The 60,948-nt window shown below is 34.5% G+C and overlaps 8 protein-coding genes across 9 annotated transcripts; 2 read left to right on the top strand and 6 right to left on the bottom strand.

Annotated features, from left to right (window-relative positions):
* Positions 1-966: 966 nt before the first annotated feature.
* On the top strand, positions 967-4,619 carry LOC25488218 (translation factor GUF1 homolog, chloroplastic). Of its 2 annotated transcripts, XM_024776056.2 has the most exons (5): positions 989-1,143; positions 1,549-1,703; positions 2,570-2,718; positions 2,841-2,970; positions 4,319-4,619. In XM_024776056.2, exons 1-4 carry the CDS (start codon positions 1,015-1,017, stop codon positions 2,843-2,845), a joined length of 438 nt encoding a protein of 145 aa, XP_024631824.1. In that variant the 5' UTR covers positions 989-1,014; the 3' UTR covers positions 2,846-2,970; positions 4,319-4,619. The 2 variants fall into 2 exon arrangements, with proteins under 2 accessions (XP_039686388.1, XP_024631824.1); XM_039830454.1 differs by lacking the exons at positions 2,570-2,718; positions 2,841-2,970; positions 4,319-4,619 and adding an exon at positions 1,819-2,563 and having other exon boundaries at positions 967-1,143.
* A 2,178-nt stretch (positions 4,620-6,797) lies between these two features.
* On the bottom strand, positions 6,798-10,546 carry LOC120578162 (uncharacterized). Its single transcript, XM_039830453.1, has 2 exons — positions 9,344-10,546; positions 6,798-6,879 (listed from the first exon to the last, which is right to left on the bottom strand). Exons 1-2 carry the CDS (start codon positions 10,223-10,225, stop codon positions 6,865-6,867), a joined length of 897 nt encoding a protein of 298 aa, XP_039686387.1. The 5' UTR covers positions 10,226-10,546; the 3' UTR covers positions 6,798-6,864.
* A 2,495-nt stretch (positions 10,547-13,041) lies between these two features.
* LOC25488217 (uncharacterized) lies at positions 13,042-14,719 on the bottom strand. Its single transcript, XM_039830451.1, has 2 exons — positions 13,280-14,719; positions 13,042-13,246 (listed from the first exon to the last, which is right to left on the bottom strand). Exon 1 carries the CDS (start codon positions 14,633-14,635, stop codon positions 13,364-13,366), a length of 1,272 nt encoding a protein of 423 aa, XP_039686385.1. The 5' UTR covers positions 14,636-14,719; the 3' UTR covers positions 13,042-13,246; positions 13,280-13,363.
* A 3,571-nt stretch (positions 14,720-18,290) lies between these two features.
* On the bottom strand, positions 18,291-21,146 carry LOC25488215 (uncharacterized). The gene is made up of 3 exons (XM_039830452.1): positions 20,709-21,146; positions 19,873-20,570; positions 18,291-19,018 (listed from the first exon to the last, which is right to left on the bottom strand). Exons 1-3 carry the CDS (start codon positions 21,065-21,067, stop codon positions 18,921-18,923), a joined length of 1,155 nt encoding a protein of 384 aa, XP_039686386.1. The 5' UTR covers positions 21,068-21,146; the 3' UTR covers positions 18,291-18,920.
* A 2,539-nt stretch (positions 21,147-23,685) lies between these two features.
* On the bottom strand, positions 23,686-26,598 carry LOC25488214 (transcription termination factor MTERF5, chloroplastic). Its single transcript, XM_013607886.3, has 2 exons — positions 25,304-26,598; positions 23,686-24,378 (listed from the first exon to the last, which is right to left on the bottom strand). Exons 1-2 carry the CDS (start codon positions 26,510-26,512, stop codon positions 24,298-24,300), a joined length of 1,290 nt encoding a protein of 429 aa, XP_013463340.1. The 5' UTR covers positions 26,513-26,598; the 3' UTR covers positions 23,686-24,297.
* Positions 26,599-29,205: 2,607 nt separating this feature from the next.
* LOC25488213 (uncharacterized) lies at positions 29,206-30,936 on the top strand. Its single transcript, XM_024775937.2, has 2 exons — positions 29,206-29,569; positions 29,839-30,936. The coding sequence occupies exons 1-2, from the start codon at positions 29,345-29,347 to the stop codon at positions 30,550-30,552; spliced, it is 939 nt and encodes a 312-aa protein (XP_024631705.1). The 5' UTR covers positions 29,206-29,344; the 3' UTR covers positions 30,553-30,936.
* A 3,252-nt stretch (positions 30,937-34,188) lies between these two features.
* Positions 34,189-36,189, bottom strand: LOC25488211 (transcription factor GTE1). Its single transcript, XM_024776951.2, has 6 exons — positions 36,116-36,189; positions 35,736-35,960; positions 35,502-35,579; positions 35,334-35,392; positions 34,743-34,893; positions 34,189-34,599 (listed from the first exon to the last, which is right to left on the bottom strand). Exons 2-6 carry the CDS (start codon positions 35,943-35,945, stop codon positions 34,459-34,461), a joined length of 639 nt encoding a protein of 212 aa, XP_024632719.2. The 5' UTR covers positions 35,946-35,960; positions 36,116-36,189; the 3' UTR covers positions 34,189-34,458.
* A 4,167-nt stretch (positions 36,190-40,356) lies between these two features.
* LOC25488210 (vacuolar-sorting receptor 6) lies at positions 40,357-46,175 on the bottom strand. The gene is made up of 13 exons (XM_013607880.3): positions 45,713-46,175; positions 44,089-44,781; positions 43,909-43,997; positions 43,687-43,756; positions 43,362-43,445; positions 42,746-42,822; positions 42,539-42,620; positions 42,314-42,396; positions 41,814-41,880; positions 41,582-41,710; positions 41,244-41,347; positions 40,854-40,973; positions 40,357-40,745 (listed from the first exon to the last, which is right to left on the bottom strand). The coding sequence occupies exons 1-12, from the start codon at positions 45,996-45,998 to the stop codon at positions 40,863-40,865; spliced, it is 1,875 nt and encodes a 624-aa protein (XP_013463334.1). The 5' UTR covers positions 45,999-46,175; the 3' UTR covers positions 40,357-40,745; positions 40,854-40,862.
* Between the last annotated feature and the right edge of the window lie 14,773 nt (positions 46,176-60,948).

Here is a 60,948-nt window from a genome sequence, read left to right as displayed (position 1 = left end):
TCCAAATATTGTTGTTAATTCTTCTTCTTTGCTCATTGTGTTTAGCATTTCATTGCAGGAAAACAATTTACATAGAATTCCTTAAGGTGCCTAAAGCAAATATAAAGGTCTTCTATTTTGTTTGTGGATTGAGATAATGCAAAAGCTTCAGTTGTTTCTAAGCGTTATTGAAAGTTAAAGATATTTGATTTATTTTTTCAACCTATAAAAAACTGGTGTTTTTGTCTTATGAGGAAAGTCATGTGCATGGGCCTACTATTCAACTTCTGATGCTTTTGACACAAAAACAATACAACAAGAGGAATTGTGATTTTGAAGGCTAAAAATCTTTCTCTTTGGTCCTTTGAGAATAGTTGATTTTTGTTTTGAAGGTTTATTATTGTTATTTAGGTATGAGTGGTTTTCATGTAACATAGATTTTTGGAATCAAGTAGTGACCAATTTGTACAATGTCGATTCTATTTGCACTTGCAAATTTTTTAATTAAGTTTAGATGATTACAATGAAGATAACCAATTGTAATTTTGATATGTGAAGGATTGGAAATAGAATTTTAGATCCTTGTCGTTGTCTAATTTTTATTTTTTAATATTCGTTTGTTTCAACTAAACGATTTCATGTCATCTCCTACTTTATTTTTTGAACTTGCATAAGTAAAATGTATAAGACTCTTCATCTTTTATTTATTTTAGAATTTTTTTTACCATTACTTATTCTTATATATTAGTCGAAATGACCCGTGCGATGCACGAGTCTAAAGTCTAGTATATAAATATAAATGAAAAGAAAATTTGCACTAAAACCCTAGAAAAACCCTAAGCAAATCCTAACACTTTTTACTAAAATGCCCTTCATAATACTGCATTTTTAAAATGACAACTTTATCTTTAGGTAAAAATTTGTATTCTGCTTTTGTCAGTGTAATGATGATGCTCACATGGAAAGAATAGAGATGCACAGTGCCACCACACAATTGACCATTTATTAGAAAGACAAGTACAGCAAAATAAACCAATGTCACACAAGACTCACAACAGAGCTTCTTCTTTCTATTTCTCTTTCTCTTCTCATAACCATTTTATTTTCTCTCCATCAATGAGACAAGGCAAGCATTCTTCTTCATCCAATCCTCTATCTTCTCAGGTGGGTAATCATTTTTCTTCATTCCATCTCACTTGTTCCAATTAAGGGATTTTTAATCATAGATAATTAGCTGTGAGAAGTTTGTGTCTGGTACAAAATGAAATGGATGAATGAGTAAAAACAAAGGAAAATTGAATATCATAAAGTAGTTGTCTTCTTCTGATGTGAAGCATGAAAGTAGATAACAGATAAACGACTTTTAAGTTGACATAACAAATATGATGAGATAATATATGTCACTGATGTATTGTTTCTCTTCCTGAAGATGTCTGTGTTTGTCTATGCATGTTTTTATGGCTTGACAATTTTATCAAGTGTTGAGTTTGCTGTTAATTTTGTAAAGAAAGATAAAGAAGCAATTTTAATTCATTATGAACATTGATATCTCGTGTTGTGCTTGAATAGGTGGGCTATCTATCTGCATCAATAAGAAAAGTAGCTGATGCCAGAGTGGGTGACACGATCACTAACCATTTTAGAAAGGCAGACAATTCACTCCCTGGATATGAAGAAGCAACTCCTATGGTGTTCTGTGGCCTGTTTCCTATTGATGCTGACCGGTATTGATTTCTTATTTGCATTTTTTTTTCTCTTTGTTGAACAAAAGAATTGTATTGTATTGTTAATCGCTAATGTTGCTCGAGTTAATCCATTTTTTTTTGGTTCTGGTACCAGATTTCCCGAGCTACAAGATGCACTTGAAAAGCTTCAACTCAATGATGCTGCACTGAATGTGGCATTATATACTTATATGTTGGAAAATAGTGCATCTTTTGTTTTAGGCATTTGGCAAGGGGAAATAATTTGCATTTTTATGTATATGCTATCATCTTTCAGTATTAGCTTGCTCTTCATCATTAAAATTATTATTTTAGTTAGAATAGATTTAACTACCAATTCACCTTTTCTTTAAGTTGTTTGGCTTGATATTAAGTTAATTATTTTGTTGCACTTTTGACTTAAGATTCTTTCATGAAAGAAACGTTGATGTCAAATCTGCTAGGCATAAAGTTAACTTTAATTATGACATGCACGATCTGAATGTGCGGTTTTTTTTATTTATAGTATCTTTATCTATCTCAATAAAGGGTCGGTGTTCTAAATTTGTGATGATTATTAACGAAGGGTATAGTTTCATTCACATTTTTGGCATTCATTATAATGTAACTTATAGAAGAGAGAAAAAACTATGACAGGATGTTTTTGTAGATATTTAGGCTCTCATAGATACATTAGAGAGCAATACCTATGTCATTTTTATTCTATATATGTTTTCTCAAATTGGGTTCGATAACATGTGCTTTTTCTTTGCCTGACCCTTTTTTTTTTTTTTTCTGTTTTATTATATAAATTTCCTTTCAGATGGTAAAGTATGATGATTTTTTGTGAAGAATTTGACTAAGGTTATGTTGGTCGATGATTGTAGGAATAGGTGGGACTGCTTGTTGCTTGATTGGAAGCATCTATGTGTTCCTCAGAGATTTTCAGAAGGCGCTAATATCAAACCTGGTGTTCGAAGACCAGGCCAAACTGTGTGTTTTAGAATCAATCGCAACAATGTTCTTTCTCACCTCTGTAAGCCTCTCTCTCTCTCTCCCTCTCTCTCCCTCTCTCTCTCTCTCTCACCCTCTATATGTTTTCATATACAATTATTGTGTGTAACAATGTGTGTTTAAGTATTATTTCGGGTTACGTAGGTTGAAACCTCGCGCATAACAGTTGAATCACCAAACTTGGCATCCCCATGTTGAAGCCTGTGACGATGATCCTCTCCCTAAATGCGTTGCTACTGAGTTTAAAGCTCTAAAAAATGAAATCATCGTGCAGGTAGCTAATTAATTACAAATTCATTACTTGACTTTCGTGGTTGAGATGTGTTTGAAAGTAATGATTAATTGTTTTAATGTGAACTATATATAGTTTGGTACATATTTAGGCAGGAAGTTCTAGGACTATCATGGCTGAGATGTGTTTAGTTTAGCTATGACTGTTTTGGGCAGGGAATTCCAGTAATTTTTTTTTGAATTATGTGTTTAACTGCTTGAGCATGGATTTATTTTAAGAAATTTTCCTAATTAGATTTTTCAGATAACAATAGTTTTACACATAACAACATGCTGCAATATTGATATAAAGATGTGTCTTATGCTTTTAATGACATGGAACTAAAGTTGAAAAAGCTACATAGCAAATTAGGAAATTAATCAATCTCATTCTTAAACTATTTTTGAAGCCATTTCGGAACTATTTTTGCAGCTATAGATTACCTATGTTTTCTTGAAGTATATTTTACAATAGTTAAAGTAATGAAAACCTGAAGTTTTGATCTGCATTTAGAGAATGCTTGAAATTAATTAGTTTGCAAATTCATTGATTTGTGCAGTTCAACATCCAAATGGAACCAATTCCAATTTGAAACTATGTCAAGTATAGTGAATTAACATTTGTTTTTAAATCAGGGAGTGCACATCATTATTTGAAGTTAATATATGTCTTTTTTCAGATTTAAAAGAGTAAAAAGTAAAGGCAATATGTCTTTTAACATAGTAACATTAAAAAGGCTTTAAAAATACTTTTTCTGCATCATTTCTATATTATCAAGTTCTTAATAACAATTAGTTTACGTCTATATTAAATAGTTTGATCTTTTAAGCAAAGTTTGGTAGTTTGAGACACAAGAGTGGTTAAATATGATTTGGTCAAATTAGATTTATAATATGTCAAAGTTGACAATACATGTTATTTCTGCATTAAATTACTCATAAATGTTGTGATTAGTTTTGCTAAATGTAATTGTACTCTGTTAGGGCCGTTAGTGTAATTTTATGTGATTTCTACATTCTACATGTTCAAGTGTAGAATCTATACCAACTCTTAAACTCTTTACCTTGAAAGAATGAGTTATAGGTGTTGTTTTTAAGATCAAGGGATGCAAAAAAACATGTTGATATGGTTATGTGAGATACTAGCTGCACCACTTCACTGTAATCTTTATGATAAGCACTAGAGTTTTATCTCTATTGATTATGATGTATAAATTCATCTCATCAAAATTCACTAAGATGGAGTAAATTGTTAATTATTTATTTCAAATCATCATGTTATAATATAAAAGAATTTTCCTCTGTTATATATGATTACATTTTGACAAATCTTTCTATATATATTCTTTCAGATCTAAAAGCATGTCTATGGAAGGGAGAACGAGTTCAAGTTTTATCGTAAGAAACCTTGAAAGCAAGCTGCTGCTCAAAAGTTCTATATCTATTATCTACTGTCCGAAAAAGAACCCACTTTTTAACCCATGTCATTTTTAATTAGTGCTTTCATTCTTTTTTTCTTGATTTTTGAGGAATTAGAATGCAAACATGAAGCTTCTTCAACCTTGAAATTTGATGTTAATAGATGTATTATATTTTACACGTTTGTTTTCAAAACTTTCGAATATCGCCAGAACTATTAGTTTTTGTAATGAATCTATTTAGTATACATAAAGGCTACATCTATACATAAATATGTGCATTGTTCTATGCACTTTATCGCCACCCTATACATAAAGGCTACACGGTAGACTTTAACTTTAGTTAGAAAAAATGACAATATTTTCATGTTTAATTAATTTATTGTGTTCACCATTGACCCGTGCGAAGCACGGGAGTGCGATCTAGTAGTCCTATAAAAACACACTTTCTACACATTACTAGGGATATTTAACGTATTACTCCATAATTTTATTTTGCTTAGGGTTGTAATATGGTTGCAAAATGCTTCAATCTCATGTGGAATCGTTGTAAAATGGTCATTAAGGCCTTTGTTAATAATAATTTATACTAACCTTTGTAGGTTGACCTAGTGATGAAGACTTGAGACTTAGAGTGTGCTCATCTCTAGTTCATATGTTCGAATCTCTATGTGCCATCAATTTTTGTCTTGATTTGATCCATACAAACCTTTCCTATGACTTCAATTTGACCATTCTCTAATGGACGGCGAGATCGGTTCCAATATTAATCGGTCCTAGGGACGGATACTGAGTTTCACAAAAAAAAATTCCCTTCCCTAATTTTTTCAAAAGTAAAAGATAAGTAACATAAGAAAATATAAGGCAAAGACTTCTTATTAAATGTGCCTAGATATTGCAAATTTATTTTAACTAAAATTGTCAAATTCATCATTAGAAATATGTAAGTATTCAATTATATGGGATATAATATTTGAGAGTCTTAAAAAAAATAAAATCAGAGTCACTTTCTCTTTATCCCTCTTTCCCTTTTCTTAAACCGTAACCGTCACAACTTCTCTTTTTATTGACTATTAAAGAGGAGTGATTTAAGGCTAATTTTGACGCAAAATCATCCATGTTTTTTTTTTCTTTCTCTCTTGAAGTTAAAAAAAAGATTTTCACATATTTTCAGTCTTCTTTCGTTTGTTTTTTCGATTTCATCGTCTAGCGCGACTCTATTTATTTTGGTTTATCGTCTTTGTGCGGTGTGCTTTTTTTATTTTCCGTCTTAGTGCGATGTTTATTTGATTTAGGTTGAATGATAAGATTTAATCAAGTGCAGATTCATTAAATGACTTTTACGTTGCAGATATGGAAACATGAGTATTTTGATCGCTTGAATATAGTCATATTTGTAGGCATATGTACTGTCATTTTATGCTATTGACATGGATGATGTGTGTTTGTTCTCATATTCACCCCTTTAATTTTAATGAATTTTTTTTTGACAAGTTAATTTTAATGAATTTATATTGTATTGATACTCTATCAATTTGAACAACTGCATATCATTTATTTTTGTAAGAAAAATAAAATCAGAGTCATTACATGTCGCCCAATAATATTTATAGTCATCTTTGCTCTTCCTAGAGATCGTTCTTCATTTATTTTTGAGTGTGTGTATAAGGTGATATGCCACCTATGTGTGTTTATCTATCATCATCACTCTTCTTTTAGAAGCTTAGTTAATAACCGGTATATTCATTCGAACCAAAAAATAAAAGTAACCGGTCGATTCACAACTTTACATGCAACACAATGTTTCTACTTTTTATGGACGATCAAAATCAGGCTACCATTGATGTCTTTATCGCGTGGATGCAATGAATCACATTTCGTATCTTTCATAAGAATTTGAATCCTTTTATTTGTATGACATCAAACAAACATGTTGAAATTCATTCCAATGTACTCTGTGGACTAGAATGACAATGACAATGAAAGTAAATAACAAGAATAATAAAAAAATAAGAAAAGTAAGAACTTTTATTAATGAAATAGTTGTCACATAAAATTCCCAAGAACAAAAGATGAATCATAAGGTATGGTGGCTGCTCTATTTATAGCCTAAAAGCTAACTTAAGCCCTAAAAAAAGGCATAAAAATTACATAGCAAGCAACCCATGGGCTTTTAGGTCTAAAAATATAACAAAATAGCAGCGGACCATGCCTGTCTTCAAGGCAAAAGCAGCAAACGGGAGCTGGAGGTCGCGCACGACCGTGCTTGTGCAGGCACGGACCGTGCCAACCTCCCTGGAATATGCACGTTTGAACAGCCATTGGGAGCACGGTCTGGTCTTTGTCAGACACGACTGTGCCTGATATTTTTGCATAGGATCTTCATATTTTTGGTCTCAATCGACCCAAATCATGCTCCAGATCCTTCCATTCCTTAACCATGCTCCAAAAACCTTTCTTTTGCTCCAAGACTCAATCTTTCACCATATTTGTTCCTGAAATTAAATAACAACCAAATTGAAGTAGTAAAGTTCTATAAAGTAATTAAAAACACATAAAATCTTAATAAAATAAACACTTAAAACCAACTAATTATTGACTTATCATACTCTCACATTGACAGTGAAATTTGAACTCAGACTCATAGGTTTCTCATAAGTTAAATAAATCAGAAGGTTTGCTTAGTTTTATAAACCCATTAACTTTTATGTAACAAAGAAAACGAACAAACACCCTCCCAGCGTCAAAGAGAGAGAATTATGAGAATTAATAACTAATCTAAAAGCATGATCATGCACTATCAAACAAGTATCAATTGTCACTTAGCCTTTTTTGGTTTTAAAGGTTTCAACTTCAATTTGTGAATGTTCACTTGATTCAACTTGATTATAGACCTCATTATAACAATTTCTGCATCTTTTACAATAGGATTCAATTTGAGTTCTCAATTGAACTCCCAAGCTAAGGTTTTCATATAAAGTGAAATTTGAACAAATAACCATACAAACTTTCAATCAACTATAATGCTAATATACTTGTCTTATTACATGCACAGTCCCTCCAAAATGTATAACAGAAACAACTCTTTTAAGTTTTTAGAGATTTACAAACTGAAATTTGGTAAAGATGCATTCAACAAGTCAAAAGCAAACATATAACCTGTGAAAAATCTAATCGTATAATATATCAGAAATATACAAACTGCACAATCAACTACATGGTATGCACATAATATCGTGTTTTCACTTTAACATGTAACATGTAAAGCTGTACTCTTTAAAATGCAATCAACCAAAACCCATCATACAACGGGAAGGTGATAAGACACAGAACTCCAGACAGAAAGAGAATTTGACAGAGGGAAAATGTGACTTAATTCTTGCTTGCCTTTTTCGTTCAATCAAAGTTGGCTAAATTAAATAGTCTTCAATCAATTACAATGATCACAGCCAGATGTCAACTGATCCGCATGATATGAATAACACAAAAATGGAATCAAATTGCAGCAAGGGAAAATGACAAATCCGTTCTAACAGAATGTAAAGCGAAGGAAATTAGTGAAAATGATATGGCAAGCTAGAGGAAACGTGATCCGTTGTTGATAAATATATTGTTGTTCATCAACCCTGTTCCCATGATCCCCCTTCATCATTTTGTTGGTTTTGTTTTTTACATGTCAAATGAGGCGCAACATTGGTCTTTACGTTTCTGCATGTAATGCTGCACCCTTGTTTCAAACATCAACACAACAACAACAACAACAACCAAGCCTTATCCCACTAAGTTGCATCGGCTACATGAATCAAACGATGCCATAGTGTTCTATCAAAAACTATGTCTTTCATACATTACCTAATAAAAATCTAAATATTTTATACACTAAAATTTCTCGAAATTTTAATAAAAAATTGGTGATGGGCTGATAACAACATTGAAAAAAAATACCAGTGATAACATAAATTAGTCGTATTTTCATTATATAACTTATCTTGTTTTGCCCAAGAAATTTTTCCCCTTGCCGCCGGAGTCCATATCCTCTTCCTCTTCGATGACTACAGTCAATGAATTGAAGTATGGAGTACCAGGAAGAACAACATCAGGGATTAGAGAAGGATTTGACTATTGCCGTCTATATTTAGATCCAATTGATATATGAAATCCCCAATCAATGACAATTTCCATCAGTTTTTCATACCATGGGCAAGCACTGGTTCGATGGCAACCAGCAGAACATCTTCACCTAGGACTCTGACCTGTGACTGTTTACACATTTTCCATTAACCTCTTTACAAATCATGCTTTAAGTAAATCATAAACTAGGCTCTTAGTGAGTTAGTGGCCTCCACTTTCTAAACAGATTGCTTCCTTCCTCTCTGAGCGACCCAACAAGCAGATCGGATGAGAGTTAACCTGTGATTGGTTTAAAAAAGACCACAAATCTGTTTAATCTCATTGCATATGACTATATGAGCAATATACAATAGTAACTCCCATAAATCTTAAACGATAGAAGTTCCCTTAAAATGACAATGTGTACAGAACAAAAGCAAAAGTAGTTAAAGGATGCATTTACAAGTCTAAAGATGAAAGCTATAATCATGAAATTGAGATTGGAGAATCTGCATATGTAATTTGTATACACTATGGATTCTTGGGCCAAATAAACAAGAACTAACACCATGAGTCAAGCAATCTCAGACCAAATGCAAGACCATTTGAACTTTCACATGTACAACAGTACAAGGTCTAAAGAAATTGTAACTACAATATACAAAATGAAGACCTATGCATCGAAATTGTAACTAAAATTGATTATAACGAAAAAATAACAGTATTTCAAATTAGTAAATGAAACAAGCCAACAATACCAACCCCTTATCCTGGCCTAGAAAGAATAGTACTTCAAATCAAAGAAGGAACAAGATAAGGTTATATTACAAAAGAAAATGAAAATCTTACACATTTGGTGGATGGCATGCCAATGTTCTTTGTATTTGCAAATTTCATTTTTTCCTCATGCAGCTTTAAGAGATAATCAGACTCCTCCTTAAAGCTGAAAACAAACTTGTTCAAGAACGAATTCTCAGAACATGTAAATGGTGTAACTAAGCTTGCATTCTTTTGTCGCAAACCTTTTATCAAAAGAAATTGCCAAACTGAGGCTCTTGGAATGATCCTTTTATGTAAACTATAACAAAACATATTTGGAAATTTAGCAAGTTCCAATGAATTCCAATCCAATTGATTGACCCAAAAACTCATCACCAAATTAATCTTATCAATTGAAACCAACATTAAATTAGGTTGACTCCTAAATGCTTCAACAATATTTTCATCAGACCAACCCCATTTCTTAAAGGTGTCAACTTTCTCATCCCAAAGTTTTTTACTCATACCTTTCTTGGCTACCAAAGCAACCCCAAAAGAAGCTGTTGAAGGATCAAACCCTAAACTCTTAACTTCCTCCAATGACTTAATCAAATCCTTTGAACCAAATATAGATGGCTTATTTTGAAGCAATCTAGCAATGACAGAATCAGAAACTCCAAAATCAGAAATCAGATTGATACTAGCCACAATAAGGTGATGGGGATGACTAGTAACCCATTTCGAATGTTGAATTAAGCAAACAATAGTATCCTTGTTAGTTTTAAAGAACCTTGTTAGCAATTTAAAAAGAGGGATTATTCGATTCTCAAAGCTAGTTTGTAAAATTTGAGGGTATGTAGTTAACAATGAAACAATATGAGATGAAGAAGCACCTTTGGATAGAAAAAATTCAAACTTAATTTGATGATTCTTCAAGCTTAATTCCAAGAACCTAGGGTTACCTCTAACCATGTGGACAATGTCAGAAGTAGAAGCGCCTTTGGAGAGTAAAAATTGAAACTTTGGGAGAATCGTTTTGTGGGTATTGCAGGAAAGAATCCATGGTACCCTTTTGATGATACTGCGTAAGTCTGAGTCGGTGAAACTGTGATTTTTGAAGAAGTAGAGAACTGAATCAGGTTTTTGTGAGGTTTTGAAATAAAGCTCTTTGGAAGCTTTGAGTGCAAATCCATGTGAGAAACCGAATTTGTCAATGAGGTAGGATACGATGAATGGGTTTGAAGTGGTGGTGGTAGTGGTAAGGAATCTGAGTGTTTGTGAGTAATTTGAATACAAAACAGCCCCCTATGTATTGGATCTTTGGCAGTTTTGGTCCACAAGGCTACTTTTGGCCCCTATCCAATACATAGAGGGTTGTTTTGTATTTTAATTAGTTAGGGAGCTAAAATCGCAACTTTTAAAAAGATAGAGGGCCAAAAGTGCAATTAAGCCTAAAAAAAAAATTAATTGATGAGGTGATAAATGTTTTGGGTTGTTAAAAAGAAATTTGGCTTAATAGCAGTTTTGGCCCCCTAACTTTCAAGAAGTTGTGATTTTGACCCCCTAAGAAAAAAACTACAAAACCGTCCCCTAAGTTTTGTAACTGTAGCAATTTTGGCCCCCCAAGACCAATTTTTGGTAAAAAAAAAAAACACGTGGCACCTCAATTAGGGTGCCATGTCAGCGTAGACTGAGTCAAATTTGGCCTTGGGGGGCCAAAACTGCCACAAATGCAAAATTTAGGGGCGGTTTTGTAGTTTTTTTTCTTCGGATGCCAAAATCACAACTTTCGAAAAGTTAGGGGGCTAAAACTGCTATTAAGCCAAGAAATTTTCAACGTCATGGATTAAACCAATAACATATATACATATGTAGGGACTATTTTACATTAAATCGACTATTGCTGTGAGTAGATCAGCGTTTTTTGTCTCTTTATCGCGTCCCAATGCAAAACCAACTTGATTTTTAGGAAGCTACAATTAGCAACATCAACTCAAACGTGTGATTGAGCTTGTTTTGCCGCTTTGACAAACAGATGTTGTGTTGCATTAAATCCTGAGTCATGACCATTGTGACAACGAGGTACAGGGTCGTGGACCAAAGTGACCATTTACTGTTTTTTATTATAAAAAATAGGTGTGTCATGTGGCACCACCTGATTGGTCAATGACATGTGCATTTGGCTCCTTTTGAAGGAGTGATTCGACCAGACTTCACTTGTTTGCGTACCATTAAGGCACCAGTGTCGTGTACCATTAGCCAATCAAAGTGTGTCAAGTGATACCTTTTTGAAAAGAAAAAAAAAACTAAAATAAAATAACAAAAAATAAATAAAAATTGTGAGAGGAGAAAACAAAATCACATGCCCTTCTTCTTCCTTCCACTTTAAAACAAAACAAAACCCACCACCATCATCATAAGCTTTCCATTCACCACTGGTCGTCGCCGTTGTCAACCTGCCATGAACGTGTCATCATAAGGTTTTTGTTTTACTTTATCTTTTTTTTTTGTTGGAATGATTGAAATGCTTATAGGAAAGAGAACAAATCATAATAAAAAATTAAAAATCAAAATTTCAATGAAAATAGTGAACAAATCATAACAAACCTTTTTGAACTATCTTCAATTCATTAGGATTTGATTTTAGAAAATTTAGAGTTTTTTTTAAGGATGATATAGAACCCCTTGCAATGTTACATAAGCTCTTTTTTTTAATGGCCTTGACTTATGTTGTTTTTGTGAAATAGACAAAGGGGATTGGTTGATCCTTGAGAGTTTGTGTTCTTATCATTCATTCTTTCTTAATGTTTTGTATGCATTGTTTTGTACGCACTGTTTGGACACTGTCTATTATATTACAATGAATTGTCATTACTTCATAATACCTGTTTGTGATTTCAAAAGAGAAGGAACCTGGAATTTTTTTGCTCTTTGCTTGGTATATATGTGACACAATGTATGAATCAAGGATTCTTCCTAAATTATTGTTTTTTTATGCCTTAGATAGTTTGATCAAACATGTAAAGCTGTAGTCTATAAAATGCAATAAACTCATCAAACAATGGGAAGGTGACAAGACTCAGAAAGTTGCTATTTAGAGTATAGCAGAACTCAAGAAAGAAGGAGAATTTGACAGAGGGAAAATGTGACTTAATTCTTGCTCGCCTTTTTCATTCAATCAAAGTTGACTAAATAGCCTACAATCAATTACAATGATTCACTAAAGCAAAGGAAATTAGTGAAAATGCTATGGCAAGCTAAAGGATACGTGATCCCTTGTTGATAAACTATATTGTTGTTCACCAACTCTGTTCCCATGATCCCCCTTCATCATATTGTTAGTTTTGTTTTTTACATGAAAAATGAGGTGCAACATTGCTCTATAAATTTCTGCATGTGTCGCTGCACCGTTGCTTAATACATCACCAATCAAAATCTAAATAATTCATACCAGAAAGAAGCGCATCAGGGATTTGAGAATGACTTGACTATTCCCTAATCAATGTCAGCTTTTTCAGAATACTTCATGCCTTCATGATCACCTATATGACCAATAGGTGATCGTGAAAAAGTGAACCATTGCAGCTATTTTTTTTCAAAAAACAAGGCCACAATCTGTTTAATCTCATCGCATATGACAATAGACTATAGTACCTCCCTTAAATCGTAAAAGATAGAAGTTCCCCTAAAACGACAATGCGTGGAGAACAAAAGGAAAAGTAGTTAAAAGATGCATTTACAAGTCTAAAGCTGAAATCTTTAATCATGAAATTGTGAGAACCTGCAAATATATAATTTGTATAAACTATGGATTCCTGGGCCAAATAAACAAGGAAAAGCTAATATCATGAGACAAAGATGCCCTGAACAAATGCAAAATCAATTGAACTTTCACATGTGTAAGGTCTAAAGAAATTGTAACTACAATATACCAAATGCAAGACCTACGAATCAAAATTGCAACTAGAGCTGATGATAACAAACCCAACAGTAGTTCAAATTAGCACATGAAACACTCCAACAGTACTAACCACTTATCCTGTCCTAGAAAGTATAACTACTACAAATCAAAGAAGGAATAAGCTAAGGATGTATTACAAAAGAAGAAGATCAATGCATTACACATTTGGTGGATGGCATCCCATTGTTCTCCGTTGCATTTGCAAGTTTCATTTTTTCGTTATATAGCTTCAACAGATAATCAGACTCCTCCTTAAAGCTGAAAACATACTTGTTCAAGAAGATATCGTCGGAATAAGCAAATGGTCTAACTAAGCTCGCCTTCTTCTTTCGCAAACCTTTCATCAAAAGAAATTGCAAAACTGAGGCTCTTGGAATGATCCTTTTAGGTAAACTAAAAGAAAACATAAGTGGATTTTTAGTAAGTGCCAAGGGATCCCAACCCATTTGATTAACCCAAAAACTCATCACCAAATTAATCTTATCAATTGAAGTCAACATCAAACCAGGCTGACTCCTAAATACTCGAATAACATCTTCATCAGACCAACCCCATTTCTTAAAGACGTCAACTTTCTTATCCCAAAGTATGTTACCCAACAATTGCTTGGTCATCAAAGCAGTCCCAAAAGCGGTCGTTGAAGGTTTAAACCCTAAACCCTTAATTTCCTCCAATAACTTAATCATATCATTTGAACCAAATATAGATGGCCTTGTTCGAAGCAATCTAGCAATGGTAGAATCAGAAAATCCAAAATCAACCATCAAATTGATATTAGACACAATACGGTCATGGGGATTAGTAGAAAATGCAGTCCAATATCGAATTAAGCAAACAATGATATCCTTGTTGGTTTTCAAGTACCTACTTAATAATTCAAAAAAAGGGATTATTCGTCTCTCCAAGCTACCTTGTAAAATTCTAGGGTGTGCAGTTAACAATGGAATAATATCAGAGGAATAAGAAGCATCAGATAGAAAGAATTGAAACTTTGGCAATAACATTTTGTGGGGTTGTGATGAAAGTAACCAAGGTGCTTTTTTGATGATGATGCGAATGTTGGAGTTTGAAAAGCCATAGCTTTTTAAGAAGTTGATGACTGAGTCAGGCCTATCTGGGGTATTGAAACGAACGTGCCTGAGGTTGAAAGCTTTGAGAGCTGATTCAGTTGAGAAATCAAAATTGTTGATAAGATAAGATACAGCAAAAGGTTGTGTGATTGATTCTGATTGAGATGTTGTGATGCTGCTGCATTTGAGTGAAAGTGGGAATGAGAAGTGGTTGTTGAATTTTAAGGTTGTTGATTTAGTTGTGATGAGACATAAAACAAGATTCTGGGAGAAAAACAATTTGTTGGACATGGGTGATTTTGAGAGTTCAATGTGAGTGTTGTTGTGTTGGAGATAACCAGATAGTGACATAGTGTTTGCGGTGTGGAATGAGGAGATAAGCTTGTTGGTGAAAAATCTTTAGCGCCCAACAATTTTGATTATCCAGACAAAGTTCCAACTCTCATAACTTTTTCTTTCATACTCGTAATATCTTCTTATTTTCTCTCTCCATTGTTTTTAACCAATAAAAAGAGAGAATGTTTTTAACCAATAAAAAAAGAGAAAAAAAAAGTTGTCATCAAAAGTTGCCTCAAATGGTTGTTCAAATATCACTCCTCATATATTAAATATTGTATATTAAAATTTGGGAGTTCGGACTCCGATCGTTGCACATAATGTTTTGATGAGGTCGCTGGTTGCGACTCAGTTGCTCAATGGTTATAGCATCAGGGACGTCAATCCGGTGGTGGTGTCCCACCTCCAATTTGTTGATGATACTTTGCTGGGGGGTACTAAAAGTTGGGCCAATGTATGTGCTATGAGGGCGGTTCTTGTTATCTTTGAGGCAATGTCTGGGTTGAAAGTTAATTTCCATAAGAGTTCGTTGGTGGGGGTTAACATTGCCCCTTCCTGGTTAAGCGAGGTCGCGTCAGTGCTAAATTGTAAAATGGGTAAGGTGCCTTTCTTATACTTGGGTTTGTCGATTGGGGGTAATCCTCGTCGTTTGTGTTGCTGGGATCCAATTGTGAATCGTGTTAAAGCTCGATTGTCGGGTTGGAATAGTCGTTTCCTCTCTTTTGGTGGCTGCTTGGTTGTTCTCAAAGCTGTCTTGACTTCTCGGCCTGTCTATGCACTTTCCTTCTTCAAAGCTCCGTCAGGTATAATCTCTACCATTGAATCTTTATTTAATATTTTTTTTTGGGATGGGGGTGAGGATTATAGGAAAATATCTTGGATAGCTTGGAGTTCTGTTTGTCTCCAAAAGGAGTTTGGAGGGTTATGGGTTAGACAGTTGAAGGAGTTTAATATTGCCTTATTAGGGAAATGGTGTTGGAGGTTGTCAGTGGATAGGGGTGGATTTTGGTATAGAGTTTTAGTCGCTCGTTATGGCGAAGTATGTGGGAGGTTGGAGGTTGGGGGCCGAAGTTGTTCTTCTTGGTGGCGGGAGGTAGGGAGGATTAGGGATGGGGACGGTGATGTTAGGGGGGGTTGGTTTCATTATTGTGTTACTAGGAAGGTAGAGGATGGGAATGATACTCTTTTTTGGTTTGATACTTGGTTGGGATCGGTTCCTTTGTGTGTTCGTTTTCGTAGGTTATTTGAGCTTTATGAGAATAAATATGTTACAGTGGCAATATTTGTTTTCTCTTGGGGTCAAGGAAGGGGGTGAGGCGTGGCAGTGGAGGCGGAGATTGTGGGTGTGGGAGGAGGAGATGTTAGAGGAGTGTAGGGCTCTTCTGTTTGATGTTTCTTTGCTTGTTAATGTTTCAGATCAGTGGTTGTGGATCCCGGACCCCAAGCAGGGGTATTCAGTTCGGGGGGCTTATTACGTGTTGAATTCTACAGACTTATCTCCGGTGGACCTAGCAGCGAAGATGATTTGGCACAGACAGGTTCTGTTGAAGGTATCAATTTTCGCTTGGAGGCTTCTACATGATTGTTTGCCTACTAAATCGAATCTGATATACAGAGGTGTCATTTCACCAGACGCTGGTTTGTGTGTCTCTGGTTACGGTGCTTTGGAGTCGGCGCAACATTTGTTTCTTTCGTGCTCTTCCTTCGCTTCACTTTGGCTGATGGTTCGTGATTGGATTGGTTTTGTTGGAGTGGATACTAATGATTTGTTTGACCACTTTGTTCAGTTTGTTCACACAACAGTTGGGAGTAAGGCGACAAAATATTTTCTCCAACTAATTTGGCTACTCTGTGTCTGGGTCTTATGGACTGAACGTAACAATAGGTGTTTTAATAATCATGTGACTCCTTTGCCCAGGTTGCTTGACAAAGTAAAATATTTGTCCTTAGGTTGGTTGAAAGTTAGAAAAGTCTCTTTTATGTTTGACACTAATAGTTGGTGGTCAAGCCCTTTACAATGTTTGGGTATTGGTTGAGTTGGTTTCGTTGTTGTACTGACTTCTACTTTTTGGTGTTTTCTTGACGAGTCTTTGAGGCACGCCTTGTGCTAATGAGACTCTTGTTGTTAATATAATTCCATTTTTTATTGTTAAAAAAAAAAAAAAAAAGGTACACTTATAGGAAAGACAAATGGATTTTTTTAAGTAGTCTAACAATTTAGAAATTCACCTTTTTATGATGAATGAATGAATGAAGTTCGCACTCTAACCTTTACGTACATCATATAATATCTTTAACAACGATATCTATCAAGGAACCATATATATCATTTTATATGATAATAAATTCTAATGGGTAAAATTGAATTTTAAATAAAATAATAAAAATAAAAATTAAAGAAAAAAATGTTAAGTTAAGAGCTTAAACGTTATTTAAAATATCGTCTGAAAAATAAAATATAAATTCGTGAAATAAGCATTTTTTTTTTCCTTTGAAATTTCATGAAATAAACTATATATGATGAAATGACATTTCTCAAACAAACCATTATTATTTTTTTTAATTAGGGAAAATTACACTAGCTTCCATTGAGTTTTCTAATCGGACCAATAGATGAAACTAATTCGAACTACACACTCCAATGCTCAACCATTATATGGACGGCAAAAGTTATGGTGCATAAGTTATTTCCTTATGCACCGTGCATAAACACATCACAACCATCAGATTTCTTTTATTTTGAACAAAAATGGTTTTGGCTCACTTTGGGGGTGTAGGAAGCAATTATGTTGAGATTTATGCACGGTGCATAAGAATTTCCTTATGCACCATAACCACTCCCGTAGATTAATTTGCGGATCAGTTATGAATTCTCTTAACTTCTCCCACATTTTGTTATGTATGATTATTTTTTTAGTTTTTGAGCTACATCAACAAACGTATAAAATAAAGCTAAAGACAGAAAAATAAAAGGATAAAAAATGTGAAATAAATTTGTTTCATTGATTGGATAAGTTAATTACAGTGTATGAACTGAGTTTTTATATTAAAACTATTGCATATTAGCCAAACAACATTGCCTACAATGCTAAACCTATTCTCAGCTATTTTGATGGTGTATGATTTTTCCTCGTTTACGGGATCATGTCACCCCACGTTTGGTTGTCGGTCTCCTCCTTCAAGACATGATCCGCTGACACTGTTCTTGTTGTGTAGCTCCACTACGATCGCGTGTCTTGCCCGTTATCACGCAATATGGTTAGTATTGCTACAAACATGGACCATGGTTTCTTACGTCATTGTCTAGTCCCATTTTGTTTTGACTGAGTTGGAGGCTCTATGCTAATATACTTGTCTTATTACATGCACAGTCTCTCCAAAATGTATAACAGAAACAATTCTTTAAGCTTTAAGAGATTTACAAACTGAAATTTAGTCAAGATGCATGCAACAAGTCAAAAGAAAACATATAACTTGTGAAAAATCTAATTGTATAATATATCAGAAATTTACAAACTGCACAATCAACTAAATTGTATGCACATAATACCGTGTTTTCAGTTAACATGTAACATGTGAAGCTGTACTCTTTAAAATGCAATCAAACAAAACCCATCATACAATGGGAAGGTGATAAGACACAGAAATAGAAGTCCAAACAGAAAGAGAATTTGACAGAGGGAAAATGTGACTTAATTCTTGCTTGCCTTTTTCGTTCAATCAAAGTTAGCTAAATAGTCTTCAATCAATTACAATGATCACAGCCAGATGTCAACAGATCCGCATGATATGAATAACACAAAAATGGAATCAAATTGCAGCAAGGGAAAATGACAAATCCGTTCTAACAGAATGTAAAGCGAAGGAAATTAGTGAAAATGCTATGGCAAGCTAAAGGAAACGTGATCCATTGTTGATAAAATATATTGTAGTTCATCAACCCTGTTCTCATGATCCTCCTTCATCGTATTGTTGGTTTTGTTTTTTAGATGTCTAATGAGGCGCAACATTGGTCTGTAAGTTTCTGCATGTATTGCTGCACCATTGTTTCAAACATCAAAACAACAACAACAGCAACCAAGCCTTATCCCACTAAGTTGCGTCGGCTACATGAATCAAACGAAACCAGAGTGTTCTATCAAAAACTACGTCTTTCATACACTACCCAATAAAAATCTAAATAATTCATACAAGAAAAATTTATAGAAATTTTAATAAAAAATTGGTGATGGGCTGAAAACAACATTGAAAAAAAAAAAACCTGTGATAACATAAATTAGTCGTATTTTCATTATATAACTTATCTTGTTTTGCCCAAGAAATTTTTCCCCTTGCTGCCGGATTCCATATCCTCTCCCTCTTCGATGACTATGGTCCATGGATTGAAGTATAGACTACCTGGAAGACAAACATCAGGGATTAGAGAAGGATTTGATTATTGCCGTCTATATTTAGATCCAATTGATATATGAAATCCCCAATCAATGTCAATTTCCATCAGTTTCTTCTACCATAGGAAAGCACTGGTTCAATGACAACCAGCAGCACATCTTCACCCAGGACTCCGACCCGTGAGTATTTACACATTCTCCATTAACCTCTTTACAAATCATGTCATGCTTTTAGTAAGATAGTGGCCTCCGCTTTCTAAACGGATTGCTTCCTTCCTCTCTGAGCGACCCAACAAGCAGATCGGATGAGAGTTAGCTTGTGATTGCTTTAAAAAAGACCACAAATCTGTTTAATCTCATTGCATATGACTATATTAGCAATAGAAAATGGTAACTTACTTAAATCTTAAAAGATAGAAGTTCCCTTAAAATGACAATGTGTAGAGAAAAAGTAGTTAAAAGATGCATTTACAAGTCTAAAGCTGAAAGCTGAAAGCTTCAATCATGAAGAATCTGCATATGTAATTTGTATATACTATGGATTCTTGGGCCAAATAAACAAAGAAGAACTAACAGGATGAGACAAGCATTCTCAGACCAAATGCAAGACCATTTGAACTTTCACATGTACAACAGTACAAGGTCTAAAGAAATTGTAACTACTATATACAAAATGCAAGACCTATGCATCGAAATTGTAACTAAAATTGATGGTAACGAAAAAATAACAGTAGTTCAAATTAGTAAATGAAACAAGCCAACAATACCAACCCCTTATCCTGGCCTAGAAAGAATAAGTACTTGAAATCAAAGAAGGAACAAGATAAGGTTATATTACAAAAGAAGATCAAAATCTTATACATTTGGTGGATGGCATCCCATTGTTCTCCGTTGTATTTGCAAGTTTCATTTTTTCGTCATATAGCTTCAACAGATAATCAGACTCCTCCTTAAAGCTGAAAACACACTTGTTCAAGAACATATTCTCAGAATAAGAAAATGGTCTACCTAAGCTCGCATTTTTTTTCCGCAAACCTTTCATCAAAATAAATTGCAAAACTGAGGCTCTTGGAATGATCCGTTTTGGTAAACTATAACCAAACATAAGTGGAGATTTAGTAAGTTCCAAGGGATCCCAACCCATTTGATTAACCCAAAAACTCATCACCAAATTAATCTTATCAATTGAAGCCAACATCAAACTAGGCTGACACCTAAATACTCGAATAACATCTTCATCAGACCAACCCCATTTCTTAAAGACGTCAACTTTCTTATCCCAAAGTATGTTACTCATACAATGCTTGGTCACCAAAGCAGTCCCAAAAGCGGCCGTTGAAGGGTCAAACCCTAAACCCTTAACGTCCTCCAATGACTTAATCAAATCATTTGAACAATATATAGATTTCCTAGTTCGAAGCAATCTAGCAATGGCAGAATCACAAACTCCAAAATCAACCATCAAATTGATATTAGCCTCTAGAAGGTGAAGGGGAGTTATAAACGACCTTGAATTTAGAATTAAGTAAACAATAGTATCCTTGTTGGTTTTCAAAAACCTATTTAATAATTGAAAAAGAGGGATTATCCGTTTGTCCAAGCTACTTTGTAAAATGTGAGGGTTTGCAGTTAACAATGGAACAATATCAGATAAAGAAGCACCGTTGGATATAAAAAATTGAAACTTAGGCAATAACCTTTTGTGGGGTTGTGATGAAAGTAACCATGGTGCTTTTTTGATGATGATGCGTATGTCAGAGTGTGAAAAACCATGGTTTTGAAAGAAGTTGATGACTGAGTCAGGATTATCTGGGGTATTGAAACGAACTTGCCTGAGGTTGAAAGCTTTGAGAGCTGATTCAGTTGAGAAATCAAAATTGTTGATAAGATAAGATACAGCAAAAGGTTGTGTGATTGATTCTGATTGAGATGTTGTGATGCTGCTGCATTTGAGTGAGAATGGGAATGAGAAGTGGTTGTTGAATTTTAAGGTTGTTGATTTAGTTGTTATGACACCTAAAACAAGATTCTGGGAGAAAAACAATTTGTTGGACATGGTTGATTCTGAGAGTTCAAGGTAAGTGTTGTGTTGGAGATGACCAGATAAATACTTCAAAATGTTACTTCTCTCTTTGGATAATATATTAAATTTTATTCAATGAATTTTAATTTATATTTATTTTGATTTATATGTTTCTGGAAATATAAATGATATTTGTACAACCACTTTATGCTGACAATTGTTAGTGCACACGGTTTAAACATCATAATGGATTTATTGTTCTAATTTGAGTTTTTCTATTTACACCCCATGTTTTTCTGGTTACACCCAAATTTTCTTAATTTTTTTTATAATACGAAAATTGCCCTTTTATATAAATTTTCTTAAAACCCTAATTTTATTCATTGTCAGTGAGTTTCACCCTCTTTCACCCCACAAAGCGATCGATCAAACAATTTGATGTTCAATATCAATCTCCATGAAAATTAAAGAGTGAATCAAAATATTTTTCATCCATACTCAATTGGATATAAGTAAGTGAATTTCTTCTTCTATTTGCTAGTTTCAATTTTTTTTCCTTCAACTGCAATGATGCACTGTACGATTACGATTTTAATTTACATTGGCAAGGTTAACTTAAATTCAGTTTAAGTAGGTTCATGTAAACTAAGTTTACATGAACCTACTTAAATTGAGTTTACATGAACCTACTTAATCTGAGTTTACATGAACCTACTTAAACTGAGTTTACATGAACCTACTTAAACTGATTTTACAAAATCGCAGAACTGTGAATCGCAGAACAAGGAAAACACAAAATCAGAACTGAGAACCCATAACAAGAAAACACAATCGATTGAAGAACAACACTTGCTAACCTGATTTGCTTCGAATTTTCTTTGAAATCATGAATGCACGTGAGAAAGTATGGTTTTGAAAATCTTCGCAGAACACAATCGATCGATTGGAGAATTATGGTTTTGGAAGAAGGGTTTTGGGGTGTAACCAAAAAAGAAGGAATAGGCTTTTTGAAAATCAAATTTTATGAAAGGGTAATCTTGTCATTTTGGGGTGCAACCATGATTAACTAGGGTGCAAGTAGAAAAACTCTTCTCATTTTCTTGCAACATTTTGTAATATCCTCTAACATACAATTTGTTGAAAATTGTAAATTTGCAGTTTTATTTTCCTTATCTTTTCACAATCTCGTTCAGTCTTGGATCCTTCTAGTCTTCAATTATGTTCTTACTGTTGATTTAGATTTTCTTACATTTCTTAGTTATTTGAAGTTCATCGCATCATTCTCAGTTGTTGACTCTAACTTTTCTTCTATAATCAGACATCAACTTTGAAAAAGGAAATTTGATAATGCTAAAAAAGTTGTTGTCCATGCAAATCTTAAGGTGTTCATTAAGGACGTGAAATAGTTTCGCAATTCAAACAAGAGAATAGCTGGTACAAAAATAGATAGTATGCTAGTACTAGTACAAATAATATCCTAAATTGGAGGGATAATACTTGGGTGACATAGAGTTGAGTGACATTGGCCAATCACAATGTCACAATGCTTGTGAAAGAGAGAGAAACACAAACATTGTGGCATTGTGATTGGCCAATATCACCAATGTCACCCAAGTATTTTCCGGGTAGGCTTTTAAACTACAAATTCCTTCTTCTAGACACATACATCATGTTTTCCATGTCAATTGAAAAGGGCATTGGGAAGCCATCCTGTCACACAAGAATTACATGTGGATTTCAAGCTGATGGGATGATAATGAGGATGAAGGAACAAGTTACAAGAGTCGACAAGTTGATATCAAAGGAGTTGGTGGCCCCATGACAAGGGTTAGGGTGAAGAAATTAAGGGAAAATCTTGAAGATCAAATCTCATTATTTTTGGACACCAAGATTGTTCCCAATAATAATCCATACTATTTTACACTCTCTTTAGTGAATATTAATTGTAATAGTATTTAGTTTAAAAACATTAGATTACTTTTATTTTGGAGTTGGATAATGCTCCTTGTTTTTCTAGTTCCTTATTGGGCCTTATATGTGATGGCCAATGAGTAAGTATAAATAACATCTTTGTTATCATTTTTGAAGGAGGTTAATACAATTTGATATTTTTCAATCTTTGATTGGAGGGAGAGTTAGAATTGCTCTTCTAGGTTCTTGGATGAACCAAATCTAGATCCTTATCAAGAGCATCTTATTCTTGTAGTGGATCCGCGATTCGATCTTATAGTTCATCTTGAATGTGGCGATCGTTCTTCCCATTTCTCATCTAATTCCATTTGTATGTTTTCTTTCTATTCCTAGTTTGGTAAATTTTCTTAGATTTTTCTATCATTTTCCTTCATTTTCTATCTCAATTTAAGAAATTTACACTTAGGTCAAAGATTCTTGTATGGTGAATCCTTATTGGATCCACATCAGATGACCTTACAACCTGGTTACATACACAACATAACAGGACCAAAATTAAGTTTGCAAGACCATTTGAATTTTCAAATGTATAAGGCCTACATAAATTGTAACTTCTTTTTTACGGTAAACAACCGCTTAACATTTCATAAAATAGAGAATAATACAAATCACCAGTGTTAATATTGAAGGGCAATTCCCCAACAATTTTAAAAAGATGATTCTAGAGAAAGAGTCTACCAAATCATGATTTGCATTACACATAATTTTGCAGAAAGATATGAGAAATCAAACCAAATTCTATACCCTAACAACCAAACCATCAATACTGTCCATCCGCTGATAATGACAAAGTAATTGTCAGAAGAATCCACTGTTTTTTCTTATATCCAGTTACATATCATTTTTTGGCTTCAACACACGCATTTTAACAATAATTAATTGGTCTCGGATTTGATCACCTTGTCGCGCTGGACATAATTAAGTTGGTAAAAGGAAAAGGTGTTGAAGTTGGGATCATACTCATAAAGAACTGCACATCCTATCAAACAACTCAAGCGCACATTTGTTCCAGCAAAAATAAAAACAACAGCAACATGATATATGTTGAAAAAGGTTACCATCAAACACCCACCCACATCTTAAGAGAATAATCAATTCTAGAGACGAAATCAGTTCGACTTGAGATCAATCAAACATATAAAAATAAATTCTACACATTTAGAATCAATTTTGGGTCCTCCAAAAATGGAACCAAAGTTCATTCGTGGGGACACCTTGGTGGAATCTGTTGCTCAAGATTTACTGAAATTTGATGAACCCTTGGCTGAATTGAAATTTCATCTGCAACTAGCTCATGATTCGTCTGCAACTAGCTCAAGGTTTTCCGACATCAATCTTGAATAATTTCTCCTTAAAGATAAAATCCTCCAAGGCTGTTATAGGAAAAGGGAAGGTTGTAAATTAATTGTGAGTTGTTGGCTAAAATGACAATGTGTAGAGAACAAAAGGAAAAAAAGTAGTTAAAAGGTGCATTTACAAGTCTAAAGCTGAAAGCTTGAGAATCTGCATATATAAACAAGGAAAAGGAGTATATACTATGGATTCTTGGCCACATAAACAAGGAAAAACTAACACCATGAGACAAACATTCCCGGACTAAATGCAAGACCATTTGAACTTTCACATGTATAAGGCCTAAAGAAATTTTAAGATATTTGTTTGACAGTAAACACTGTCCATCCGCTGATAATGACAAAGTAATTGTGAGAATCCACAGTTTTTTCTTCTATCCAGTTACGGATCATTTTTTGGCTTCGTCACATGCATTTCAACTATAATCGATACCGTATTTGGTCACCTTGTCGCGCTGGACATAATTAAGTTGATAAAAGGAAAAGGTATTAAAGTTGGGATCATCCTCATAAAGAACTGCACACCCTATGTGTTTCCTAACATCATAATTCAGTTGGCGTATTCTATCGAACAACTCAAGTGCACACCCACTCATAGCTCCATTGGGGATTTTTATCAAATGTCTTAAGAACAAAATCAACTAAATTTGAAATGGCGCAACACCTGCACAAAAATGGTCCAGCAAGGGCACCAGCAACAATACAATAGAAAGGAAGAAATATACCAATAGTTGCTGAAGAACAGATTTTTGGAGGTTTGTGAGTTCAAAAGATCTCTATGAAGTTGTGTGTAACGTGTGAGCGTTGAAATTGTAACTATAATAATTGATGATAACAAAAGCCAACAGTAGTTCAAAATAGCAAATGAAACAAGCTAACAATACTAAACCCTTATCCTGACCTAGAAAGCATAATTACTTCAAATAAAAAAAGATCAACAAATTACACATTTGGAGGTAGGCATGCTAGTGTTCTCTTTTGTATTTGCAAGTTTCTGTTTTTCATTATATAGCTTTAATAGATAATCAGACTCCTCCTCAAAGCTGAAAACAAACTTGTTCAAGAACAGCTTCTCAGAATAAGTAAATGGTGCAACTAAGCTTGCATTCTTTTCTCGCAAACCTTTCATAAATAGAAATTGCAAAACTGATGCCCTTGGAATGATCCTTTGATGTAAACTATAACCAAACATAATTGGACATTTAGTAAGTTCCAAGGAATCCCAACCCAATTGATTGACCCAAAAAATCATCAACAAATTAATCTTTTCAATGGAAGCCAACAAAATATTAGGATAACTCCTAAATGCTCGAATAACATCTTCATCAGACCAACCCCATTTCTTAAAGGCATCAACTTTCTCATCCCAAAGTTTTTTACTTAAACCTTTCTTGGCTGTCAAAGCAGTCCCAAAAGTAGTTGTTGAAGGATGAAACCCTAAACGCTTAACTTCCTCTAATGACTTAATCAAATCAGTTGAACCAAATATAGATGGCCTTTTCTGAAGCAATTTAGCAATGGTAGAATCAGAAACTCCAAAACCAGTTATCAAATTGATATTAGCCACAATAAGGTGATATGGGCTAATAATAAACGACATTGAATGTCGAAGTAAGCAAACAATGATATCCTTGTTGGTTTTAAAGAACCTACTTAACAATTCAAAAAGAGGGATTATTCGTTTGCCCAAGCTACTTCGTAAAATTGTAGGGTTTGCAGTTAACAATGAAACAATATCAGCTGAAGAAGCACCTTTGGATAGAAAATATTCAAACTTTGGCAATAACATTTTGTGGGGTTGTGATGAAAGTAACCATGGTTCTTTTCTAATGATGATGCGTATGTTTTCGTGTGAAAAGCCATGATTTTGAAAGAAGGTGAGAACTGAATTAGGCTTTTCAAGGGTATTGAAACGAACCTGTTTGTTGTTGAAAGCTTTAAGAGCAGATTGAGGTGAGAAACCAAAATTGTCGATGAGGTAGGATGCAGCGAATGGGTGAGTGTTGGATTCTGATGTTGATGTTGTGGTGCTGAATCTTGTGAGTGAAATTGGGAATGAGAAGTGTTGAAAAAGATGATCAATTTTTGGGGTTGTTGATTTTGTTGCGTTGATTTCTAAAATAACATTGTGGGAGATAAACAATTTCTTCAACATTGTAACAGATGATTACTTCGGAAATTGCAGTGTTCTGTTCTGGGGATGGTGCTGGGAGCTTCGCAAAACAAACCTAATTTTTACTTTATTTTTAGGCAAAATAAGCTAATTCTAAATTTGACAAAAATATCGGATTAATCTTTTACGTTTTTTAAATTTTATATAGGTTTTAAGTTTTAAATAGATTTTTAAGTTATTAATTTAAAGTTTTTTAAGTTTTTATGCTTTAAATTGGTCCTTAAAAAGTAGAGTAAATTACACTTCATTTTCTTCAAAGATCTTTGAATTACACTCCCCTCCCCTCTTATGCTAAAATATACACTATCCTCCCTTGAAAAGTAAGTAAAATTTATACTCCCCCTTCCCTATAAGATGTTTGAATTACAACTTCATCCCTTAATAATTAAATATGAACAACACTTTAATCTATTTTAACATAAATAAATTTTTTTTGATATATATTAATTTTGAATCACCATTTAAAAAATATAATATTCGTTTCTTTATAATCTAAATGTCAATAATAATTAAATTTAAATATTTTGTAATTAATTTTATAATTTAGAGTACAAAATTCGCTTTTAAATAATCATATTTAACCGACTTTAGTAATTTTTCACATATTTTAATTTTATTTTGGGTTGTTTCATATTTTATAATAGGGTTTAAAACTATATGTTATTGAAATTGTGAATAAAAAATAGAGAAAGATATGTATTCAAAATTTGATTATATTAAAAAGAATTTGCAATGCTATTTTTCTTTAAAGTGTGCTAGATTATTATTTTGCTAAATTATTAGAAGAAAAAAAATTATTGAGGGACTAAAGCGTAGATTTTAACTTAAGAGGGGAGGGGGATGTAATTGAAGCTTCTCTCAAGGGAGGAGAGTGAAATATTTTCTAATATGTTTTGAATAAGAGGGGAGGGGAGTGTATATTTTAACATAAGAGGGGAGGGGATGTAATTCAAGTATCTTTGAGGGGAGGGGAGTGTAATTTACTCTAAAAAGTATCAAGGACCTACTTTCAAAAAAAAAAAGTATCAAGGACCTATTTAAAACTTAAAAATTTTAAATGACTAATTTGATACTTTTGTAAAATTTAAAGTACTAAAAGAGATATTTGACCTTATTTTCATCCATAAAACATATTGATAAAATATTGTTTTATTTTTGCGGAATATATTGATCAAATATTGTTAATTTTTTTTATATATGATTTATTGTTGATATTTTTACAGAAATATTTTTATTAAATTTTATTGTTATGAAATTTATGTCATGGATTATATATATATATATATATATATATATATATATATATATATATATAACGGGTTAATAGTCATGCGATTCGACTAATGACTCACTCGTCCAACCAGTAACCTAGTGATCCGGTGTATTTTGATCGCGTCAATCATTGGTCCGGGTTTTAAACTCAAACGTCCTTTCTAGTTATCTACATTTTTTTTGAAGTAGTTATCTACAAACTTGAGAACTAGATTTATGTTTAGCTTGTTTTTATCAAACTTTTGTTTTCTCCATAACAAATGTGATATATTGACCCTATCAATATAATTGAGTTGGTCGAATATTATAATATTGAAGTGCTAGAGTTCGATCTTGAATTCTTCACTTATTCATTTTAATAGTGAGTTTCTAGTGACTAAACTGATTGAAAGAAATGATATTTTTTGCCCATACATATAGTTTTGAGATTATGTGACTGTGTATCTAGTGTGGCAGAGGTCTCATGCTTATATTAACATCTGAGATCAATAATTATCGTTAGATGATAAGGTTGTAGGGGAGGTAGTCATAGACCTTGTTCCATGTTGTGATGAGCCTAAAATACTTTGTGCGAGCGCCCTTGGGAGGTGTTGTGACCGTTCGCGAGTTTTAAGTTGACAGGTCGTTGTGGGATCTTTGATGGGTCACCATTGAGAACCTGAGGTCCGTCTAGAACAGTTGCCCCCAAGCCCTTATTGTCTTTATGACGTAAGCTTGCAACGAGTTTGCAAATCAAGGCTGACCTCATTTCGGGGAGCGCCTAGATAGTAGTTGAAAAGTTTATCGTAGGGGTTGATTTATTATTGATTGTTGTCAGATTGAAATGACATTTTTATGCCATTATTTCATTATGTGTGTCCCACAATCTCTGTGATTAAGGGGATGCCACAGGGAGCTCTAAAGCTTCACAATTTTGACTGGCACAATATTTGCAATAGGAAGGAAAAATACCAACATTTTTGTGTGAAATTCTGGCGCTCGTTGGACAGATGTCCTAGACAACATGCATGACAATGTAGCACAATAAACAACAATTAATGTAAAGTGCAAGAAAGAAAGAACACCTGAGATTTGGTAATGCACTTCAGCGCAACTTCACCTACTTTTGTGTTGGTGAAAAGTGAAAAGTGATAAATTAATGTATTGATGAAAAGTGATAAATTTAACTTTTTAAAAATTAAAATGTTGTTGAAACCAATACAAACATGATACTTTTGACTTCTTTAACCAAGACCCTTAAAGATATTAAAGATAAAAAATATACATTTATATATGTATAAGAGTCAACTATGTCATCTAGTAAGGGACCGAGAAAGTAAATGGTAGCATTTAAGAGTATGAATTAAAGTTAAAAGAGATCTTTCATATTTGACCTAAAAAAAAAAGGTTAAAAGAGGAGATAAATTTATCAAACATGTGGAGCCCCTTTGAAACACACACAGTCCGTTTCTCACAGTTCACGGAACACAATCATAGTAATCATTTGCTCCAAAAACCCCTCACATTAGTAACTCTAAAACCTTTGACTAAATTTTCCAAACAATGTTGAAGAAATGGTTTCTCTCCCACAATGCTGTTTTAGGTATCATCACCACAAAATCAACAACCCCAAAATTCAACAACCCTCTTCTGCATCAATACTTCTCGTTCCCAATTTCACTCACAAGATTCTGCACCACAACAACACACCCATTCGCTGTATCATACCTTGTCAACAATTTTGGTTTCTCAACTGAATCAACTCTCAAAGCTTTCAACAACAAGCAGGTTCGTTTCAATACCCCAGATAATCCTGATTCTGTTATCACCTTCTTTCAAAATCATGGTTTTTCACTCGATAACATACGCATCATCATCACAAAAGCACCTTGGTTACTTTCATCGCAACCCCACAAAGGTTTATTGTCAAAGTTTCAATTTTTTCTATCCAAAGGTGCTTCTTCCTCTGATATTGTTTCATTGTTAACTTCAAACCCTCGAATTTTACAAAGTAGCTTGGAGAATCGAATAATCCCTCTTTTTGAATTGTTAAATAGGTTTTCGAAACCAACAAGGATACCATTGTTGGCTTAATTCGATATTCAAGATCGTTTACTTTTTATCCCTATCACTTTCTAGAGGCTAATATCAATTTGATGGTGGATTTTGATGTTTCTGATTCTACCATTGCTAGATTGCTTCAAAAAAGGCCATCTATATTTGGTTCAAAGGATTTGATTATGTCATTGGAGGAAGTTAAGTGTTTAGGGTTTGACGCTTCAACGACCACTTTTGGGACTGCTTTGATGACCAAGCAATGTATGAGTAAAATACTTTGGGATAAGAAAGTTGACGTCTTTAAGAAATGGGGTTGGTCTGATGAAGATGTTATTCGAGTATTTAGGTGTCAGCCTAGTTTGATGTTGGCTTCAATTGATAAGATTAATTTGGTGATGAGTTTTTGGGTCAATCAATTGGGTTGGGATTTCTTGGCACTTACTAAATGTCCACTTATGTTTGGATATAGTTTACATAAAAGGATCATTCCAAGGGCCTCAGTTCTGCAATTTCTTTTTATGAAAGGTTTGCGAGAAAAAAATGCGAGCTTAGTTTCACCGTTTACTTATTCTGAGAATTTATTCTTGAACAAGTGTGTTTTCAGCTTTAAGGAGGAGTCTGATTATCTATTAAAGCTATATGAGGAAAAAATGAAACTTGCAAATACAAAAGAGAACATTGGCATGCCATCCACCAAATGTGTAATTTATTGATCTTCTTCTTTTTGTAATTTAACCTTAAGCTTGTTCCTTCTTTTATTTGAAGTACTTATTTCTTTCTACGATAACGTGTTAGTATTGTTAGATTGTTTCATCTGCTAATTTGAACTACTGTTGGTTTTGTTCTCATCAGTTTTAGTTGCAATTTTGATGCATAGGTCTTGCATTTAGTATATTGTAGTGACAATCTTTTCAGACCTTGTTCATGTGAAAGTTCAAATGGTCTTGCATTTGGTTAGGGAATGTTGTCTCATGGTATTAGTTCTTCTTGTTTATTTGGCTCAATAATCCATAGTATCTACAGATTATATATGCAGGTTCTCACAATTTCACGATTAAAGCTTTTAGCTTTAGACTTGTAAATGCATCTTTTAACTACTTATCCTTTTGTTCTCTACTTATTGTCATTTTTGGGGACCTTTTATCTTTTAAGATTTAAGGGAGTTACTATTGTATACTGCTTACATGGTCCTATGCAATCAGAGGTTAATGGCAAATGTGTAAACGTAGTCACTGGTCGGAGTCATCAAACAATCTTTCCCTTGGTAGAATAAACTGATGAGGATAAAGCCGTGGTGATCATGAAGGTATGAGAAAATTGACATTGATTTGGGATTTCATATATCAACTGGATCTAAATATAGAGGGCAATAATCAAATACTTGGGCAAAACACAGAGACGTTCCAGTGCTGTTTTCATCCCATCACCGTTGTCTTTACATGAAGCAAGGGTGCAGCAACACATGCAGAAACTTACAGAGCAATGTTGCGCCTCATTCAGTCATTTCACATTTGACATGTAAAAATGCAAAATCAACGATATGATGAAAGGGGAGATCATGAAAACAGGGTTTGTAAAGAACAATATATTTTTAACTAAAGCAGATCATGAATGCGGCCACCTTGACCATGGATTACTGTCATGTGTTTGCTAAGCAGTGATAAGAATAGTGCATAAAAGGATGGTTTTATTGTGTGACATGATGGTTTTATTGTTCTCTACTTATAGAGTTAGGGTTAGTGCTTTAAGAAGGGAGAAGAGTAGCCATCTCTTGAGAGTTGCTCATTGAGATTTTGTTGGGTAAATGCTCAAGCCAAGCCCAATTTTCGTTTCTGTTCATGGGTTCTAGATTGAGTCCTTGCTTATCACACATAGAAGTTGATTTGGGAGCTGTAACCTTGGAGGAAGCTTGAGAAAGGTTAATACATGAATGTCAAAGCTAGAACAGAGGTGTAGAGACAAAATTTCGTTCATTTAGAAGGGATTAGGAGAATGGAGGTGTTGCTGTACTTTCTGCATAATGGGTGTTGTTTCTTCATCTCTAGAAACCAACAAAACTGTTTTGATTTCTCAACAAACACTAGAGCTGATAGTTGTTGCTTTCATTGCTGCGTCGGGAGTTCTGACAGAGCAAATTTGGTTGATTCGCCATTACTATGAGTTGATAACGATCATTATCACATATTTTCACTATTAATATTATTGATATTTTGATAATTTTCTATGTTAAAGTGTTTATAAAAATGGGGAACACACCCTTTGAGCTTTTTTCTTCTCAATGATGCTCATGTTTTTAAAGTCATCGATATTATTATGGTATCTATTTGAATTTATCTATGATTTATTGGGCAAATGGTTGAAATTGAGATTCGGTTGCATGTATTATGACATGTGTTATGGAGATATGGGAAATACGGTTTGAAAAATATGTTTTTGGAAACTTTCGATATTAATATGCGCTCTATTTGGATTTGGATTTTACTTGCGATTTATAAAGTAGAGGGATTGAAATGGAAAATTTGATTGTACGTATTTTCATAGTAGTTTTGATATATTGTGAAACGTGGTTTTGAAATATGCGTCTTTGAAAGGATTCAATATTAACATGTACGCGATTTGGATTCGAATTTACTTATGATGATAAGTAGTAGACTTTCAATTTAGTTTTGATGAACGTATTTTGATATAAGTTTGGTTATGTGGTGAAATATGATTTTAAACGTGTATTTTAAGAATGATGTTTTGAAAATTACGGTTATAATGACGACGACCTAGGTGCACCTAGCATAATTAGGTAGAGTTACTCCGTTAGATGGAGCCGCCCCTATGGAAAGGCCGCCATTAGGAGGAGGAGAGCGCTATCAATGAGAGGTAAACTCCCCAATTGAAAATGTTTTACACTTTGTTTTGAGTCGAGAGAAAAGAGCTATCCGTTAGATGGAGCTGCCCTTATGGAAAAGGCCACCATTAGGTGGAGAGGCTATCTACGAGATGGAGTTAGTTCTGGATTCACCCATTTTGTTTATTTTCACTCAATGGAGTTTTCTGTATTTATTTTTGAAGGCTTTTATTATGATTTTCGGCAATATATTTTTGAACGGCTTTTATTTTGATTTTCAGCAATTTATTTTTAAAGGCTTGTAATTTTATTTTCATGTCCTTAAAATGTCGAACTTTTCGTTGAAGTATACCTATTTGATTGGAAATATTTACAAAGTGTGGATTTTCATGCGTATAAACGGTTGCGGAATATTAGAATTTTATACGGCTACTAGATTTGTAAATTGACATTAAATTTTGAGAGAAGAAAATAATCATGCCCTTGTGTGTTTCCCTTCTTCTAGTTGGTAGTGGTTCTAGAAGATTAAAGATCCTGCAATGTCACTCTTTGGGTAGGCTTCTGCTCCTTGATGATCTACTCTTTTGTATATGTATATCTTGAGTCATATATGTATCTCCAGCTACTCGAGTCTAGGAATACTTTTATTTTGGAATGTACAAACCTTAGATATGTAGTCTTTCAAATTCTGCTTGATGGCATATGTTTGTAAACAGGGTTCTGATTTTGAAAGTGTTAAAGATATACAAGATACTCTGTCAAAAATTCTAGTAAGTTTCGGTTTCACGGTGTACTTTTTATTCAAAAGCTATTTGTCAAGTTCGGTTCTTTAGGCTGGCCAAACTTCATGTATCAGTGGTCTGTGCGCCGGTCACGGCTCGAAGTTGGGTCGTGACAGATCTTCAACCCTTGATTTGTTACTCCTTTCTATGGGAGTTAACATAATGAGTCATGTGATCTTGAACCTGTTGTAGATGAAATTTTAATAGGGCCAAGGCTTCTTCATAATTCAGCAAATTCTGAGCAACAGATTCTACCAAGGTATCCCTTGCTGATTGAAAGCTGTGAACAAAATAGAGCTTTTATGGTATTATTTATTATTGCAATGCAGGGTAGCCACAACACCTAGTCATAAGCATGCCAATGACTTTTTAAAATGACTGATCCTAAATGCTATGTATGACTAGAGTAACCCCAATTATTTTCTTTACAATAGAGTAACTTCATTTGAGTTTGAAAGTTTATTGATGAAACTAGCTCTAATAAGACTTTTGGGTGCAACAATCATTCCTTTGTTCCACATTTTCTATTATTTTTATTGGAATAAAGTTTAGGTGAATTGAGTTCGAGGGGCTTACTATAGCGGCAGACTTCAAAGTTCACCCATAAAAAATTTCTTTATAGACGGGGTCTCTAACGTTTGTTGTTAACATATACTGGTCTCAGACATTAAAGACTATAAAAATGAAGTTACACCCTATTTGGAAATCAATCCAAATAGACGCATGCTTATACTACGGCCTTAATCTATTCAAGCATGCATAAAATGACATAAAGTACCGAGTACATAAGATTGTAGTTCAATATGTTCCAAGTATTGTAAAAAGAAAAAGAAGAGGTTTTTCATGCCCACCATTGAGCTTACAGTAAATTGTTACCAGCATGTCCAACCTAAAAAGTTTGAGCATCAACCTCATTCAAAACTAAAAAACTACATTATTTGTTGCACAGCTGAATCATAGTTTTTTTTGGTTCTGATTACATGTCTTTGGCATGAGAATCACATAATTTTCCTCTTTTTGTCATTGTTTTTCGTTTCCTCGGCCTCAATGTTGTCTTCATGATCAATAGCGCTTGTTCCTTCTTGAACTTCTAGCGTGTCTTTGACAAACATATACAATCTCAACATTGTGTAGTCGCTCTGTATATATATTATGCTAATTAAATTAGTGAGGAGATAAATAACACTTGCTAAACAAAGTCAAAACTTTATAGATCAGATAAGACAAAGAAAATTAGAAAATGCATGAAAGAAAATAACATTAGTTAGATAATATGACAAACCTGAGAATCAAAGTTAAGCATCACCGTATCAACACTATCATCAAAATCTGGATTGGTCTCTCTAACTACCGCTAATGCCTTGACGCGATTCTCTAGAGACAAATTGTTGAAGGCATTTGCAAGCATTGATTTCTCCGGAAGTGTCAGTTTCCTGAAGTATTGTCAACCACAAAACAATGCATAATAAGCAACGTAATTTCATAACATCACCAAAAGGAAATCAACAACGAATCCGATCAGTTGCCTTTAGAGGAACAAACTAAAGGACGATCAGGTTCTATAAAACTCATATCCTGATTTCTTGCAACAAGAAAATCACCCATTTGAAGCAGTCATGCGACCAGGACCATTAGATCAATCATAGTTTCAACTCTGTAAATCAAGACTAAAACATAGAGTTGAAATGTGGACCGTCCAATCATGGTTAGACGATTCAAATCGGTGACTGTGTGGATGCAAGAAATCTAAACCCATAAATCTCCTATCAGCAGGTGGTTCAAGAAAATAATCATTCTTGGCAAGACTAAGCGCTAAACTAACAGATAATACGTTGCACTAAACTATCATTCAACGAGTGATTTTTTCACAAACCTGCACTTTGCAATTGCTTTTGTTTTGAGACTTGTCAAAGCCATATCAATCTTAGACAGCTGGAACAACAAAAGTTAAACGTGCAAATTAACCGTCTGAAATACTTCTTCTGAATAACACACATCATTAGATTTTAAACACAACTCTGCCAAAAAATAATGAACTAACCTCAGTGCCTAATTCTCTAGTCATATTGGCATAAGCTGCTTCTTGAGCTTGTGCTTCTTCCTTGGAGAGTTCACTCTCCTGAAATATTGGCATAAGTTAATGTAGCTACAGAAAAATATTGCATAGGATGGCTGAAACCACTGTTATTTCTTTAATTGCAACCTCTAGAATTGTACATAAGCAAGTTTCATTCATCCAAAAGAAAGGAAAGTATTTTCCAAAAACACAAATTACCGCCTTAGCAACTTTAGGCAAAAGATGCAGCCATTTCTTCTCAACTTTTTCCAGCAAGGTCTTAGCCATCACATGGACATCATGGCTTTCATGGTTGTATTTCATTGCATTATGAAATATCAGCCTTACGTCAGCATATATCTCCCTCACGTTCTTATAACCAGAGCCATCTTTAGCCTTCATTCTTGTTCTTATAGTACTAAAATCCATAGGCTTCTCAATGATCTAGGGGAAGAAAAACAAATAAATTGTTTTTAGTAGAAGAGTCAACAAAGAGCTCTGATATAATAGAAAAGCTTAAAAATGTCATTTATGTAATGTAATTAAGATAAATGATAGTCCAAGTTAATAGAAAAGCTTAAAAATGAAAATAAAATTACCTGATAATAGTCATCAAGCCTAAGACCTTTGACATCTACAGGTTCCAGAAACGGCCACGCCCATTTGTCCTGAGTAATCTGAGAAATCGAAAAAAGGCATCACTATTAGGATTTTTCAGGAAACTAGGTGAAATACTTCACATGATTCAATTGAAAAGAGAAGGTTATTCATCGTAAGTGAAAAGTTAACTAGTCACTGCTTTATTATTTTCAATGAAAGTAGCCCTGTAGAAGATAATCTTATCCATAAAATCAATATATCTTCTTGCAATAATTTGTGCCTGTAGAGACACTTGAATCAATTTTAATCCAACAATTATAGACATCTGAAATAATAACAACAATAACAGCAGAAGCAGCAACAACACTAGTTAGCATTTCCCTAATAATAGTTATTGCAGAAGTACTTGCACTTGCCTCGTTCAATATTTTATTGAAATTACGCATAATCTCCTCATGCATATCTTCTGAAGCACGTCGAGACTTCTCCTTGCCTTTGAGTTTGCAATCATTCTGTTGAACATCAGTGGATTTGTAAAACTGCTCAACGCCCTTTACTTGCTTCTCAAGCTGCATTCAGTACATGACACAATGTTCAAAATTCAAAATTACAAACACCTCAAGCACATCAATGCATAGCAGCAAATTTATTCTTTACTAAGTGTAAAATAATTGTGTTATAGAAATTAGAATGCAATTAGTGAACAAGCAAATGAGATATTACAAGAAGGAAAAATGATGTTGATTCATTCATCTTTGGATCACAAATGCTAGATTGGATAACAAGATTACATGCTATGTCCCTCCCCGGCCCATAGTGATTGCAATTCCAATTTAAACAAAAATCAATAAATCGATGAAAAGAAAACTAAAGCAATTGCTTAAAGAGAGAAAAACTTCGAATTAAAACTTAGCACCCCAAAAGAGTTTTTCAGTCATGATTACAATTTACAATCAGAAAAGCTTATTGATGGACTGAGTAAAGAAATGAAAACTATCAATGATTTGTTTCAATGTCGGTTAAATATTTGGTTCTTGAGAGCAGTTTATTTTGATCCAAGTTCAAGTTGATTTGTAACATACCAAATTTTCGCACGATAAAACTATTAGGGTTTATTCTTGAAACGGATCTCGATTCATTTCGATTAAGGAAAACTCACAATATTGCAGTCAAGAGATCGCGTTGGATGAAGATTAACAACTTTTATTTCAAATTCACCAAATCTAATTGAAAATACATCTCGAAATAAGAATTTTACACAGTCACGCAGTCAAGAGATTGCCTTGGATGAAAATCGAATAACCTAAATTTTAACTTCATCAAATCGAAATTAAAATACGAGTTGTTTAATGCCGAAACCCTAGACTTTGTATTGAGACAAGAACATTAACAATAAAAGCATTTAGAATCAAGAAATTCAACAAAGAACTAAGAAATATCATCCAAACAACGTTTTCACGATAAAAATTATGAGAACATACAAAAGAACTATGAAGCACGGATACGGACGCAGACATGACACGGACACTGACAAGCCGACACAGCTAATAATTTGAAAAAAATCATATAATTTAGTGTAATTACAAGTGTCGGTGTCTTGTCGGACACACACGTGTCTGACACCGGAACACGCCTAATCCGAGGAGTGTCATCATTGCAAAAGAACGATGAAAACACAATAGAATTAAATTTTCGCACCATAAAACTATTAGGGTCTTGATATGAATTCAATTCATTCCGATTAGGAAACACATAGTATCGCAATCAAGAGATCGCGTTGGATGAAGATCGAATAACCTAAATTTTAAACTCATCAAATTGAATTTAAAATAAATCTCAAAACATGAACCATTTAATCATCGAACAAATGGCGAAACCCTTGACAAGAAACATTAACAATAAAAGTATTGAGAATGAAGAAATTCAACAAAATGTGATGACAAAAAAAAAATGAACAAGAAAAGTGACCTCATTAACATGGGAGTGAAGTTGATTGACATAAAGCCTATAACGGTTTAAATCTTCAGTTGAAATCTCTTGATTGGAAGAAGGCAAAGGGGTTTGATTAGGATTCAGAGCCATTGGTGTAACTCAATAGTTTCGAGTTCAGGAGTATTGTTTCATACAAGTGATATCGGTTGATTGAATACTCTTATTATATAGCTGCAAATTGCAATGCAGAAAAATAGTATTAATTGAAATAATCACAAAATACAACGTGTGGAAGTTTCGAACCTTGGCCCAGAACCTAAAATGAATCGATACCGACCACTTTGACATGTTTTAACACCTGAAAATTATATGCATTGGTTTAAATATATAAGTATAACCAAGCTATTTAGTAACATGTTTGCTTTTGTCAAAAAATAAGTAACATGTTTGCTATTTGTATATTAGTTAGATTTGTTATAAGTTAATTAACCTAATTAGCTTATAATTTCGATGTACTTAATTTTTTTTTTTTTATAAACAAACGTGCTTATAACATATCATTAATGATCAAAGTCTCAATACAATATGGTATATGAAAATAAACAAAACGGACTATCTAAAAATGTAGCCTCTTCTACGAGAGTATGAGCAATCACATTTCCTTGTCTCCTAGCAAACTCCACCCGAGAGTTGATAGAGGCCCAAAGCTTCACCAATATCAATTGAATAAACACCAACAAAGATGATTGTTTTGACCAGTACAAACACACCACCCTCATCTCGGAGACAAATACCAATGCCGGTTCTATTACGATGGTTTGAAAATGTGGCTCAGTATTACATTACATTCGACCTTGCGTGGGAGGCTGCCAACGCACCTGAACAGCAGGAGTTGCGTGTGCAGCTACTGTAATATGATGCGGAGCTTGCCCATTGGCACAAGCAGGGCCGTTTATGAGATTTTATTGGCGTAGGACGAACCTACAATTTGGGCTCTAACCTAACTAATAAATATATATAAACATCAAGAGAATTGCTCTTCTACCATTTAGAATTGCCCATTCCTATAAAAAAAAAGCCGAACGTGAGTTAACTCACGTACCACGGGAATGAGCAAAAACAAATGGGAGAAGAGCAATTCTCAAACATCAAACTTTATACAAAAAAACTAAGCAACTTTCTTTAGGGCCTAATAGACCCTAAAAAAAAATTGTGGGCCCAAATTTTGTACTTATTTTTTCGGGCCTAGGGCGGTCGCCCTGCCTCAGATACGGCCCTGGGCACAAGGGACATTCACGAGCTTCCAATCTTCTACCATCGACCTAACTCTTTCAACCACCGTCGCATAAGTTTCTGTGATGTCTTCGCACACTTTGACATTCCTATGCTTCCAAATACTCCAAAATAGTGCAGTCATCCTTTGAGAAAGTGTGGCGGATAAAGAATGCAACAATGAGAAAATAGCTTCAATAAACGAAGGAGATGTTGCCACTGCATTATGAATTTTGTGCCACATACCTGCCATAGACCAAACTGGAATAGCAAAATGACATTCGAAAAAGATGTGAGCTAAATCCTCATAATTAGAGTCACAACTAACACACTGAGTAGGACATTGAACACCTTTACCAAGAAATCGAGCATGGGTTGATAGGCAGCCTCGACACATCTACCATATCAAATTCTTAACCTTTGACGGAGATTTGAGCTTTCAAATTCCCAACCAATACCCGGAATCTCTATGTACTTAAATTTCCTTAAAAAAAAAAAAAAAACTATAGACAGAACTTACGTGGTTATTTTTTTTCCAAATTTTTGTGTAGCAAATTTCTTTTGGAGGGACGTGTAGCAACTTAAACCATATTTTGTTTTTCTTTTTCTTCCCTTTAGGTCTTTATCTTTCAAAAGGTTTTAATAATTTTAATATTATTTTCATTCAACCTCCAGAATGTTGTTTTATAGGCTTTGAGCAAATAGAAGGATCAAAAGAGAAATCATCCAACATTTTTTCTTTCAAATAAAAACCACCATTTCATATCGAACTAAAATACACAAACAGATTCTCGAGATGGATTGGGAAATGTGAGTGAGTCGCATATACAGAGAAGCGGCTGGTTGGCAAGTCTAGCTTGTGATGGTGGCCCTAATTTGATTGTTTATGAGCAATGTCCTAATCAAATGTCGTCGTTTTTGTTAGTGGATCGCGTTGGAGTTGCTACTCCACACTTGATTAGGCGTTACTTTTGTTCTTCCTTTGAGCTTCGACCCTCATATAATAAAAAAGAAAAACTCAAACAGAAGCTGGATATTGGAGCAGCATAGCAGTAGGGCTGTAGACATAAAACTCTAACAAAGAGATCCAAACTCCTCCTCACCTGGTTTACATTTTAGGCCAGAAACACAGATGATTTGAGTTGGTAACTTTTTTTTATCGACATCTCAATTCTCACGTACGTGTTCATTTACATCTCAATATATCTATTTACAAACTGTGAAAATTAGATATCAATATTATTCTATGGAAGAAATTTCTATATGTGTACATGTATACAATGTTTCACAAAAGTTTCCTACAGTAAAAGTACTGAATTTTCCTTAGCTGTGAAATGGACTCAAAAGCAAATATATAGCCAATCTTCTCTCACGTGGATGATACTGTTCAACCGGATCCCTTGGCTATTATTGCTTATTATATGTCTGCATACAGAATACAGTATAATAAGAAGATTGTTTGTCATATATAAAAGAAAATTCAAAGGATGCAAATTAGTTGAAAGGTGAAGAGATATATGAATATTTGAATACCTTGTTTTCTTACACATTGCCTTGTCGTAAAGGCTCGGATTCAGCATGAACTACATTATTTTGCTGGTCCAGTGGCATGTATTGTGACATAATAGCCATAATCTCCGAGTCCATGTAAGACTACAAACAAAAATAAATAAATATAGGTAATTAAACTATGATGCTAATAAACAAATTACGTTTTTAACTTTTAATTGCTCTGTAGCGAACCAAACGCCCCAGTGCATTCGCTACAGAGAACGTGGTCCATGGCCGTAATTGCAGTCACAAGGTAAATATGTATTAAAATCATATGCATGTGTTTTTTTTTGGGAATATGAATGCATAACTGCATTTAAAATTGATGCATACATTAGATCTAGACATATAGTTGAGAATAAATAGGCTTACCCTTAGTCTATACTTGTAGAACACGTAACCAGCTAGACCAGCTCCCACAACAACTGCTATGACCACAAAGGCAACGACCTTTCCAAATTTTGATCCACTTCTTTCTGCAAATGCATAAAAAGAAAATTTTTAATCTTGGACTATGATTTGAAATGTATAATTTCAATGATAATTTAGTTTATTTTGATTGAGTAGTTGGTGCATTGGGTGCTATTATAAGGTCTAAGTCTAATGTTTAGTGTATTATTAGTTACTTCATCACTTAACATATTATGAGATGCTATTCTGAAATTCCTCACTCAAGAAAATCTTTTACAATTGAGATTTGAATATCTTACCAATACACATATCTTGTTCCTTCATATATAGAAGACCTCCTTTGCACTTACAATCATAACTACCCCAAGTGTTCTTACAACTGCAGTCATCACACTGACAAGCACTTTTTTCCTTGCATTCATCAACATCTGAATGAGATCAAGAGAAATTATACAAAGAGTTATATTTTCACAAAAACTGATCATATAATGAAGAAACCAAAGTTAAAGTTGTCGCGGAAAAAAATATTACCTTCACATTTATTATTACCGTCTCCGTCAAATCCAACTGGGCAGTGACAACCATTTACCTTGGATTCCTATATTCAGAAAGGAAAATCTGTTAGCCTTGAGTCATGTACAAGAATGGAGTACAACAAATATTTTACGATAAATGGCGCTTTTAGTCCTTGTAATATGCGTGTGCGTCCACCAAAGACCAAACTAGGCTTCTGAAGTTCTTAGTGAAATTGGTCTTGGGACGCAAGATTGCAAATGTAAACGCAGAACCAAACAAGCAGTAAGTCTTTAACGTCATCTTACCATCCAAGTTTGATTATACGCGTGACCACGGTCCACGTGGCTCTCAGCCATGTCATCAAACTTCGATAGAAAAAAGACATCAGGGACTAAAACAGAGACAGTATATTTTTTGTTTGGATATTACACGGACCAAAAGCGATATTTAACCAATATTTTGCAACCAAAAGGAGCAAGAAGGAAAACTGGAGATTCGGTTAAGCAGTACTGAACTGAACAAGCGGAGAAAGTAATTTTATCTCTAGTTTCTGACCAACAACCTCCATTGTTTAAAGAACATCTTGCAGGTCCAAAAGCTGTCAAATAAAGAAAAGAATAAACAACATATCAGCAACGAGGAAAATAGCTTATCATTTTGAGTAGAGTAATCAGGTAGTGACTGATAATAGGAAGAGGTAACTTTTTAGAATTTTGAGTAGAGTAATTCAGAAGGAATACCTTCACATGACGTATAACCATCACCCCTATACTGAACACCTTTCACAACAGGACACTCGCAAACTCTTCCCCTGAAAGTATCCTGAGAAATAATAAAATGTTCAACTTGCAGCCAACCACAGAAACACAATAGACCATTATATATGTATAGTTAATAGTAATTATGTTTTGGAAGAAAAATTGGTTGTAGAAGTTCCTCGTATATACCTTGCAAGCAGTTACATTAACATTTCTGTCTTCCCAGCATCCTCCATTTCTTTCAAGACACTCATTAGTTTCAATATCTGATCAATTAAAACCAAAATAAAGTTAATACCACTCTCGCAGAAGATGTTCTGAACCATGGTTATCAATATCTTACAATACATAATAGTGGTAGGTCTCTCGGTTTCGATACAAAACTGAACTAAATCGATACAAATTTCAACAGTGTAATTATTTTGGACATGAATCCCATGATGAATCATGATACCTTCTAATGAATCATTCACTACCTAAACTTAGTGCAGCTAGCCACTTTTTGAGTTAACCTTGTATAGCCAGCCACTTTTCTTTTGTCCTTTTGATTTATGACTTGACTATTGAATTGTTGAGGTACAAATATTACGCACTAGCTTACAATTTCGCTATGCCACTTACTTTTACGTAAAAATCTTATTTTCATCTGTAATGTATATACAATTCATTTCATAATAAGATTCAATTCACGATGCTTAAAATAGGAAATTCGATTCACAATTTGATAACCATGTTTTGAACTGAAAGAATCTGTCATTAGCAGAGTTCATATAATGTGTAAAATTAAACAGACTTGGTGACCAACCTCCACTTAAACAGACTTGAGGCTCAGTAGTCTCCTTAAATCCAGCACATATAGCCTTCAAGACAGATGTTCTCTCCAATTTTCCTTTAGTCAAAACACACAAAATCATCAGATTTCCGATACATCAGATACATAAATAAATCAAAGTTGGAGAGGTAAAATATGTGTCCACTACATTACACAGATGACAAAGATTTTGAAACTTAATTGGCTAAACTCTCAACTCAACAAATACGATAAATGAATGTTGATAGCTAAATTTATTAATAGCATGTAAGGCGACACCAAGCAAACCATCTATCAAATACGTATTGAAGTAACTAACCTCTATACTGGACATTGTTTAAAACCAATGTTGGCAAAATGGTGACATCGCCACGAGATCCTCCTCCAATCTGTAAATCACAAATGGATCAAATAGTATATAAATTATCAGACATATGAAATATATGTTTCATTTCATATAGTATTAGCCTTTATTTGTTTATAACAGGTTGGAAATTTATTAATATTCAAAAAACATATCAGTAAGTATTAAAATATTAACCTGTGATGTTTGTTCAATCTTTAGCACTTCATTCTCCACATCAGCTTCAGGATCACCAACACATTTCTTAATTTTGTCAAGTGGAAGATCTGTAGTATAAAGAATCTAAGATCAATTTTTTTTAAAAGAAACGACGACAGAAGAATCGAATCGACAGAAGTATATGAAATATTCGCTTACCTAATGATTTCATGACAACTTCAGCACAATCTTTGCTGTATTTTTTCTCCTTCATGGAACATCTAACATGAAAATCTGTCACATAATCCCACCAAACCCACGAACGGCCGGTCTCGTTCGCTACTCTATGAACACAGAGCTGCCTCAAATTCTCATACACTATATCCTTCCCTTCATATCCCTCAGCAAAATCCTTCTCTGGATCCGGCGCACAATATCTTCCGTGGTTTATACATTGAGACTTGCACTGACTGGTTTCAACAAATGGCTTTGGACAAAACCATGTTATATAGTGTGGAGTGAACAGTGTATATCCACCTCTCTCAAGAATCTGAGCATGACCCTTGAAATTCTTCACAAAATTCATCTGTTCATCGCAACGTGCACCACATTCGTCGTTGCTGTTGGTCCAGAACTCATACTCCACTCGATTGTCAGGGTGAGGTACCGATTCCCTCCAATCTATTCTTAGCAAAACTTCATCTTTGTTGTTTAAAGCTTCTTTCAATGAATCACCAAAGGATTTCTCTACTAGTACTGATGGAATTACAATCTTCTCTATGTAGCCTTCGGCATCGGTGCTCTCCTCAGGAGAATCCATAGTTATCAGTGACTCATCAATGCTGTCAGCCACTAAAACTGCTGCGGCTCCAGCTAGTTGAGCATGCCATACCTTTAAGGCAAAATAACACTCTACAATTGCAAGTAACTTTGTCAATAAGCATTACAAAACTTGGATTCAAAGAAACTCTTGGTCCTTTGAGTGACTTTTCCATTAAGACTAGTCATTTTATTAGCTTTCAAGAAACTACCGTGACACCGACAACAACCAAAACCATTTCTCATTGGAATTGATCGATAATATGTTGGCTTCCAAGAGACCAAACAACAATAAAAATAACCACATCTAAAACCATTTTCAAATGGGGTTGGTGACAACTGACACGAATGAAACTACGTCACAATATTCGGATGTGTTGAATTTCAAGAGACAACTTGTATATTCATATATTCATGTTTTATAACTGTCCGTGAGATTACAAGGTTAAGCTCTTACCACTGAGCACTCACACGTAATAGACAATTTGTCAATTATGGTGTGGTTTGTAAGAAGGAAAGGTAATATAAATAGGAATTACAGAGAATTGTATAAACTATAAATAATTAATTATAAAGAAAACCTGTGCAGAAATCATTTTGAAAAAAATATCAAGCAACGGATGAACCAACCAATTCTATCATCAAAGCAACATACCAGCGAAGCGTCAACAAATCAAAATTAATCATATGTGCGACTTTAAAATTAATTATCATGAAAATCAAACATTTTTAATGATCTAATGAATATGATCGATCATTACCCTCGCTACGAATATATCAATTAAATCCTATAAGCCTATAACTAATCTCAAAATATATAGACCAACAAAAAAAAAAAAAAAACAGAACAGAACAGAACAGACATTAATTTATGTAACAGTAAAATTAAACAGAATCAAAAAAGCAAAACATTAAATTAGCATGTGCAGGTGAATAAAATATGAAGCAGACAAAGCCTACACTAATTAAATAAAGTCAACGATAACCAAGGTTGACTAAAAAACAAAGAAGAAAAAAGCAATACCTCCACGATCAAGAAGAACAATAGTAGGACGATGAGACTGAAACTTGAAAGGCTTATCACCTTCAAAGACTTGACAACCATGAGAGCCTTTTTCAGGATAAACAAGTGACCCTACAATATACCCTCCATAATTTGGAATACCAAAGTTTCCTATAGCACCATCGTTTTTACCTCTTAGTTTATGTGGTGATAGAACCGTTATGCTGTTTTTCTCTACCACAAAACGTCCTTGAACATAGCTATGAAGAAAGAACAAGACAAAGAGAAAAACCATGCAAGGTTTCATTGTTGAGTTTGTTTGTTTTTTGCAGTGAGGAAATAGAGGTGGAAGGAAGAGTATATTATAAGGTGGACGTGTTGTACAAGGACTTTGTAATTGTCTTGGTCTTATGTGGAAAGTTTTAGAGAGAGAGAGAGAGAGAGACTTAGGTATTTTGTAAGTAATATTTTTGTATATTTGGTGAGGAGGTTTGAGTTTCACAATCAAAATGTGACGTAAAGAGAGGGAAAAGATAGGTAAAATGGAAGAGGAGGATGGTTGAAGGAGTCATGGGATCTACTACACACATATAGAAACATACATTGCTGATGATGACATTATTCTCACACTATTGTTTTTATATTATCAAGTATCAATAGAAAAATTCAAATGGGGGAAATATTATTGTTTTCTAACTAATATTACAAAAATGAGATTGAAAGTGAGCTGAATTTGCAAAGGGATCATTGTCACTTTTTTGTGTTCATATATTAGTCCTCTAGATAAATAATAATCTAAGTGGATTGAATGTTTTTAATTATAGGTTTTTAGAGACTATACTGTAGTCTGTAGGAAATTTTATAAAGCAAAATGTGAGGTGATGGCTATGGTAAACTATAGTCTAATACAAAGAATTCTACTATCTTCACGTCACAAACATATATGAATAGTGTTTGGGGCACAAATACATTAAAAAACTTTTTTTTTTAATTAATAAAAATGAAGTTGATAAGAAAATGATTTAGTATTTTGAAGAAATTCTTTTTTATGTGTATATAATCAAACGCTATTCATTTATATTTGTGATAATAGAAAAATGTCTCCTCTAATAAATGGTCCATTGTAACATAGGTTCAATTTGTAATGTTATTATTAGTGTAAAGAACTTTAATTAATTGTACAATTTTTTTAATAAATATGTTGAATATCTATACGTAGTTAGCATTAGTGTTGTGTCTATGTTGTAATTAGACTTGTGTCCATGTTTTAATTATGAGTAATTGTATAGCTATAATATGTGATAATTTTTGGGACAACTTACTAACTATTATTGTCAAAAACAATAGTAAGGAAAAGGAAAAGGAAAAAGAAGAGAGAGATAAAAGTATAAAAGAATTGTATGATTTAAAAAGATTGCACAAATATTATTTCTCTTCAATTATAGGTGCTGCCACAAAGAAACATCCTCTCGTGCATTTTGAGGAGAGAAACATTTGCAACAAAAAAAAAATAAATCATATTGACCTTGCTACAAAAGATATGTTTGAAAGTCACACTACAATTTTCTAAAAGTTTTATTAACAAAGAACAAGTGCCTTAAGACACACTTTAGTATTTCTCTTTTTTATTATACCAAAATCACTGTTCATCTAACTAGAGTTTGTATCGATGATACTAACCAACTCTTTTCCTTGACTTTGAGAGTATCCCTTGTGAAAGGCGAAATGAAAGCAAATCAGGGTTCCAAAGAATCTCATACAAAATGATCTTTTTCCAAGATTACCCAAATAAGCAAGATCACTTCTACATGGACCAAATCCTCCCTTTCCAAGAGAAGCTAAGGTTGACCGAAAGTTTGGATTTGGAGTTGTGACCAAGAACTCCTATGCTTCACCAGAGAATCTTTAAGGACTCCTAATTTAAATTTGATTTGGAAAAAATGATAAAAAAAGCTCTCTAACCAGAAAATTAAAAATCTTTTGTTTGTATGGAGATTAACCTTGGCTTGAATCCTAAGTTATGTTATGCAAACAACTAATATTCGTTGCATCCTAAGTTATCTCTATTTGCGAAGAAGTGAAAACAGTTTTACGTAATAAGTGGTTCTCTTCCATATATAGTGTTTTAATCATTCGATTTAAAATTTTTTGGAAGAGGAGCAAACTCCACTTTTTGTCGTAATAAGTGCTCCTCTTCCATTGTTTTATATAGTTTCTTCTTGTATTTCATTCTAATATAAAAAAAAAAAAAGGTCAACAAAAAAATTTATTTCATGATAAAATAGTATTTCGAAAAGTAATTATAAGCATGCCCGTTTTTAGAGTGTAATAATAACTTTTCTTGAAATTGTTGTCAAGGATTATTTTTCTATTAGAATGGCATTCTCTTTTTGTTGTTGATTTAGATAATTTTTTACATGTAAGAACTATGTTGTCTTTATTGTTTTTTTTAAAAAAAAAAACTATGCTGTCTTTTTAATAAGAACTTTCATAGCTAGAACGGCAAAAGAAAATTAGTTAACGATGAATTCAATGAAATACAAATACTACATGATAACTTCTTTTTTTTCCTACCTCAAAAAAAGAAATACATGATAACTTTTTTAATTTGACTTAGTATACCTTGACAATGAAGCATCTTGGATATTGCCAACAACTCTAACGAAGACGCTAAAGAAAAATCGCATTAAGTTTCCTTTTATTTCCTTTTTTAATTTGAGGGAAGCCAATTAACTAGACGACGAGTCATATCGGTTTATACTGGACATGCTTTTCTGAGAAAAGGAAATATATTTTTGACAAAAATTAAGAAAAGAAAGCTTAGTCACCTGCAGGAAGAAAAGAAAGCATAACGAAAATTCTTTCTATTTTTTTGTGATTAAAGTTCCTTAATTATTTTGCTAATTTGAAAATTCATATATGTTCTAGATTTTAAATGTTGGAAAAAACTAAAATAGAGAAAATAAAGGAAAACAATTCCGAGAAAATAAACCGGAAACTTTAAAGCAGAGAAAAAATTACGATCAATGTTTAATTTCATGACCATGATATCCGCTTCGTCCTATCAATCACTTCTACACCATCACATTAAAAAGTATGTCATTACGCTCTTATTTTACAATAGCAATGCGAGACTTTTTTCACAAACAAACACTCGTTATATGAAGATTAATTAAAGAAACATCACAATCTTATGGATCACGTTTTACATGGATATATGTAGTTAATCTATTGTATTATACGTGAAATATAACCACCTAAATCAATTAAATATTTTTAAATTATAAATAAATTACTGTATATTTTTCAGTATGCCGTAAAAAATATTAAGAAAAATTCAAAGTTTCTTTACCTTAATCTTGCAATACATAATGTAATCGATAAGTTATAGCCTTTTCCTTTTTTGTGTTAATCCTCTATATATTATGATAAAAAGTAATTTGAAGTTCGATTGAAGTTAGTAAAATCTTGTTATAAATTATTTTATTCAAAAATCAAATTTAAATTCTCAAGTCAATAAGTTGATAAGACAAAGTTTTAAACATCAACTTCTCCATTTATGTGCGTGAACTTCTAATATTATTATTTTTCTTTCTTTAATTTTTTATTTTATCATTTCATTTTCCTTTCTTTTTTTAATTTCAAATGAACAACGGTCTTTGTTTATGCTGAGTCAATGGAGAAATAGATGATAATTTTTGCTTTGGATTTTAGGGGTCCATTCATTTGAAAGTCTTCCAACGGATAGGTCAACAGCACCTTGCAAGGCACGGTGAGTGTTTCAAGGGCTTGTTCATGCCTACAATCTTCAAAAAAATGTTTCATTATCACCTTTGACTTACAACTTGAAAATTGTTTTTTAGGAGACAACTTGGAAATTGTTTATTTACTAGTTAACACCATATGCATTACAAAAGTATATAATGATACACATTTAATTCGCATGCATTATCAGTTTAAAATTATTTTACATTATTGTAAAAAAAAAAGTTTACACATCCGGTCCAAATTGAAATTGACATGTGGTTCAGTTTGGATGAATCCTTTAATAAAATCCAGTTTCATCTAATTATACGTGATTTAATTTTGATCGATTTTCAGTTGATTGACGTTGCAAAGTTTAAAAGATTCCATTAATATAATTATTCACAAGTTTGTTGCAAAATATAACATATAATATATTTAAAATTAACATTACATATCAACAATGATCATTATTTTTTAATTAAGGCTTAATTGCACTTTTGGCCCCGTATGTTTTAAGAAGTTGCGATTTTGGTCCCCTAACTAATTAAAATACAAAACAGCCCCCTATGTATTGCATCTTTGGCAGTTTTGGCCCCCCTAACTAATTAAAATACAAAACAACTTCCTTTGTATTGGATCTTTGGCAGTTTTGGCCCCCTAGATCAATTTTGACTCGGTCAACGCTGACGTGGCACTTCAAAGCCGCCACATGTGCATTGTTTTAATTAAAAATAAATAAAAAAAGCCACATATAAATTAAAGAATTAAATAAATAAAAAAACAACAAATAATTAAAATAAATAAAAAAAGAAAGAAAAAAAAAGAAGGAAATTGTGTTTCAACAAATAAATAAATCAAATTTTGTAACACGAAATAATGTTCTATTGACAGAAACGAAAGTTATAGAGAGATGAGAGGAAGAAGAGGGAGAATCAGATTTTGGAAGACGATTTCCTTCCTTTTTTTTCTTTCTTTTTATTTTTTTTTTTTTTTTTTTTCATTTATTTAATTCTTTAATTTATATGTGGTTTTATTTATTTATTTTTAATTAAAACAATGCACACGTGACGGCTTTGAAGTGTCACGTCAGCGTTGACCGAGTCAAAATTGATCTAGGGGGCCAAAACTGCCAAAGATCCAATACAAAGGAAGTTGTTTTGTATTTTAATTAGTTAGGGGGCCAAAACTGCCAAAGATCCAATACATAGGGGGCTGTTTTGTATTTTAATTAGTTAGGGAACCAAAATCGCAACTTCTTAAAACATAGGGGGCCAAAAGTGCAATTAAGCCTTAAATTAAACTAATAAGGATTGTTTTCTTACTAAAAATAAATGATATTCATTCATTTAAATTTAGCATCACTTTCTTGTGTGACGGTTGGTTGTAATATGATTGAACCAACTATTTATTTGTTCTTTTATTGTCTCAGCTTCTAAAAAATTATGGGTGAATATTTTATCTTAGTTAGAAATTAGTTGTGTACCGACGAATTTTTTTGTTTTTGTTTTTGTAAGTTATAGTTTTCAAATTCATGTTTCGTTCAAGAAAATTATACATCATAAGAATTTTGGAACATATTATTCTCACATAATAAAGACATTAAATGATGTATTTTCGTATATGGTAATAGATAATATAAATTCATAAATCACACAGTTTGCTTAGTTTTTAAGCTGGATGAGTGAAAAAATTTGAAATATTATATCTAAACCTAGATGCAAACATGTCTATAAATAGAGACCCTTGCACACACTTTTATTCATTAAGAAATTTGGTTGTAGAAGAAAAGGGCCGGGCATCCAGAGCTTCAAGGCAAGGCTTTCTCCTCCTCTTGCTGTCTAGGGTAGATTCTTTTCTTTTGTAATGATGTCGGTTACCATGAGTAACTAAACCTCTCTTGATTAGGGTTCCACGATGAACCTCTACTTATTTCATGGTGTTATCATGGTTTTTGGGTGCCAAGCCATTAATTGGACTTGAACCTTTTGACCGTTGATATTCTCTATTTTTTTTGGGAAGGGCAAAATTGAAAAAAAACCCTTAGATTCTAAGTTCGGGGGTCGGTTTTACTACGGGAAGGTGTTAGGCACCCGGAGTAACTATAGTCCTCTATAGGAGCCGTTTTCCTAAGTCTATATTCACGCTTATTTTTACTTACTTTTGAAAATGGGAGGTTTATTTAGTTAAGAATGGGGAGAGAAGAAGTAGAATTTTGATTTTACTTCGGCTTGGATGAGTTTTGACTCATTGCCTACGTACCGTTTTACGGGATCAAAACCGGCGTAGTTCTTGCTAAAAAAAAGACTTGTTTTTCTTTTGTTTTAATTGTTTGATTTTAAGTTTTGAAAAAAAGGTTTTGAAGAAGGAGATTGGGAGGCTTCATGAGCATTAGATTTAGCAAAAAAAAAAAGTGAGGTTTGATTAGTGATTAGAAAGAAAGTCTAAATGATTAAGATGAATTGAATTTTTCTTAAGAAAAAAAAGAAAGGAAAAAAAAAATGAAGTGTTGACTTCATACTTATTATGAAAATTTTTGAAGTGAAGTTCAATTGCTTTTTTTTGAAAAAAAGATGGATTTTCCCTAAGTGTTCAAACCTAAGCGCTTATCTAACCATACAATCCTATGCATACATCTAAGGTGAGTGTGTGCGTGTCGGTGCGTCATAGTGTCCATAGTCCATATTACAAAAATTGCCTAAATACATTCTATGGCCCCTTTGCCAAGCTACAAACCAATGATAACAAATTACATTACCAAATGAATTAAAACTTGCAAAAAAAACAAATGCTAGGCTAAAAAGTGGAGGGAATGCTAAATGAGATGCATGAAACATGAGATGAAATGGTTAGTAACCATAAAGCACAAAATAATAGGAAATATTCAAAAGGAAATGCATAAAAATGGCAAAGAAAAGGTAATAGAGTGGCAATAAACCTAAAAATTTTGATGTGATACCTAAAGGTGCTTGTAACCCATAATCATCACATCATGGCAATTTTGAAAGAAATTTTGTTTCAAGCCATGACATGAAATTAATGGAGACACATGCAAGCAAAGTATCACACCAAATTCATAGAGAAATTTGACACTTTATTCTTTAAAACAAACACTTGTTGCTTGTAAAACAAGAAATCCATAAAAATCATATTCAAATCAGCAAAAGAAGCACATGTCCAGAGGCATATTTATCACAAGATATGGTATCATTTATTCATAACACACATCAAAGTATCAAGAACAAAAACATAGCAAAAATATACCAAAAGTGTAAAAACATATGGAAATTAGTTCATGCCATCTTAACATCTTTTACATGCAAGAAAACACCATAAAAATGCCAAAAATATGCCAAGAAACAACTAGGATTTTTCAGGAATTTTTATAAAAAAAAAAAGTGAGCAAGCAACAGGTTCAGATAGCAAGAAAACGGTGTAAATAGCACAAAAAAGCAAAAAAACGTACAAAAGAAGGCCCAGCCCAAAACCAGAGGAAACGGATCTCACAGGGATACACAGGGACCGTTGGATTGATCCAAGGTCCTAAACCCTAGATCTAAGGGCTCACAACGCAGGGGATTGGACCGGTCTTGAACCGGTCCGGTCTAGCGCCCTATATAAAACCCTAACGCGCCGGTTTTTTCATTTGTCACACACCTTTCTCTCTCTAACTCTTCTCTTCTCTCATCTCTCTCTAATCCCTCACCGCCGGTGAGGATGAAGCCACGGCGGAGACCTTGAAGGTCCGCCGGAAGCTTCATCTTCTCCGGCGCGCCTAAGCACCTCCGGTGACCTAAATTTCCAGAACTTCAAAACTTCTACATCAAACGATTCGTCTTCTTATCCTAAGTATGAGTTTGGCACTGGTTTTTACAAACGAATCTTGAAACGACGTAGATCGGGAAAAAACTTCGTACGGTTTTGAAATTGACTTTGATCTTTTTTTGAAAGAAAATGTTTAGATCTTTACGGATCTACATCGTTTCGTCGTTTATTGCCTCTCTAGTGCTTATTTTCGCTTTCAACACTTAGATCCTTATGGATCTAGGTTTTGTGTTTACGGCTATGGTTTTCTTTGTGATTCTGGAAACTTTTTTGTGTTTATTCACGTGATTTTGCAGGTTTAAACTATGATATTATTTTTGAAGAGAGATTCTGAGTTTTACCTGAGTTTTTATGGAGATTCTGTTAGGTTTCTTCGGAAACACTTGGATTTGGCTTTTGCTTGTTGATTTCTGGCTTTGAACCGAAAATAAATCGGTGATTCTTCTTTTCTCACTGATTCCGTTTCTTCATCTTCTTCGCCGGCTTAAAACCTTGCTTCTTTCCCTTTTCTTCTCCTTTTTCAACGCCTCTGTGATCGGTGTTGGAGTTCTTCGCCACTGGGGAAGAATTCTCACCTTGAATTGCAGAGAGATCAACTCAGTGATGAAGATTCGCCATTGAATCTCTGAGAGTTTGATGCAAAAATCAATGAATTTGTGTATGAATTTTGGTTCTGGAAATTTCTAGGGTTCTTGTGTTCTTGATGATCTTGATAATTTTTCTGTTTCTGATCTAACTGAATGGAGAGAGAAAGTCTGATTGTGTTTGTTGAGTTGGCGTGTGATTAATGGCTTTGAATCTGACTCACTGTTTATATAGTTGACATGTGTACACTTGAGCCAATGAAATTGTGACACGTACCCTGGACTTGCTCACTTGGGCGCTGCTTGCTATTTTAAGGACCAATCTGCAAATTGTGAAAATGACAAGGACTGGACTGCAAAATTAAAAACTTGAAATGAAATAAATAATAAAAAAACAGTTTGGACAAAAATGCAATTTTGGGACCTCAATTGAGGGACCAAAATGCAATACAAAATAAAATTTGAATAAAAAACGTAATTTGACCAAACGTAAAGTGAAACAAAAATAAAATTGACAAAACGGACTAAAACGAACCAATGGCCTAAATGAGGTACTTCAAAGTAACCTCCCCATGCCAAAATTTCATGTGAAATGACCAAAATGCCCCTAGGGCTAAAAATGACCTAAACTGACTCAAACAGACTTGACACTGACTCAGATGCAAGTTTGAAATGAATTTAAACAGGGTTTACTGACGAAATGTCAAAAATGAATTTGAAAAGACTCGGAGATAGTCACAAGGATGAAGATGGGTCCCACTGCAGGAAATGACCAAAATACCCTTCTGTATGACCTTTTGCAAATTTTGAAATAAACTGTAGAAAAAGCAATGTAATGATTCAGAGGCACTTTTGAATGACTTACAAGACAAGTAAAGACATTTTGAAAGGTTTTATGCAAGAAAAACATAGGTAAAATTGTGATTGAAAATACTGCGAAGCAGAGACAATTTGAACTGTGCAGTTGAAATTTGATAATTGACAAAGTTTGAAATGAAATTGGGCCCAGTATTTTTAGGTCCAAAAACAGGGTATAACAGCTGCCCCTATTTAAGTTTCTTTGTCTGGAGAGTCAAGAGACGGAGTCTTTGGCTTGACAGGACGAAGATACTTAAATATTAGCATTTGCACTGTGTTTGGACGTAAAAATACGCCTACCTATTTTCAAATAATATGCATGCCATGCGTCATTTGGACTATGAATGCAAGACCTCAGGGGGATTGGAATTAACAAAATATGTCGTATCCATTGCGGGATTGGTAGACATTGACAAAGATAGTGAATAGCAGAGTAACGGGAAACTAGAAACAAGTTGGACAGGTACAAGCTGTTCTTGGATTCAAACTAGCCACTTGACCGGGGATGAAACAAACAGACAACTGCGAGTTGTTCTTATGGATTCGAACTGGTCACTTCACAGGGGATAGAGGTTACTGGACAAACATGAGTTGTTCTTATGGATTCGAACTGGTAACTCACTTGGGGATATTGGAAAGTGCGAGTTGTTCTTATGGATTCGAACTGGTGACCCGACTGGGGAAATTGACAAGTACGAGTTGTTCTTATGGATTCGAACTGGTCACTCGACCGAAAGCAAAGGCAAATAAACAGGTGTGAGCTTGTTCTTGGATGCGAACTGGTTACTCCACCGGACAGAAACAGATAGACAGGTACAAGCTGCTCTTGGATTGAGCTAGCCACTTGACCAAACGGAAACATATTGACAGGTACGAGCTGCTCTTGGATTGAGCTGGGCACTCGACCGATAACATAAGCAAATTGATAGGTACAAGCTGTTCTTGGACTTGAACTAGCCACTTGACCAAACAGAAACATATTCACTGGGGATTGAGTTTTGTTTGACGAAATATAGATTGAGATTGACTTGGCGTCGATTTGGTTTGAAAGGTAGAAATTGATTGATATTATTGGATCACAAGGCTTTGACAGAGAACCTGACATGAGTATTGAATTGAGACTGATGTTGACATTGGAAATGCAATATGCATGGATGATATAACAGTTCCATTAAATGCATGGGCACGTAATATGCATGATTATGCATGTATGAATGCTTGTAATGCATGACTGTTGGCATTTTGTAGACACGACTTCACGGGGAAGACAAGACATCAGAGTATTGGGCACGTAGTGGCTCGTGCTATATTACACATTCTTGGAAATCCTCTTTGGAGATGACGTCGTTGGGAGACGTATCGGAACCATGGCTGAGGGCAGGTAGCTATACAACTTGCTGGAAATTGAATCTCGGAAGGCTTTACTGGGGAAAACGCCGTTATGCTGGGCATTTCAGTGCTGGGTACGTTGTAGACATCGCATCTGTGGTCAATGCTTTTTGCATGCTATTTTCTCATTCTCATTTTTCGCATCCCATTTTTGCCTGGATCGCCCTTTCGGGTTTTCGATCCACCGGGGAAATAGATTCTTTTCAATGCCCCATTTTTGCCTGAACTGCCCTTTCGGGTTGTCAATCCAGCGGGGTGCTCATTTTTGCCTAAGCCGCCCTTCCGGGTTTTCAACTTAGCGAGCCTTTTCATTTTCATGCATTTTCATTCTGTTTTTTCATTCTTGCCATTGACCACAGATTATCTTGGAGGAGAACCTGCTTGTAACATATATTGAAATAGACATTAACATACTCTCGCTCATGCATGTTTCATTTGAACGTACCCTGTTGCTCAGGCTTGCTTTTCAAAACAGACAAAAAGTTTTCAATTTTCAAAAATGTTTGTTTCAAGCATTGTCATTATCAAAATAGAAAGAAAATGTTTTGTATACAGCTTTGAAAGTAGAAGAAAAATAGAGTTTCAAACAACAGCACAAGCTCAATTTGATGTATAAGAGTGGTAGTCAGCCGAAGGCATGACTCCACGGATTCACAAAGCTTGGAAAATGGTAATTTTTATTGGTTGGTGGTACATTGAACACGGTAACCACTACAGTTCTTAGAAACTTTGAATTCACAAGTACAGAAGCTTTTGATGAAGATAGGCATTAACAGCTGCAGATGCCCCAAGGGGGACGGTGGTTGGCCAGATATAGTTACTTGCCTTTTGTTTCAATCTCATTTTTGCATGAACCGCCCTTCCGGGTTTTCGGCTCATCGAGACGCTCATTCTTGCCTGAGTTGCGTACAATCTCAGCGAGCTTTTCATATTTGTTTTTTTGTCCCTTATTTTTGCCTGGACCGCCCTTTCGGGTTTTCGATCCACCGGGAAGCGCATTTTTGCCTAGGCCGCCCTTTCGGGTTTTCGACCTACCACGCTGTTCTTTTCACATTTCTAGGCAAAGTATTTCTTGACTATATCGGCATTCACTGGATTTGGAAGCTCTACACCATCCATGTGTGTAAGGATTAAAGCACCACCGGAGAAGGCCTTCTTGACAACATAAGGACCTTCATAGTTAGGCGTCCACTTGCCCCTTGGGTCGGGTTGCTGGCTTACCCTCCTTTTCAATACAAGTTCCCCTACCTTGAATTCTCGAGGATGGACTTTCTTGTCAAAGGCAGTCTTCATTCTTGCTTGATATGACTGTCCACGAGCCATGGCATCCATACGTTTTTCCTCAATCAAATTCAACTGATCATACCGGCTTTGGCACCATTCAGCCTCAGATAACTTTGCTTCCATGATCACACGGAGAGATGGGATCTCCACTTCCAAAGGAAGAACCGCTTCCATACCATATACAAGAGAGAAAGGGGTTGCCCCGGTTGAACTGCGCACGGTAGTACGGTAGCCATGCAGAGCATAGGGTAACATCTCATGCCAGTCCTTGTAAGTGGTTACCATCTTCTGGATGATTCTCTTGATATTCTTATTGGCGGCCTCAACTGCACCATTCATCTGAGGTCTATAAGGAGAAGAGTTATGATGCTCAATTTTGAATTCTTCACAAAGAGCTTGCACCACATTGTTGTTCAGGTTGGTACCATTGTCGGTAATAATCTTGCTGGGAACACCATATCGACAGATGATGTTGTTCTTGATGAACTTAGCTACCACTTGCTTGGTCACATTGGTATAAGATGCTGCTTCAACCCATTTGGTAAAGTAGTCAATTGCCACTAAGATGAAACGATGACCATTCGAAGCCTTCGGTTCAATCCTTCCAATCATATCGATGCCCCACATTGAGAACGGCCACGGGGATGACATAACATTGAGAGCGTGCGGAGGCACATGAATCTTATCAGCATAGATTTGACATTTGTGACATTTTCTGGCGTACTGGTAGCAATCATGCTCCATAGTCATCCAGTAGTAACCTGCCCGTAGCAACTTTCTTGACATAGTATGCCCTGTAGCATGGGTCCCGAAGGTACCGTCATGTACATCATGCATTAACTGCTCTGCTTCATGTTCATCAACACACCTTAAAAATACCATGTCATAGTTCCTCTTGTACAGAATATCTCCATCTAATAGGAATCTACCGGCCAATCTTCTCAAGGTCTTCTTGTCTTGTTTGGAAGCACCTGGCGGATACTCACGGCTCAGCAAGAAATGCTTGATGTCATAGTACCAGGGTCTATAGTCAACCACATTTTCACCAGCCTGATCGATCACATCCCCAATAGCAAACACATGCGAAGGTCTTTCAAGGCGTTGCACTTTAATTATTGGCACATCATTCCAATGGTTTACTCGAAACATGGAGGATAGAGTAGCAAGAGCATCAGCCATTTGGTTCTCATCACGAGGAATATGGTGCAGCTCAACCTTTGTAAAATATGTCAGCAAACGTCTCGCATAATCACGATAAGGAATCAAATTAGCATGGTGGGTCTCCCATTCACCCTTTATCTGATTGATGACGAGCGCAGAATCTCCATAGATGTCGAGGTGTTTGATTCTCATGTCAATTGCTTCCTCGATCCCGAAGATACATGCTTCATACTCAGCCATGTTGTTGGTACATTCGAACAGAATTCGGGCGGTAAAGGGAATGTGATGCCCTTGCGGGGATACAATGACTGCCCCAATTCCTTTGCCATAAGCATTGACAGCACCATCAAAGACTAAACCCCACTTGCTATTGGGATCTGGACCTTCATTAATCAACGGTTCGTCGCAGTCTTTGGATTTCAAATACATGATCTCTTCATCAGGGAAATCGAATTCAATTGGTTGGTAATCATCAAGAGGTTGATAAGCAAGGTGATCGGCAAGAATGCTGCCTTTGATTGCCTTTTGAGTTTTGAACACAATATCATATTCAGACAAAAGCATCTGCCAGCGTGCGATCTTCCCAGTAACGGCCGCTTTCTCAAAGATATACTTTATCGGATCCATTCTGGATATCAGCCAAGTCGTATGATTCACCAAATAATGACGCAGGCGTTTTGCAGCCTAAGCTAGAGCACAACAAGTCTTTTCAAGCATTGTATACCGAGTTTCACAATCGGTGAACTTCTTGCTTAGATAGTAGATAGCATGCTCTTTCTTTCCGGTTTCATCTTGTTGACCAAGTACACATCCCATGGATTCATCAAATACTGCCAAATACATAATCAAAGGCCTTCCTTCCACGGGTGGGACAAGGATAGGTGGTTCCAGCAGGTAATTCTTGATGCTATCAGAAGCTTCTTGGCATTCATCATTCCATACAACAGGCTGGTTCTTTCTAAGTAGCTTGAAAATCGGCCCGCAGGTTGCAGTCATGTGAGATATGAATCGGGAGATGTAATTCAAACGTCCCAAGAAACCTCTGACTTGCTTCTCTGTCTGTGGAGCTGGCATTTCTCGGATGGCCCGGACTTTATCAGGATCGACTTCAATGCCCTTTTGGCTGACAATGAAGCCTAATAACTTTCCGGACCTGACACCGAATGTACATTTGTTGGGATTCAATCGCAGCTTGTATTTTCTCAACCTTTCAAACATCTTTGTTAAATATTCAACATGCTGCTCCTCATCTGCTGACTTCACAATCATGTCATCCACATATACCTCAACTTCTTTGTGAATCATGTCATGAAACAGAGTGGTCATTCCCCTTTGGTAGGTAGCACCGGCATTGATTAGGCCGAACGGCATCACTTTGTAACAGAAAGTACCCCATGGAGTGATAAAAGATGTCTTTTCTCTATCTTCAGGAGACATTTTGATCTGATTATAACCGGAAAAACCGTCCATGAAGGAGAACACCTTAGATTGAGCAGTATTATCAACAAGCACGTCAATATGGGGTAACGGAAAGTTGTCTTTTGGACTGGCTTTGTTCAAGTCCCTGAAATCAACACACATCCGAACTTTACCATCCTTCTTCGGCACAGGCACAATATTGGCAACCCATTCGGGATACTCAACTGTCATGAGGAAACCCGCATCGATCTGCTTTTGAACCTCATTCTTGATCTTGAGGGCCATGTCAGGATGAGTCCTCCTCAATTTCTGCCTGACGGGAGGACATTCAGGCTTGGTAGGGATCCGATGCTCCACGATCATAGGGTCTAGTCCTGGCATATCTTCATAGGACCATGCAAAAATATCCGGATATTCCCGGAGGAGTTGGATGATCTTCTGTTTAACCCCTTCCTCTAGAGTAGCACCAATCTTGATTTCTCGCTTGTTTTCCTCGGTACCTATGTTGATAAGCTCAATCTCTTCTTGGTGAGGCTGAATGGCTTTCTTTTCTTGCTCAAGTAGCCGAGTGATCTCATACGGTATGCCATCACCTTCCTCATCTTCGGCTTCATACACAGGGAAATCAAAACTTGGAGGAACCGTAGGATTACTGTGTTCAACGGGTTTATTATGGTTCAACCTGCATATAATGATTGGATGATTTTAGAAAGAGTTTTTTTTTTATGCAGATTTTTGAAATTAATAAGAAAATACAGACGTTTTGGTTTTTTCTGGCATTACCATTGTTTCCAAGGGAAAAAAGCACTAAAAAAAAAGTAGTCGTGGAAGAAACGACAAAATTTTATTAATCAACGGCAATGCCGAAACAAACATGCCCTTACAGAAAATATCACTCTCGCTTTGGGCAGAGCGAGAGGATTGTTATTTTGAAAACAAAGCACTAAAGCAACAAGACACATTACTCAGAAACATGCATGATTGAAGGAATGT

This window comes from Medicago truncatula, chromosome 2 (genome assembly GCF_003473485.1).
Source record: "Medicago truncatula cultivar Jemalong A17 chromosome 2, MtrunA17r5.0-ANR, whole genome shotgun sequence".
Lineage (NCBI taxonomy): Eukaryota > Viridiplantae > Streptophyta > Magnoliopsida > Fabales > Fabaceae > Medicago > Medicago truncatula.
The sequence above is the reverse complement of the archived record's forward strand: the minus strand, read 5'-3'. Positions and strand labels throughout refer to the sequence as shown.

What these genes read in the sequence shown, in the direction of transcription:
- LOC25488218 (XM_039830454.1), top strand. Translation starts at nt 1,015, where the DNA reads ATGTCACACAAGACTCACAACAGAGCTTCTTCTTTCTATTTCTCTTTC. An exon ending in CCAATCCTCTATCTTCTCAG is followed by an intron (nt 1,144 to 1,548) that starts GTGGGTAATCAT and finishes GTGCTTGAATAG; the next exon opens with GTGGGCTATCTATCTGCATC. An exon ending in TTTCCTATTGATGCTGACCG is followed by an intron (nt 1,704 to 1,818) that starts GTATTGATTTCT and finishes TTCTGGTACCAG; the next exon opens with ATTTCCCGAGCTACAAGATG.
- LOC25488210 (XM_013607880.3), bottom strand. Translation starts at nt 45,998, where the DNA reads ATGAAACCTTGCATGGTTTTTCTCTTTGTCTTGTTCTTTCTTCATAGC. An exon ending in TTAATGTAACTGCTTGCAAG is followed by an intron (nt 42,621 to 42,745) that starts GTATATACGAGG and finishes ATTATTTCTCAG; the next exon opens with GATACTTTCAGGGGAAGAGT. An exon ending in TTACTTTCTCCGCTTGTTCA is followed by an intron (nt 41,881 to 42,313) that starts GTTCAGTACTGC and finishes TTCTGAATATAG; the next exon opens with GAATCCAAGGTAAATGGTTG.
- LOC25488214 (XM_013607886.3), bottom strand. Translation starts at nt 26,512, where the DNA reads ATGTTGAAGAAATTGTTTATCTCCCACAATGTTATTTTAGAAATCAAC. An exon ending in GCATGCCTACCTCCAAATGT is followed by an intron (nt 24,379 to 25,303) that starts GTAATTTGTTGA and finishes TTCCTATAACAG; the next exon opens with CCTTGGAGGATTTTATCTTT.
- LOC25488215 (XM_039830452.1), bottom strand. Translation starts at nt 21,067, where the DNA reads ATGTCCAACAAATTGTTTTTCTCCCAGAATCTTGTTTTAGGTGTCATA. An exon ending in TCATCACAACCCCACAAAAG is followed by an intron (nt 20,571 to 20,708) that starts GTTATTGCCTAA and finishes ATTATTAAATAG; the next exon opens with GTTTTTGAAAACCAACAAGG. An exon ending in TGGGATGCCATCCACCAAAT is followed by an intron (nt 19,019 to 19,872) that starts GTATAAGATTTT and finishes TTTGTCTTCCAG; the next exon opens with GTAGTCTATACTTCAATCCA.
- LOC25488211 (XM_024776951.2), bottom strand. Translation starts at nt 35,945, where the DNA reads ATGGATTTTAGTACTATAAGAACAAGAATGAAGGCTAAAGATGGCTCT. An exon ending in TGCCTAAAGTTGCTAAGGCG is followed by an intron (nt 35,580 to 35,735) that starts GTAATTTGTGTT and finishes CCAATATTTCAG; the next exon opens with GAGAGTGAACTCTCCAAGGA. An exon ending in TGCTTAACTTTGATTCTCAG is followed by an intron (nt 34,600 to 34,742) that starts GTTTGTCATATT and finishes ATATATATACAG; the next exon opens with AGCGACTACACAATGTTGAG.
- LOC120578162 (XM_039830453.1), bottom strand. Translation starts at nt 10,225, where the DNA reads ATGGTTAGAGGTAACCCTAGGTTCTTGGAATTAAGCTTGAAGAATCAT.
- LOC25488213 (XM_024775937.2), top strand. Translation starts at nt 29,345, where the DNA reads ATGTTGAAGAAATGGTTTCTCTCCCACAATGCTGTTTTAGGTATCATC. An exon ending in AAGCTTTCAACAACAAGCAG is followed by an intron (nt 29,570 to 29,838) that starts GTTCGTTTCAAT and finishes ATTGTTAAATAG; the next exon opens with GTTTTCGAAACCAACAAGGA.
- LOC25488217 (XM_039830451.1), bottom strand. Translation starts at nt 14,635, where the DNA reads ATGTCACTATCTGGTTATCTCCAACACAACAACACTCACATTGAACTC.